General features: G+C 45.8%; 4 protein-coding genes across 4 annotated transcripts; 2 read left to right on the forward strand and 2 right to left on the reverse strand.

Annotated features, from left to right (window-relative positions):
- Positions 1-5,066: 5,066 nt before the first annotated feature.
- On the reverse strand, positions 5,067-8,600 carry LOC116581707 (beta-defensin 107A-like). Its single transcript, XM_032328914.1, has 2 exons — positions 8,531-8,600; positions 5,067-5,209 (listed from the first exon to the last, which is right to left on the reverse strand). Exons 1-2 carry the CDS (start codon positions 8,598-8,600, stop codon positions 5,067-5,069), a joined length of 213 nt encoding a protein of 70 aa, XP_032184805.1.
- An 8,980-nt stretch (positions 8,601-17,580) lies between these two features.
- Positions 17,581-20,919, reverse strand: LOC116581708 (beta-defensin 105A-like). Its single transcript, XM_032328915.1, has 3 exons — positions 20,853-20,919; positions 20,471-20,512; positions 17,581-17,708 (listed from the first exon to the last, which is right to left on the reverse strand). Exons 1-3 carry the CDS (start codon positions 20,917-20,919, stop codon positions 17,581-17,583), a joined length of 237 nt encoding a protein of 78 aa, XP_032184806.1.
- A 4,517-nt stretch (positions 20,920-25,436) lies between these two features.
- Positions 25,437-28,179, forward strand: LOC116581630 (beta-defensin 15-like). Its single transcript, XM_032328796.1, has 2 exons — positions 25,437-25,485; positions 28,028-28,179. Exons 1-2 carry the CDS (start codon positions 25,437-25,439, stop codon positions 28,177-28,179), a joined length of 201 nt encoding a protein of 66 aa, XP_032184687.1.
- Positions 28,180-50,858: 22,679 nt separating this feature from the next.
- LOC116581709 (sperm-associated antigen 11-like) lies at positions 50,859-52,895 on the forward strand. Its single transcript, XM_032328916.1, has 2 exons — positions 50,859-50,913; positions 52,714-52,895. Exons 1-2 carry the CDS (start codon positions 50,859-50,861, stop codon positions 52,893-52,895), a joined length of 237 nt encoding a protein of 78 aa, XP_032184807.1.
- Positions 52,896-70,840: the final 17,945 nt, after the last annotated feature.

Below are 70,840 nucleotides of genomic sequence, written 5' to 3' on the forward strand. Positions count from 1 at the left end.
TGGAGGCTCTAGGCTGTTGGAGTGTGAGGTTGTCAACGAGACCAGCAGGGGGTGACAAAGGCCAGCATGGGAGCCTTACACTGCTTTTGGGAGGACCAGGAGAGTGCTTAAGTTGTTGGAGTAGGTGGGCCATCACCATCCTGTGCCTTCCAGAGCAATACCAGCCTTGTTTTGGAACAAGGCGGGAACTTTATCTTCTTTTATGGTGTTCAGTTAGCCAGCATATAGTACATCATAAGTTTTTGTCATAGTGTTCAACAATTCATTATTTGTGTGTAACACCCAGTGCTCATCCTAACACGTGCCCTCCTTAATGCCCATCATCCATTTACTCCATGCCTCCACCGCCCTCCCCTCTGAAAACCTCACTTTGTTTTCTGGAGTCCAGAGTCTCTCATGGTTTGTCTCCGTCCCTGATTTCTTCCCGGCTTTTCCTCCCTTCCCTTGTAGTCCTCTGCGCTATTCCTGATGTTCCACATAGGCATGGAACCATATAATTGACTTTCTCTGCTTGACTTATTTCACTCAGCCTAATCCACTCCAATTCCATCCACACTGAAGCAAATGGTGGATAATCATCCTTTCTGACGGCTGAGTAAGGAGGGGTCTTTAAACATTTCTAGGGACTGTCCATCTGTCTGCAATGTGTGGTACTCAGAAACACCAGCACCACCTTCAGCATTTTGACTTACTGCCATTGATAATATGACACTATTGTTACCTCTAGGTCTACTTACCGCATTTCAGCAAACCCTAAGGCTTTTGTTCCTCAAGACAAATGAATAAATATCCTGCTTCAAGTGTAATAATATTGCTTATGCCTCCTTGAATATACTTGGCCCGGAGTTTTAGAGACTGCTGTTCTCTTTAATACTTTCAGTCATTTCCTTGGTCAAATGTGGGGAGTCTGGTGCAGGCTGTGGCTGGGCATGTCTGGGCAGGATGGTTAAGACCATTAGTCCCTGTTTCTATCCTGAGTGGAGAAGGGCGTGTTTGATTCTGGAGTCAGCTGGGATCTCAGGAGGAATCCATCTGAGGAGACGAGGGTTGAAAGGGAACCGGGAGGGGGAGCCAAGGGTGGAATAAAGCCATACAGACAGAGTCAAGCCCCAAAGATCAGCTGTATGGAGCCAGTTCACTTGGACTCAGTTACCCTTACCAGTAGGACCTTATCATCTCCCTCTTCCTGGGTCTGAGAGCCTTATTATGGCTCTATTGTGCCATTATCTGAGAGTCACTGACTCTTGGAAAACATAAGCAGAGGGGGTTTGGAGACAAAAAAAATTTGAGAAAAATGCCCCCCATTTCTGTTACTCAGATCCTGTTCAGTTCCAGTGACCTGGAAAGACTGACTGCACTCTATCTAAGTCTGTCTTTACCAGTCGTAGGATGTGGGGCACACACTGGGGAGTGATCATTCAGGGGTCAGGACATTACGGTTCTCTCAAACTTTGAATTTCCCACGCAGCCCCTTCTCACTGTGTCGGCAGTGGGGATTTTGTCCTGTGTGTATGATTCTCTCAAGAGCTCAGATTCTCAAACTGACCAAGTCTTAAATAAATTTGTTTTGTTACCCGGGGAGACTTGGTTTGAAAAGAATAGAATGACAAAGGAAGATGACAGTGGTTCTCATGGGTGAAGTGTCCATACAGACAGGTGGAAAATGGCTTCATTTCAGTCCGCAGCTCACCAGGACCAGTGGGATGGCTCTGTTTGTATAAAGAGGATATTTCAGTACCTCCTTGAGGGTATCTAGGGACAGAGGTATCCCATGAGACCAGAATGGTCTTTAAGGGAGGACAGAGAGTCCTTGTTATTTTGGAGGCTCCTGGAAGTGGGCAGTTTTGAGTGGAAAGAATCATCAAATGGGAACATAAGCTACCTACATATTGATAATAGAATGGAACAACAATCTTTCTGTTCAGTTAAAGTGATTTAGACTAGGTTGACAAAGCACCTGGTCTGAACAGGGACAAAGTATTTTGTCTATGAACTTGTTCCAGACTCCACTAACTGCAGTTATACTCAGTCATCTTGTTTTGAGCCTCCCATCAGGCTGTGGAACCTGCCACATTGTATGTTAGCTGGCTGGACATGTATCTGTCTTCCTGCTAGAGTCTGAGCTTCTAGAGCACCTGGATGACTCAGTGGGTTTAGCATCTGCCTTCAGCTCAGGTCATGATCCTGGGGTCCTGGGACGGAGCCCCCTGTGAGGCTCACTGCTCGTCAGGGAGTCCGCTTTTCCTTTCCTCTCTCTCCCTCCTCCCAACTCATACATGCTCTCTCTCCTGCTCTCTCTCTTAAATCAATCAATCAGTCTTTAAAATCTGAGCTTCTGCTCCCTGAGTTGAGCAAGAAGATGAGCCATTTGTTCAGTTCCTCTCAGTATCTTCTTTCCAAAAAGTTCAGGACAGTGAAATACCACAGAGCCTAAAGGCAGGACTTCGGGATTTGAGTTCTAAAGCTCCAAACTGTCTTCTAGCTGGAACTTTGGGACATAGGACCTGGTCACATTTGAATCTCAGATGCTCTGGTCAATGATCTGTAGCTTCCAAACAGCACTATGGAGGAGATTTGGTTGGAAACGTGGTTTTAAAAACTCATATTCTTAATGAAGTGTTCCCAATATGAAAGTGTTAGAGTAGGAGACAGACTGCTGACTTTCAAAAATATTCTTGGTGACTAGAATCAATTTGGTTCTGGAAACATTGACTTATATTATTTTTTAAAGATTTTATTTATTTGAGAGAGAGAGAGAGAGAGAGAGAGAGAGAGAGCATATGAGTGGAGTAAGGGGCAGAGGGAGAAGCAGACTCCCCGCTGAGCAGGAGTCCGATGCATAGTTTCCTCCCAGGACCCTGGGATCATGACCTGAGCTGAAGGCAGATGCTTAACCAACTGAGTCACCCAGGTGACCTGACTTAAATTATTTTTAAGCCCATTTCTAATTTTAATGTTCTAAGAACATCTGTAAATCTGAGTGTGACACTTCTGCTTCATTTTTAGGGTTGAACAACACACATGGTGTGTGTATGTGTGTGGATGTGAAATGTGGAACAAAGCCCAACCCCCAATTCCAGGTAAATGAGAACAATGTTAGTGAGGAGAAAGAAGGGAAGAAAAGTTATAGCACAATTTTCACGTACTAGTGAGTAGCCTATGTGGATTTATGCAATGAGGGAATTGTGTGATTTGTGAGGGAGAGTAAGGCTGAGCAAGCCATTATTAACTTGAGTGTCTAAGTAAATGGAGGCAATATCTACTAAGATCTAGAATAGTAAATGAAGGTCAGTTTTGGAAAGAAAGGAATAAATTACAGTAAACACAAGTCACTTTTAGGTGTCTATCAGAAGTCCAGTTAGGAAGACCAACGCCTTATAAAACTTTAGCAAGAAGTTAAAGTTGGAAATACAGTGTAGGATTTTTATCAGACAGGGCCCATGTAGGTCAACAGAAATTATACTGGGTATTTAGAAAGAAGGCATGGTGACCAAGACATGCCAAGAGGTCACTGGTCTCCTTGTAAAGAGAAATTCCAGCAGCAAAAAGGTGGCAAAGGATGATGTTTCTGTAAGTTGAGAAGAAAAGAGAGATACATTATACATACTCCAGTTCATTTGGCCAAAAAAAGAAGGAAAGAATAAAGGGAGGAAAAACGGGAAGAGACCTAATTACATTTAGATTCTCAAAGGCAGTTATTTTATCTGAGACTGTGGGTAAGAAACTTCTTGGGAAAGCCTAGGACCTGAGACACTTGTAACAGCGAGCATCATCTGCTTGCTTCACTCTTATATGGTTTTCAGAATAAAAAATTTGGCCCATTAACCATAAAGATAAATAATAGCACCAGAACATTTTTTTGAAACACATTTTTATTTCTTATTGTACAGGCTTTTACAAATTGTCTTATCCTAGGAAATTGTGTTTTATTTTGTTCTCTCTTATTTACACCTCTACAGGAAGTGGGCTTAATTGAATAGGTAATGAAATTCTCCAGAGCAGACCAAAGGGACTGTGTTTCTTCTGTTCTAGAAGGGTGTGCTGTAAATCGAAGATGAAAATGGCCTGTGAAATATATCTTGCTCTACCTCAAAACTGGGCCTCTGAATTTTGGCAAGTCAGGGCAGAGGCAAACCTATGTGTCCTTACCTGAAAAGCAAGGATTGCAAGGTCACAGGAGGGATTTTGGAAAGTATGTAATTTTCCTGCAGCTGGTTTCCACTTCTTTTTCCACCCAACTGTTTACTGGAGCTGCTAAGAAGTGTTCCATCTTCAGACTTCTGCCCTTGGCCAGCACACCATTCTGTGGACATGCTAACAACATAAGACCCAAAACCAGAAGTCTGAACATGGTTGCGACTAAGCCAGCAACAGTGAGATCTTCTTGGGCCTATATCTCCTTCTCTGTAATGAAGGTGTGGAGTTAAACTTATCTCTAGGGACCTTGTGCTCGGAAAGTCCATGAATGACACATTCTCATTGCAAGTGGCCAGAATGAAGATGCTCTCAATCTTGGGCCACCTTAAACTTTGACGCGGGCCAGCTTCATTGTGACACTTGATGTCCGGGATTGGACAGGGATTGGGGGTCATTCTAATTGTCTGTGAAGGAGCTGGAGAAGTCCATGCTGACAGTATAGCTAAGGCAGTGACGATTCGTGTCCGGCATATGGGCCATTTACTATGTGGTTGAATATCCTCTTACTTCAGATACCAGAGTCTGAACAGCAAAAAGGCCTAGGGTCACACTTCTGTCTGAAGCCAGGACTTTAGAACTTCTTTCAAGCACAGTCCCACCTTTCCATTGTACCTGTTTAATCTGTTCATTTGCTCACTCACTATGCCAGCAAGTGGGGATAGCCAAGGTAAAACCCACACAGTTTGTTTCCTTGGGGATCTCCTGGATTAGAGAAGACATTTCTCTGCAGCGTCAGAAGCTGGACTGACAGCTTCATTCAAATAATGTCAAGTTTGAAGGTCAAGAGAGAAAATCCAGACAGGTTTGCTGCATGGAGCTCACAGCCAGAGGATCTTTGCCTCTTACTTTTTGTAGCTGCTGCTTGGCTTTTACTTGTTCCCCTTTTTCTTGCAGCAAAATGGTGTCAGTTCAGCTCGACAGCCCCCAATCTTAACTTCGAAGGAGAGACACTCGACTTCACAGCGCCCATTCCTTTTCTTACACTGTACCTGTCTGTATATTCCTCCGTGGGCTAAGTGAAGAAAGCAGGGCTTCAGTTACCCAGTCACTGGTGACCAGAAAGCAACACAACATCACCCAGGCCAAATTCACAGCTCCTCATTACCAAATCTCCTGCAGACACAGAGTACACACCTAGAGATCAGAAAAAGCACATGCCACCTGAATAGCGGTGTGGGAGCTCAGATTCTCTGCTCCCACCAGATTCTCTGATGCAGTGTTCTTACTTGGTATTCAATTTCTTCTACCACAGTCATTTCTAGAATATATAGAAGTAGAGAACTTCTTCTTAGGAGGGAGGCAGTGTACTTTTTAATTCCAATAAACAGTCCTTTCCAATTTGTGATTTTTTTCACATCTCCAAATTAATAGTCTCAGATATATAACAAAAGGTAAAGACAATACTGTTGACACGGTAGGCAGGTCAATGATAGCCTACATGGACTGCTGTGTGGTTGTTGAGTTTCACAAATTTAAGTGCGAAGATAAAAGAAATGTGGTACTGGTCCACTTTGTAAACATATCAATGGGATAGGCAACAGGTTTTCCTTCAGAACAAAGACTAAGCTGAAAAGATCAAAAATTTTTTTAGAAGAATGATTGAAAAAAGTTTTTGGCAATATGTGTTCTCGGGACAAATAATAGAAAAAACAGGAATCAGTTTTCAAAAGGAAATGATTACTCTCAAAAGGAAATTATTCTCGGAAAGTACAGCTTTGGGGTGGGGGAGAAGAATACATATGGTTGTCATATATCTGAGAAACTGTTGTGCTGAAGAGACACTGTTCATGCCCCAGTTAGGACTCAGACCAATGGAAAGGAATCACATAACCTTAGATTTCTGCTCAAAGTAAGGGGAGTTTTTTAATAGCCCAAAGTTGAACTTGGGTCACTGAATAGGTCACTGAGCTTCATCAGGCAACTGGGCAATCGATTGATGTGTAATACCTATAAAGTGTTTAAATATCGGGGCAGGTACCAAGAATGAGAGTGATGATAAAAAACAATGACAAGCAAACAAAAATAACAGCAGACTTTCTCAGGGCACAAAGGATGTGCCTGGCTTTGTTTAAGCAGTACATAAGCAGAGGGATTGTTAAAATTTCCCCAATCAGTAATTTTCTTTTCAGATAATGGATAACACATGGAGACTCAGCAAAATGTATCAGTCCCTGGTCCTGTGTCTCTGCATGGCCTCATGGATAAGTTTGGACGAATGGAACAGGAATGGAATGATGTAGCTACTTCTATGCAATCTTTTTAATCATGCCCTTTAATCACTTTTCAGCCCTTTCTTTTAGAGCATCTTTAGAATCAGATAAAACAGTCACATGTTTAGGATGCAAAGTTAACCTTCTTCCCTAGTCTCAACATGTCTTGATGGAGAAGGACATTCTTTCTACCCACAATAGTCAACTTACTTGTCTTTGGACTTTTCCTTAAGAGAAAAATAAATTGTGGTTTTTTTTTTTTTTTCATTGACTCTCTTTTTAAGTGTCTTTGTTAAAATAAGTTTGACTTTAATTAATGCAGCAAGTGTCTTCATCTTTCAAACGATTTTATTATTATTACCATTTATAGGAAGGAAATTGAAGCACAAGAGTTGACAGAACTTAAAAGGATGGCAACTGAGATCCAACCTCACATGTTTTGGCATAATAGTCAGTGTTCATTACCTCTTGTATTGATCATTAAACTCACTTCCAGCTCTGAGATTTTCTGTGGTTATTGTGATCATGATGGTCCTAATCCGAGCCCACACTGTGCTTATTATTAGGATTCAAATGTGCCTGAGTGAGTTTGGGAACAGGAGTCCTTAGCAAATCAGAGACCTGATGAATGGGGATGGAGAAGATGGCTTAAAATGTGTTTCTCCACTGGAAACCATTGTCTGACCTCCGAGAAAAGAGACTGGGGCAGAAGCTAAGAAACTGATTTGATAAATGAGGCTTTGAAACACAAGGACTTTTGTTTGTGTCTGCTTTCAAAAGTGCATATGAATGCCACCTATCAGAAAGCCCCGCCTGATCCCACAGTTGGAACCAAGCTTCGATCTCCATGGCTTCTCTTTATAGTCTGCATCTTTTATGGTGTTTATGGGAACTGTTCTGTGCATCTTCCCATCTCTTCCATTCACTTATAAACACATTTGAAATGTATCAAATGCATATTTACTATTCTGGGCAACCTATTTTTTTAACCAATACAGAAATAAGAAAATCATAAACTTCAAGCAAATTAAGGGTAAAGACCATGCTCTGATTATATTTTTGACCTTCCACTTTACCTACTTTTGCTATCATGCCCAAACAATTTCTCATTAAGTGGTAGGAACACACTTCATATCTATTGGCTTGGTAGGCCTACTGAAGCCCGATTGTATAGAAATAAGTGTAGAAATTCAGGAACCATGAAGAAGTAAAGTGCTTCATGATACATGGGGAACCCCCATTAGAAACAGCTTCATAACAGAAAGAATGAAGCATAGTTGAGAAGGGATGAATATAAAAGTTTCCTAGGGGGACACGTGGATGTTTCCATTGGTTGGATATCTGACTCTAGGTTTTGGTTTGGGTCATAATCTCAGGCTCACAGGATGAAGCCCCACATTGGGCTCTGTGCTCTTTGGGGAGTCTGCTTGGGATTCTCTTTCTCTCTCCTTCTGCCCCTCCCCCAGCTCTTTCTCTCTAAAATAAATAAATAAATCTTTTAAAAAATTTTCTTAGGGATAAAGTGTTGGCTGTACTGAGCAAAAAGAGAACATCTCAAAGCCCTCAAAGATCGAAAAGCAAAGTAACCAAGTCGCTAGTTGTTTAAATGATAAAATTTTCCATAAGTATGGGAGAACTAGAAAGAAATTCTGAATAATCAAAGATTAGGAGATTTGGACCAACTAGTAAGACATACAAAAATAGACCAAGAACCTCTTATCATGAGTTTAGTCTCATTCAGGCTACAAAAGCTATAATTCTCTAAATTAACAAGTGTGTTTGGAATTTGCCTCTGAAACGTTCTCTCATTTTGAGCAATCACTTTGGCATATGCTGAAGCTGTGTTGAAGAATACAGAAGGAAAGAGATCTTAATGTAAAGAGAAGTCTAAACCCTAGGTAGAACATTTAGGGAAGTTAACCAGATACTCTTCTGGGTGGAGCTAGTCTGGCTCCGTGTGGTCCCATTGTTTTGGGTCTCAGCTCCAGAAAAGAGTTCCAGTAACTGCCCCGTCCTGGGACCATTTTAGAACACAGGGATGACTCATGCACTTTTCTAAAACCTGAGATTTCTTCTCAAAAGACAAATTGTCATCCTTACATCTATTAGGATTTCCCTCTTACCTGAGAAAATGTGAACAAGGAGAATGAGAGCAGCAGAAATTAAGGAAAAGATTCTCATGGCTCCAGACATCAGTGGAGAAAGGGCACAGTTGCCGGAATGCAGCACTCTTATAAAGGGAAGTTGATTCAAACAAGTGCTCTGGCTCTGAAAGGGCTGGAAGTCAACTTGGGGTTTAGTGCTCATTAAGAAGAAACTACTATTCATCCTCCACTGAGTAATGTGTGGGTTGCTGGATCAGATGTTATCCCAATGATGTTTACGGGGGAGTAGGGCAGACAACGTGTTCTCCTGATTGTATTCCTCGATTCTGTGTCTCTGCCTCCATGTCTGTTTTTCTCTGAAGCCCCATTTTGGGTACCTCCACTTCCAGAAGGTCTATAACTCCCATTCCTCTTCTTCTCTAAGATGATATGTGCAAGCTGGTCTCTTCTAAGACTCACTTGGCAGTTGTTAATGGGTGCCTGGTATAATGGCTTTTCGAAAATTAGAGTATATGAACATTTTTTACCTGTCCAATGTGACTACAAACAAGCTCCACAGAAGAAAATGACTCTCCTTCTTCCTTTTCCTTCCATTGATTACTTGTGATACTGCTTTGCAGTAGTAGATGTTCAAAATACACGGGTTCTTTGACTTATTAATTGATAATTGCCTAGTTAGAGGAACTTAGGAAACAATTGATATGGAAATTGTTATTAAATGCTCAAAGTTTTTATATTTGTAAGATATTAATATTAAGGATAATGGCATTATGACTAAAAGTGACCATATCTCATATGTTATGGGAATAGCTTTCATTCAAATATGGGTTGGGGAACTATTTATGTTTATTTATGTTACTAAGAAATTTGAATTTTATTCTAAAATCAAAGTGAAGTTATTGAAGGACTTTAAGTAGGGGGTTATTTGAAAGATTAAAACTCAAACAAGGAGTTCCATTTCAAATAAAGCAAAGTGAGCTCCTAACAGGTGGACCCTCCCACTGGTAATGAGTAAAACTTTGGAGAAAGAAATTACCTGAAGAATATGAAAGCTGAAACAAATAAAAGAATACTTTATTTTTCAAAGATTTTATTTATTTATTTAACAAAGATCACAAGTAGGCAGAGAGGTGAGCAGAGAAAGAGGGGGAAGCAAGCTCCCCGCTGAGCAGAGAGCCTGATGCGGGGCTTGGTCCCAGGACCCTGAGATCATGACCTGAGCTGAAAGCAGAGGTTTTAATCCACTGAGCTACCCAGGCTCCCCACAAGAATATTTTAGAAAAAAGTCAAAACTTGGAAAGATGAAACAGCACAGAGTATGTTCTCTCTGGTTGCAATGTGGCATGGAAACCTTAACTCAAAACAAACAAACAAAAATAGCTATTCTCTTTCTAAACTAAGAACACAAGGTCAGAGCCAAGGGAGACTGCACCTGTTGAAAAATGATGACCCAGAGAAGGGAGCTTAGGTTCTGCCATGACTTTAGCTAACCCTTGAGCCATGCTTGCACCTAGTTAAAATGACAAACACACAAACACCACTGAGATTTGAACTGCTACCCTACAGACAAGGTAATATTTGCAAGTTGAGTTTAATAAAGTCGCTTTCCTGTTAGAACAAAAACATCAGGGCACCTGGTTGACTCAGTCAGTTAAACATCTGCCTTCAGCTCAGGTCCTGCTCCTGAGGCCTTTGGATCAAGTCTCACATGGGGCTCCCTGCTCAGCAGGGAGTCTGCTTCTCTGACTCCCTCTGCTCCTTCCCTCTGCTTGTTCTCTCTCTCCCTCTCTCTCTCTTTCAAACAAATAAATAAAATCTCTCTCTTTTTAAAAAATTTTATCTATTTATTTTTCAGAGAGAGAGAGAGCGAGCGCACAGGAGAGAGCGAGCGCACAGGAAGACAGAGTGGCAGAGGGAGAAGCAGGCCCCCTGCAGAGCAAGGAGCCTGATGCGAGACTTGATCCCAGGACGAAGGCAGCTGCTTAACCAACTGAGCCACCCAGGTGTCCCTAAATAAAATCTCTTTTTTAAAAGATCTTTAAAAAAAGATTTTTAAAAAGGAGAGATATTATTTATTTATTTGACAGAAAGAAACACAGAGAGAAAGGGAACATAGCAGAGAGAGTGGGAGAGGGAGAAGCAAGCTTCCCGCTGAGCAAGGAGCCCGATGCGGGGCTCCATCCCAGGACCCTGGGATCATGACCTGAGCTGAAGGCAGATGCTTAATGACTGAACCACCCAGGTGCCCCTAAAATCTTTAAAAAAAAAAAAAAAACAACAACTCTTACAACATCAACATTCTTCTGAGAATGCAGCAACATCATGTTTCCTCTTCAACATTCAGAGTGGCCAGGACATCAATGGTGTTGAAGTAATCAGATAAGGACTTTAATATACCTATTTCAATCAATTTTAAACATGCAAGATCTCATTAAAGAACAGAAAATATAGGGGCACCTGGGTGGCTCAGTGAATTAAGCCTCTGCCTTCAGCTCAGGTCATGATCTCGGGGTTCTGGGATCGAGTCCCGCATCGGGCTATCTGCTCGGCAGGGAGTGTGCTTCCTCCTCCTCTCTCTCTCTCTCTCTGCTTGCCTCTCTTCCTACTTGTGATCTCTCTCTGTCAAATAAATAAAATCTTAAAAAAATGGGGGGGGGAGAAACCAAACCAAGAACTTTTAATGTCTAATGTTAGCACTTTGGGAAAATAATAATAATAATAAAAAAGAAAATATAAAGATACTTTGATACTAAAAAATATAATATCTGAAAAAAATTAACTGAATAGATTTGATAACCTAGAAAATGTGACAGGATCATGAGTCACTGAATCACTAAAAATTATGAGATCTGTAGATCAGAGAGAAAAAAGATTGAGAAATACAGGACTTTGAGGGCCTGATGGATAATATCAAATACAGGTAATTGAAGTCTCAGAATAAGGAGAGAAACATAATGGGGTAAAAGTAGTTCAAGGAAATAAAGGCTGAAAACTCCTAAATTTGGTGAAAGACAAATTGACCAAACCAGGAAGTCTGCAAATTGCAAAGGATATAAATACCATGCTTAGGCACATTATGGTCAAACTTCTGAAACCCAGAAAAGGGAGAAAATCGTGAAAGCATCCAGAGAAGAGTAACAGGGAAACAATGATTGAGTTATCATTGGCTTCTGCTCAGAAATAAAAGAGGTCAGGAGACCGTTGATGCATCTTGCAGCGCAGAAGGAAAACAGGCACAACACTGTGGGCTCCAAACTCCATCTGCAGGAAAAAGTCCTTTATAAAAGGGTAACAGGGTGATTGGCATTAAGGGGGGCAGGTGTGGTGACGCATACTGGGTGTTAATACGCAACTAATGAATCGGTGAACACTCCATCAAAAACCAATGATGTACTAGTACATATAGGCTGGTTGAACATAATAAAAGAAGAAAAAGGGAAGATAGACTAAACATTTTTTCAGGGCAAAGAAAATGAAAAGAATTTTTTCTCTAGCAGAGATTCCCTACAGGAATACTGTAAAAGGAAATTCTGTAAAAAACAAAAACAAAAACAAAAAACAAAAAAAACCCCAAAGGGAAATGCTGAAAGAAAATTTGATTTTCAAGAAGAATGAAACACATCAGAAATGATAAATACCAGAGTGAGTATTTAAAAAGTACCTTGTCTTTTAATGTATTTGAAATGTATGTGATGTCTTAATGCAAAAACTGTAACATTGCCTTATGGGTTATAATGTATGTGGTTGTGATACATACAGAAAATACAGTAAAAAGGACTATTATGAGAATGGGGAGAAATACATCTACTTATACTATTATAAGGCTTCCAAACTTTAAATAAGGTAGATTAATATCAACTCTAATTAGATAAAAAAGTTAAGGATGTCTATTGATATCCCCATTGAAGGCACTAATCATAATAAACACATTACAATCGTAGTTTTGACACAAATATCCCAATAATCTGAAGAAGACAAGAGATAGAGAACAAAGGAAAAACTCAAGGAGAACAAACACACCAGAAATAGTGAATTGATAGACCAACATCTAACTAATCTATCATTATTTATGTAAAAATATCAAGGGACTGAACATTCTCCTTAAAAGGTAGAGATAATCAGATAAATTAAGCAGGAAGACAAAAACATGTGTTATCTATAAAGGAACTAACTCTGCAAGCATTTTTTTTTCTTTTGAAGTAATTATAGACTCATAATAAGTTGCAACAATGGAACAGAGAGGTCTTGTGAACCCATTACCCAGCCTACTCCAAGGGGAACATTGCCCATAATTGTGAATTGTCAAAGCTAGGAAATAAATTGGCCGAGTAAAATCAGACCACAGATTAGAAGGAAAGCACTGTAAATATAAAGAGGCACAGAAAGATTGAAAGTAAATGAATGGAAAAACATAAACTATGAAAATATCAAAAGTAAGGAGGCTGCAGTGGCAATATTCATTTCAGATTAAAAAAAGAATATTATCAAATAGAAAGTGGGATGTTGGGTAACATGTTTACACATTAACTGATTGAATTAAAGGACGAAACAGGTCTATACTCAAAGTAGAAGATTTTGATTTCACTCTTCTCAGCAAAGTGTAGAACCAAAAGTAGTAAACACATTTGACTTACTTAAACACATTGACTGACTTGATATTTACAGTCAACATAGCATAAAGCAACAGCAAAATACACATACACATTTTTTCAAGTACATAAAATACATTCATCCAAATGGATCACACGCTAGGCCATAAAACATTTATATTTTTGTGGAATTTTTGATTTCTCCCTTCAGTGTGTCAGGTCTCTCTTTTCATGTATTTTGTGGTTCTGGTGAGGTTTATACACACTTAACACGGTCACGTCTACTTGAGGGGTTGATGCGCCCATCACTGTACAATGTTCTCTTGTCTCTAGCTCTGTGTTCTCTCACTCTGCTTTTGACCTCTTCATTTCCTGGAATCTAAAGTGTGTCTCTGGCACACAGCATATAGTTGGAGCTTTTTAAAAAAAAAAACTCCAGTCTGCGAGGCTCTAATGGGAATGTTAAATCCATTTGTGCTTAATGCCATAATTGATGAGGTAGGATTTACATCTGCCATTTGCTATTTGTTTTCTTATTTATTTATCTAGAAAGACAGAGTTTGGGGTGGGGAGAGAGGCAGAGAGGGAGAGAGAGAATCCCAAGCAAGCTCCACATCAAGCGTGGAGCCCGATGTGGGGCTCGATCTCATGACCCTGAGATCATGACCGGAGCTGAAATCAAGAGTCAGATGCTGAACCATCTAAGCCACCTAGCTGCCCCCTGCTGTTTGTTTTCTAAATGTTCTTTCTTTCCCTCCCACTCCTGCCTTACTGTCTTCTTTTGTGTTAAATAGATGTTTTTTTGAGGAACCATTTGAATTCCTTTGTCATTTATGGTGCTATGTATGTTTGAGTTCTATTATAAATGACTTGGGGGGTTGCAGTCCGTTTTAAACAATCTAGTTTGGATTAATACTAACTCCATTCCAATGGTGAACAAAACGTCACACCATATAGCTTGGTTTTTCTCCTCTTTCTTTTCTGCTGTTAGGAAGAAGTTAGAGTTTTGAAGTACAAGAGACATTCTGGCTGGCCTTGAAGGAGAAAGCTGCCGGTTTATGGAAAGAGCCACAGGGCAGGGAATGCAGGGCAGCCCTGGACAGCCCCCAGCTCCCAGCCTGCAGGGACACAGCTGCCCACCACAGGCCTACAATGGCCAGTGACAGAACTTTTCTGACAGGCCTGGGGGGGGTGGGGGGGGTTGGAACAAGGGGATCTCTTGCCTCAGATTAGATCAAAGTCCCAGATGACCCCATGCCGCTAGTCCCAGGGTAGGGGAAACCCTGAGTTGGGGTCCAGCTCCACCATGCCTAGACTTGGGACCGACAGAAGTGTGAGAGAATGTATGGCGTTTTAAGCAGTTAATTTTGTGGTACTTTGTGACACAGTGACAGAAACAAGTGCAAGAGTATTCCAAGGTAGAGCTCCCTTTTGGGAACACAGTGGTATGTTCTTTTGAGACTCCTGTGTGGCCCACAGCATTGCACAATTTCCTAAATGGTTGATGTTCTTTCCGGACCGTCTTAGAACTCTCCCTCTGCCTCTCACCTCCCAGGGCTGTATCCTAAAACCACTTACGGCTGAGTCCCTTTGTTTCAGCAGGCCACAGTATTTGGAAATTTTCCCTGTAGGATGGTTTCAGCCCAGTGACCTTGGGTAGCATTCTCTTGGTCTGTGGGAGTCATGCCTCTTTTGCTCTGCCTAATACGGTAAGCAGAGGCACTCCGAGGCTGGCCTTTCCGTCCTGCCACTGTGAAAGGCTGCAGCCACAAGCTCTTCGCCGCCATATATTTTCAGGTGTGAGCACCACAGGGCAGTGTGTTTGGTTTTCCAAGTACCTCTTGAAATGAAGCCCATTTCATAAGGACTGATGTGAAAGGGTTATTTTCCTCACCTGTCCCCCTTGAGAGCCGGGGTCAGGTCCCAATCATAGCACACCAACCCGTTCTCCAAAGAAATCTGTCCCCTGCCTTCTCTTGCTTTCTCTTATTTTCTCAAGGCACAGGAACAAGACTAAGTGTTTCAGAGCACATCCTGTGGTCAAACTTCTTTGCTGTTCCTGCCTCTGGGGTCCAGTACTTCAGTGGGAATGTGGGAGAAAATGATACTCAAGGTTTTGTCCTCTGCCATTTGGTACTTCAGCCCAAATGGATCAGTCTTGCTCTACAGGTTCTGCCGTTCCCTTTCAGTTCTGGGGAGGGAGTTCTGAAACAGAACCCCAGATGAAGAAGGGATAATACACAGTTAGCATAGTCAGACCAGAGCCACAGTTTCAAAATGATGGAGGACAAGTCATGCTACACAGGAGCAGTATGTAGACTAGAACGGAGATACTTCAGGGAAAAACCAGCCGTATCAGTGTCCTTTCCTTCTGATCATTTCCCTCTGACCCTTCCACCATGTAGAAGAGTTTCCCTTCAGAACACCCAGTGGACTGATATCAGAGATCTCCATGAGTTACTGTGGAAAGAAACAAACCGTTCATCTGAAGAGGCCACGGGCAGCCACTTGCACCCTGAAAGTGCTGAATTAATAAGAAATTTGTATGAGTTTAGACTTTATTATTTTATAGGGAGGATTGAGGGTCTCGGGAAGAAGGGGTGTGGATGAAAATTTCCTAAAAAGAAGCCAACTGAAGAAGAGAGGAGAGAGCAAGAGAAAGAGAGGAAGGGTAATTCGTGAGTCGGCGATCATCTGTGGGATTCTGTACAAGGCTACGAGGAAGGGAATATCAGGGTGTAGCCACTGGTCCACCTCTCTGCATGACTCTGAGACATGCGCTTGAATCCTTCCATAAAGGAGACATCAGTTGGATTCCAGGGTGTTTTCAATTTGGGAAATCACAGAATGGGGTGTTTGGAATGAGCAGTAAGTATTTGGTCTCATGGTCCTCTGTAAACCCTCAACAGCACTCTCACTGTGGAGAACTGAGCAGGAGTACCCCACCCCCCCGCAGGTGATAACTGCAGATTCTTTTGTTGTTCCACTGCCCACTTCTCTGAGTTAATCCCTGTGAAAATGAGGGAAACACTCTCCGGTTGGCAAAGGGGATGACTCAGATCCCTTTTGGAAGGTAACTGATCCCATCTAAATCAGTCTGACAGTAGAGCGGATGGAAAAGCCCAATCAGTCAGGCTCCAGGCATGAAAACAGCTCCCACACAGGGTGGTTTGATAGAGATGATTTAACGTGGAGAGGACGTGATAAAGTGTTGGAAGAGCTGGGCATGCAAAGGGGAGCAATGGGGCAGCCCCAGGGTTAGCCCTAGCTGGAAGCCCCCACTGCCCAGTGGCTGGGGGGAAAGCAGGAGACCATGGTGTGACCCAGAAGCTAGGACTGGTTACAGGGGCTGTGTCTGCAGCAGCAGGACAGAGGGAGAAGCCAGGACCCAGAAGCAGGGACTTTGTTATTGGAGATGGAGCTACTGCCGGAGCAGAGGGTAGGGGAGAGAAGCTGGGGCTCTGCCTTCTTCCCATCCATCCTCCCACCACACGCTGACATTGATAGAAGCCAGCTGGACGCCACCAGGCGTGGAGAATGTAGTGCAGAGAGTAGTGCCAGTTACACAGAGCAGAGCAGGGAAGGACAGGGAGTGTGTCTGAGCGTGAAACAAGAAATGATACAACGCTAACTCAGATGTGAAGCTAAATAACGTCAACCTGCCATGTGAAAACTGAGGGATCAGATTGGAAGAGCTGCTCATAGGATGAATAATTTTGACCTTTATTGTGTGAAGCTACAAATTTTATTTCATAAGGTAGAAGTTATACAGTCAACCATTCCTGCCCAGACCATGTTGAGCATTTTAAATTAATCTCTGACATTTTCACTTACTGGCAAGAAGAGAAGTACAAAGTTGGTGCCATGGACATTAACTGAGTAGGTACAAGTTGCTTAAAAAATACACCATAAGTACTAGAATCAATGACTGACAGTGTGTTGGATAGTATATGGATAATTTCTTGTATGCTATAGAACTGTAATTCTATTAACACAGATGCAGATCCCATTTCTGTTTATCTTTTTGGTTAAAATTATTACATATAGATGGGAACAAAAGAACATGATAGGGGTGATCACACCTTTTCTTGGCTCGCAGGCTATGACCTTCAAGAAATGAAAGTTTCTCTGACAGTCAAATACAAATGGAAATAGTATTCTTCAAATACAAGTGGAGATAGTAAAATCATAAGGTGACCTTGAGCCATATGAAGGAAGTGTAGGGGAAAGATTTGAAAGCTATAAGGGAGTCTACCATTACCTAGTTGTCGTATCTGAGTAGGCTACTAGCTACACACTCAGATCTTGATTTTTTAAGGATTATCTTAAAATACAAGCAAAGAAACAAAACAAAGGGAGAGAGACATGAGAATGATTCTGAGGCTCACTCACAGTGTGATGTGGGTAAGGCTCACAACTTCTCTTGTCTTCCCTTGAATACCAAGTCCCCTTGGAAGGCCAGAAGAGTGCTGACCTGCTTCAGTTGATCTTCGGTCGGCAACAGAAGAAGTTCATCCTGCATTGTCCAATAACCTTCTCGTCCTCGGTACACATCCTCCTGCATGTTCCCCGGCCCAGCCAGCACCGCTCACAAGGAGCAAACTCACCTGGGCTGACAAAGAACAGCTGAGACATCTTTCCAGGGACTCCCCAGAAGTGGGGAGAAAGTCAAAAGCCATCAAAAAAACGTGAGGGTTTGTATGACTTTAAAGAGTGTTTCTAAAGAACCAGCCCTGATTTTCCAAAGAGCTCTGCTTTATTTGGGTTGGAGGGGGGCAAGAGTTAACGTTGAGGCAAGAGATAGGCACCATCTCTGTTCTCCATGCCTTGCATGGGTCAAAAGTACTGTAGAACCATAAAAATACATTCCCGATACTTCTGCGAAGATTACAGGTTGAAGGTGGAAAGGCCACCTTGTGGTTTAGAAAGGTCCTCAAAGGTAGAGGTAAAGTTAGATAAAGGTAGAGGTAAAATCAGTGCTGGTTTGAGTCTGGTAATGGTGGTGTGTCCTCAGTAAACTGCCTGGTCTTAACTTTCTCATTTGTCATATCAATATTCTAGAAATACTTGTCTACACTGTAAATTTCTCTAGTGGTCAAATGGAGTAGTTTATGTGAGAACATTCTGCCAAACACTATGTCTTCCATTAGCTACCTTTGTTGTTGTTAACTTTAAACAGAAGGTTTTTTATAGGACTGACCACAAAAAATTTTCCAGGGTAAATTTCATGGACCAGGTAGGTAGGGCCTTTGCCAGCCAAGAATCTGTTTGCTGATCTGGTTCTCCAGGGGCAACATTTGTGTTGTGACCCCTTATTCTCTTTCTGATTAACCACCCTCTTCTCAAGAGCCTCAGAACTACGTGGAAGCTTACAGGTTGGTCTCCTCCTGCAACCATTCACTGAGCTCCTTGACAGCCCATTTGCCCATCCGCAGTGACTATTTCAGCCCTTATGCTCCCTGTCTCACCATCTGCTCCTCCCTCTCACATCATTGCTCAGTAATGAGCCCAGAGTTGGTCCCTTCCTTGGATGCATTCCATACCCATGATGCTGGATCTCCTGAAGTTGCCCACCTAACTTCTGAACACTAACCCGGACATCTTTGTGTTCATGCTGATTGCTGTTTGCATTGTGCGGAAGCTTGCTGGGGCAGTGGGGGCAGCCGTGGCTGCCAGCTGCTTCTGTGAAGTCACCATTAGAGGTAGTCTTTGCTCTGGTAAGCCCAGGTCCTCATCACCTGCCTCTTGTGCTTGATGTCATGCACTCATCACATGTTGTGTTAAGAGTCATGATCCTGAAACAAAGTCCCTGATGACTTGTATTCCAACCTGCTTTGATGAGAGGTGAGGACAGATGCAAGATAACATTCTACTGAAGATGCCTTTCTGCTAGCAGCATTTTATACCAAACTGCCTGATAACATTTATAAAAAAGAACCAATGCTTACTACCCACCCATGCCCCATGACAGTCTAGCCCTACAGTACAATTCAGTGGCTCTGAGGCATTTCTGCTCAATCAGCATATGCAGCCTTGGAACCAGATAGGATATGAATTATGTTGTAATTCTAATCTGACCTACTCTTGTGCATGCCAGGGATTATCTCTAGATGCCCATTTGCTGCTGAATTAGAACACGCATTCTCCCACCCATCACCCTGAGGACCCTCTCTGGATGCGTTTTTATTCAGGGTTTCTATGCAATGGACAGGGTGATTCTTTGTGATGGAATCTGCTCTTTGCAGGCCGTGGATGGTCTGATAGTTCAGTGCTACAGTTTTGTTGAGAATTTTGTATGCCACCTCTGCTTAAAGGTATTGGTGGGGGACGCCTGGGTGGCTCAGTCATTGGGTGTCTGCCTTCGGCTTGGATCATGATCTCAGCGTGCTGGGATCGGGTCCCGCATTGGGCTCCCTGCTCAGTAGGGAGCCTGCTTCTCCCTCTGCCCTCCCCCCTGCTTGTGTGCATTCTCTCTCTCTCTCTCAAATAAATAAATAAATAAAATCTTTATTAAAAAAGAGTATTGGTGGGCACTGTTCTACCTGAGTGAGACTCAGAGAATTAAAACTTTGTGACCCTGGCATCCTGAGTTGGAAGCCTAGCTTACCACTTACCATCATGTCACCTAGGCAAAATGATTGAATGTCGCCTCTATGTCTCAGCTTCCCCATCTTCTATAAGGTGGCGGTTACAATAGTACCCACGTCATAGGGATGTTTGGAGATTAAATGACATAATTTAAGGTTAACAGACTGTCTGGCACATAGTCAGTGCTCAATGACTAGTAATCACCTGAAGTTTTGTTTTTTTTCTCGCTCGACAATTCTGTCTAAACACTTTTAAATTCTGTTTGCAATTACCCAGGGGTATTTCTTTCAGTTCTGTTTATAATATGCTTTCTTCCTGCAGGAGATGAGTGCACAAACAGAGATTGGGGGTTCTCCACTCTTCACAGCTCTTCTGTGATGGTGACGAGATTTCACTTTATTTGATCCTTCCTAGATTAGTACCTTAGTTTGGAACACATTTTGCTGGGTTTGGGAGCAGAGCCTATAGGAGACAGATGAGGATGTTCTCTAAGTAGTCAGTGCTCATTGGCTGGTACAAGCGTATCCTCTAATCTTGCTTTTATGAACACCATGAGCTAACGACACTAGCCACCAGGTCCAAATCCCTATGGCCAAAATTCCTTTGCAGTAACAGAGATTTCTCTGTTAAGGCTCCAAGTAAGAGAAGACAGACACAAACATCTGGGATTTCAGGCAACTCTATTCTCACTATCATTTCCATCACTCCTTGTCACCGGAAGGAGGGAGCTGACAGCCAGAGGACCTAAAAGTAGAAATTATGCACAAGGGATTCAACTTACCTCCTGGAAGTGGCTCAGAATACTCCAGTCCTGCCTGGCACTCTAAATTCAAAACAACACATTTTGGATATTAAAATCAGTGCAGGGAATAATGTTGTATAAAACAGTATTTCCAGCTCCACACATCTGCTGTCAAAGGACAGTTAGAGAGACCGTATCTTTGCGCTACTTCTGAAGATCAGCCCTCCCAGTAACTAGTAAGAAGTTTTAAAAAGGCGGGGGAGGGTGGTGGTTTGCTTAGAAAATGCCGCTGCAGAGTCAAGAAGATCCCATGAGATGCTCAGAGGGGAGCCGACCCTTCCTCTCAATTTTATGATGGTCTATGGAAGAGCCTTAGGCTTTATGATCTGCGCCCTTCACCATCCCATCCTTTGGCCATTACCTGATAGAAACTGAACCAAAATGAAAAAGGCAAAGACAAAAGAAGACATCTTTCTCCTTAGGGTCATCTCTGAGGGATGGCTCTTCAGAGCAGAGGTTTGGGGCCTCTCTGAGAACACAGGAGGCTCACTTATATTTGCAAGTAATGGGGAATGCTCGTGGTCAGTGAAGTGAATCAATAAAGAAAGCACATTTATATGCTCCATTTCCCAGGATCAAGGACGGATATGATGGACAATAACCCTTGTTCTTCATAAAGACTTGTATTCTGGGAGCTCCAGACAGGGTAGTGCAGGGAACTCGAGGTCAGGGGCTGGAAAACCAGGGGCCACCTCAATCCTCCTGACCCAGAAAGTAGGAGCCTGCTACTCCCTTTCTCTCTCAGAATTTGCCCTTCTCTTCCATTGAATAAGGAACCACTACAGTTGCTGAGACACAACGAGTTCTTCAGCCAGCCTCTCAGGATTGGTGTCAAGCTCTGGTGATTATGGGGATGTGTTTGGAACACAGGGAAGGCTTGAAAGGAGGCCTGGTGCCCTCTAAGAGCCCAACAAGCAGGCTCTGTTCCTTCCCAGGATCTCATTTGTACTACCTGTCAATGTCCCCAGTAGCAAGGGGATGGGTGTCATTTCGCCAAGTGAGCTTTGAATCCCTGATCCTGTAACAATGTCGCCTAGCAGCCGAAGGCATAATTACTATATCCTTTTCACTCATCAAGAACATGGGCATCAAAATCAACACTTATATCACCAAATAAGTTCTGTCCTATTGCTTGTGCTTACGGAAGGCTCTGTTCTTCACTTTGGGAAGGCAATAGGAACACTGAACCAGGCAGACTACAGTCAGGTCGGTTTAGCATGTACGTGACCCGGGCAGGTTGCTTACTTGGTTAAACCTGTTTCTAAGTCTTAATATGGGGATGTAATAAAGATACATCATAGGATATTTAAATGGACTCACTGAACTGAGCATCAAGGGGCTATCAGATCCCAGGCTTGGACTGAGTCCAGATGTACCTAGCAATGGGATGGAGGTGTCTCAGGGCTAACAGTGCCATGGTGTAGGCAGGGAATCTTGGCAGGAGGAGGCCTCTCCCCAGCCCCCAATTCAATACCAATTGCCTCCGGGCACAGACACTGAGATATCCTTGGAGAGCTGGTCACCATGGGTGACCATGGGTAGGAGTGGAAAACTCATGGAGGAAACACACCTGGCTTGACTCTCTCTTCAGTAAGGCATGGAGGTCCTGCAGCAGGTGCCTTGGGAGGGCAACCCAGCAGACGCTGGACCATACAGAGATATGCAGTGTCAATGAGCAGATCCCCGGGCACCAGTGAGGGTCCTGCAAGTACCCTTGTGCCTGAGGAACTGTGATATTAAATAGCAAAGAAAAATATCTATGACAATAAAGAATATGTGGTATATATATATACAATGGAATACTATGCAGCCATCAAAAGAAATGATGTCTTGCCATTTGTGATGACATGGATAGAACTAGAGCGTATTATGCTTAGCAAAATAAATCAATCAGAGAAATATAACTATCATATGATCTCCCTGATATGAGGAAGTGGAGATGCAACATGGGTGGTTTGGTGGGTAGGAAAAGAATAAATGAAACAAGATGGTATTGGGAGGGAGACAAACCATAAGAGACTCTTAATCTTACAAAACAAACTGAGGATTGCTGTGGGGAGGAGGGTCGGAAGAGGGTGGTGGGGTTATGGACATTGGGGAGGGTATGTGCTGTGAGAAAGGTGGTACTATGGTGAGTGCTGTGAAGTGTGTAAACCTGGCGATTCACAGACCTGTACCCCTGAGGCTAATAATATATTATATGTTCACAAAAAATATATATAAAAGTAAAAAGAAAATCATAAGAGAAAAAAAATCTATGACAGAGAAACTAAGTGCTCTAATGGCACCTTTTTCCTGTTTCCTGAACATGGCGTCTTATATTTTTATGATGTGCTTGGGCCAGCATGTTATATAGCTGGTCCTGACCTGAAGTGAATGTCTAAATAAGAAGACTCTTGCAGTTCTCAAATTAAAGGGTTGGTCCTTGTCATAGGGATCTCAAGACCTCTTTGCTACATCAGTGGGCCAGTGAGGTGGTCCCTCTGTATAGTGGTCCCTATGGTGATCACTTCTATAGCTCAAAGCGCCCTGCTCCAAGCTCAAATTCTTCCATACCTGAGTGCTTCAGGTATGGTGCAACTAAACATTTGTTTAGCCATTTAAAGCCCGCCTGCTTTGTGTGCCCCCCCCCAAAGTGCCCAACACCTGCTAACATAGACAAGACAAAGGCCATAGCATTAAGACTCCAAATTGTCAGTGCCCCCCTGAGAGCTGTGATCCCAAGACTCCCCACCTTGCTGCTGAGACGTATCATCTAGACATGTGAGCCTTTCTCTGGTGCCCCTCTCCTCTGGGAGTTCCCTTCCCCTTTCAGGGGATGCATCATGCTGCCATCCCTGGCAGGGCGTTCCCCCATGCAACCCTGTCCAGGTGCCACCTGATGCCACCTCTCTTCCTTGAGCAGCCCCCACACCCTGGAACTCATCACACTCCAGACCTTAGAATTCACCCACTCTGAGATGTCTGTCCTCTCCACAGTGAGGTGTGAACAGGCTGGCTCTTAGCCCTTAGGAGAGGGCGTTGGCTCTTTGGAGTGCTCAGACAAGATTGCATATGCCATGGCTGAACAGCTGTGTCCTCCTGACATTCATGTGGAAACCTTATCCCCGCAGTGATGGGATTTGGAGGTGAGCCTTTGGAATATGATTAGGTTAAGAGCCCTCATGAATGGGATTATTGCCTAATAAAAGGAATGCCAGAGAGCTCCCTGTCTCCATCCTCCAAGGGAGGACACAGCGAGAAGTCATCTGTAGCTCAGAAGAGGGTCCTCACCAGCACCTGGTCATGCTGGCGCTCAGTCTTATATCTCCAGCCTCCAGAACTATGAGAAATGAATATTTGTTGTTTATAAACCACTGCATCTGTGGTATTTTGTGATGGCAGCTCAAAGGGACTGAGACATCATCTGAGTTTAGAGGACAAGCCATGTGAAATCCTACCACCACATGGAGTTCTCATCACCTTAGTAACGTTCGATTGTGTCAAAGGGTCCAACTAGGATTCCCTTAAGTTTGGAACCTTCACTTCCTGATGAAACAGACCAGCCTTAAGAAGCAGAGATAAATGACCTAATGGGGTAATAAAGAAGACCGATGAGGCTGTGGGTGTCACTTTAAGATGTTTGGAAGTTTGTCTTTTCTTATGGATTTAAATTATTTTAATTGAAAAAATAAAATAATTTTAATTGTGGGTTGGAAGGGAATAGAGAAAAGCTAGAAATGTGTCCCTTTCCTCAGAGTTATTTATGTATTCGATCATTTGCTGAGATCAGTGCGGCACAAGGCAGGACATGGACGGTTTGTCCAGATCTCACACAAAAACCGTGTTTTCAATAACACAACAAGCATCTGTTGCTTTTCTAGAGTTTACGATTATTTTAACAATGCTTCTAAGGTATTTCAACTTTGAGTAGCAATAATAATGCGGAGTGATCATGAGGGAGGCTCATCTCCCCAATGTTGCATTAAAGAGAGGTATTCCACCAGAGGGAAGAATTAAAGTGGATAATTCAGGACATTCTCTCCACCTACTTAGTTGATTTACTGCAGATTAGGGAAAAAAAGAGGTAATAAAATTAGTGGGAGTCTGTGACATTCAGAGTATATAGCTATTTTATATATATATATACACACACACACACATATATAGTCATAATCAAATATCGCATAAGCTCAGAACTGTCTGGGGAGCTGTTTGAGGATAAAATAAGATAATGTGTGAAACACTAAGTGTGTAGCACTTATTTTTAAGATTTATTTATTTATCTGAGAGAGAATGAGGGAGAGAGAGATGGGGGGTAGAGGGAGAGGAAAGAGAAAGAATCATAAGCAAGCTCCCCACTGAGTGCAGGGCCTGACACAGGGCTGGAGCCTGGGACCCTGAGATCATGGCCTGAGCCAAAATCAAGAACCACTCAACCAGCTCAACTAAAAAATAATAATAATAATAATAATAAAAACACAACCTTCAGTAGAACAACTTGCCAAATGTACACAGCTCCTGCATATCAGAGCTGGAATTCAGACCCCACTGACTGCGTTATGATGTCATAGACTTACTCTCCTTTTACATATGAGTGAACCAAAGCTATGAAGGAGCATAGGCAGGACTAGAAACCCAAACTGCCAGGTAGCAGACCTTTGGTTCCCACTGGTGCCTCTATCTATCTGTCCTTGGTCACCAATGCACCCTCTGCTCTGTTTTTGCTTCTTCCTCATTGTCCTTCTTGGGAACTTTCCAGAATCAGAAAAACAATGAGCCGCAGACTGCCACCCACTGAGATGTGTGGGCTCTCCTCAGGGGAGCATGGACAGGCCCTCGTTTCTGACATGCCTCGTCGATCAAGATGTTTTTTGGTTTAGAGAAACATATAAATGTGGGTGTTTTGCTGTTTTGAAAATTTTTATCATGGACACTGTGCTGATCTTTCAAGATCCTGCGAGTCATGAGGACGTTCCTCTTTGTCTTTGCTCTTCTCTTCCTTCTGGCCCCAGGTAAAATCAATGTCTTTGCAGGAAAGGTTATAGAGGTGGTGGCCTAGAGACAGGGTCTGCTCAGTGAGCACCTGCTGTGCTCAGCCCGGTGAACCTGCCAGCGAACGTTTGCTACAGGAGGTGCTCTCCCCTAACGCCTTTTCTATAAATCTCTTTCGTTTTTCATCATTGTCTAGGATGGGCTATCACAGGGTTGAAGAAAGAAAGATATGCCAGGAAAGATGCCCTTTGGTCCCCAGGGCCAAGCTCATTAACAAAAACAAAAACTGGGGGAAAAATATAAAAACAAGTATAGGGGTCAGTGGATCTTAAAAAAACAAAAAAAAATTGTGGGGCACCTGGGTGGCTCAGTGGGTTAAAGCCTCTGCTTTCAGCTCAGGTCAGCAAGGAGCCCGCTTCCCCCTCTCTCTCTGCCTGCCTCTCTGCCTACTTGTGATCTCTGTCTGTCAAATAAGTAAATAAAATCTTTAAAAAAAATAATTGTGATAGAGATGGGACAGGTAAGGAAAAGAGCCAGAAAAAGGAGTACTGGACAAGGAAAGGAATGGAGGTCCATCCGACACTGCGGTCGTGCCAGGCATGGCCCAGGTCAGACAGTACCCTGAAACTGTCACCCCTTCACCACACTCCATGAGACTGGGTCCTGTGAAAGCTGAAAGCTGCCTCAGACCAAAGTGCAAGGGCTTTTCCAATGCCAAGTCCGTTAAGGAAACTCTGTGCTATTTTTTTTTTTTAAGTAGGCCAATGCTGGGCTTGAACTCAGGACCCTGAGATCCAGACCTGAGGTGAGATCAAGAGTCAATTGCTTGACTGACTGAACCACTAGGCACCCCAGCTCTGTCCTCCTTCTAATGTAGTGATGTTCAGAGCAACTCCTGCAGCCTGGAAGGCCTGTTTTACATATATTTTTCAGATACGGAAACTGGGCCTCAGCTGGGCGAGGCCGCCTCACGGAGTCCTACAGATAAGTGGGAATGAAGTCAGGACCTGAGAGTCCGCATCAGGTCTCTCATCACACTCTTCTGCTCGTAGGAGCCATCAATGGCTCCCGTCAGATTAAAGTCCAAGACCAGACTCATCCCAGTTTCCAGAGAGCCGAAGAAAGGGCTTTTTTAGAACCTACAATGAGTCCAAGTTGGTGCCACATGCCACTGATGTCCCGTTAGGAGGCTTGGAATTCTCACACTTGCTGCATATGTGGCTGGTCTTTTTTGCAATAAGACTGTGTGAGTAGATTCTGTGCCAGATATACAGGGATCCAAGACCTACGGTGATCTGTTCACTCCACTGGCCTCGAGGTACACATTGGACAGTGACCAAGACCCCCTTTTAGACCAGTCAGACTTCTTATATACTTAGTCAACATAATATGGGAACATGTAATATGAAATTATCTAATAAAATCAAATGAAGCTGACCTCTTACTGTGTCAAATGCACACACACAGAGTTCCCCTGACCTCTAGATGGGTGCCCGTGATGATCCACTGGAAGGTTTGTACACACAGGTGCTCCCTCCCTTCACGGAGGCTTTCTGGTTTTGGACCAATGCTGTCAATTGGATGTAGTACAAGAGTGAGGTTCAGCAGCTCCAGCCTGGGATGACCTTACAACACTAGGAGGGCAGCTAGGGGCCCCTGCAGTGGGAGACACAGTTCTCTGAGCTTTGAAACATTGGAGTACGTGTACTTATGAATTCAGTGCTGATGCTGGTACCGCTCCACCCGGTTTTAGTTTTACACATACAGGGATCAGCCACCTCTGTATGTTGGCCTCAGTTTCAATTTGTGGACATCTGACGCTGTCCTTACATATCATTATGCATGTATGTACGTACATGCCTTAGGTTAAACTCTAAAGTATTATTTCTGATAAGATGCGCGTCTCTCTTTCACCTGAAGTGGGCTTGTCTTATGATTGCTGCTGCTAGAGTGCTATGGCCAGCGCTGGTATTCTGTGCAGGATAGACACGAGGAGTCTTGGAGAGCCGCTCCCAGCATCCGCCCTTGCCTGCTCTTGAATACATTTTGCAAAATGTGGAAAAGAAATTGGATTGAGCCATTCTAAGCAATCTTTTTCCTGCCACCCACAACAGTGAATGTTCCCATTTCTTTACATTTATCCTTGTTGACTCTGGTCTTGCACCATCTCCGCAGCCTCAGACCTGCCCTGCTCTCACCAGGGAGCACTTTGACAGTGAGCTGGGGAGTTACTCACCCTGGAGGGGTTTACAGGAACAAGGTGATCATGACCCCAATAGTTTCTGGTAAAAGAACAAAAGCTTCTGCTTCTCAAAGCCCCCATACAGCCTAACCCCAAATGCCAGAACACGAATCTGTTCTTCCTGGTCTTTAAACCACCTATGACAAAAAAAAAACAGAAAAATCAAAGAGAAAATAGTTCCCTACTATCTCATCTACTGGCAATGGGAGACACTATGTCAGCTTGTAAAGAAGTCTTTACTAACTGGTTACTTGACCATACCTGGTAACTGGACATATCTGAGTAGAGAATTAATCCAGGTGGCCCTTTCCTTTATATAGCCAGGAATTCATTTTTTGATGAGAAATGCTTCAAGTTTCGTGGGAGATGTGTGAATTCTTGTCTGAAAAATGAAGAACTTGTTGCTCTCTGCCAGAAGTCTCTGAAATGCTGCCTGACACGCCAGCCATGCTTGAAGAGTAAAGATGATTAAACCTGAAGACTCTGGCTTTCCAGAGCCACAAAAATGACCTAGTTTTGTCTTCTCTTCAGTGAGGGGACATCTCAATAAAAATAAATGATTGTCTTCTATCAACCTGTCAATTGTTTCACTTAGAACAGGGAACTGTGACTAGCTAACTTTGGTGGTGCCTGCCTACCGGCTTCTTTTCCTATAATTTTTTGGTAAAGGGATTTTCCCCAAACCATCTGATATTTCTTTTTAAAGGGGTCTGGTAAAAACTCTTAGCCAACAAACCTCTAGCTTTCCCTACAGTGTCAGCGCCAACCACTTGTTGAGATAAGTGGATGGTGAGAAAGGGACATATATTTGTATGGGTATTTATATTAATGACAGGTAGATAGCAGGTAGATTTACTTATTGAGGACTCTCATGTGTCACACACACACCTAAATTAATTAATTAATTAAATTTAATTTGATTAATTAAGTTAATGGTCTTGACCCCATGGCTTTAATTGGAGACAGTTAAATACTCCCTATAGATTCATCCCTTATCCGTAAGTCTGGGATCAAATTTACTGATGGGCAGAGGGACTATAGGTAGCTATAGTAGTTCTGATGACCTGGGTCCTGGTCCCAGATTGACTGTCTATGATTTGTCAAATTACTCCCTGACTCTAAGCATTCATATTACCTGCTTCAATTAAGAATTCCTGGTCATGTTCCCAAGGCCTAAGATCCAGCCCTGGTTCCCTGCTGGATCAGAAATCTTGCCTTATTTCCCTCTTGATTCTTCAAGGTCAATGTATTTAATCCTGTTGGAATCAACAATCTTTTTAAAAATTGTTTATTGTGTTATGTTAATCACCATAGAGTATGTTATTAGGTTTCAATGTAGTGTTCCAAGATTCATTGTTAACAATCCTTTTAAATGACCCTTTTCTGTTTTGAAGTATTTATAGAGTCATGTACAGGTGTAAAACTTAATATAGATACATCTCTACCTTTTAATGCAGTTTTCCCAATAGCACAACCAGAGAATAATAGGACCACCACATACTCACATGATACAAAGCAAATGCATCACCACAAAGACCCCCGCCATGTTGTCCATTCAGAGCCACACCCTCTTCCCTCCGGCCTCCACCTCCACCTTAACTCCTGGTAGGGCTGATCTGTCTCCCGCTTTACAACTTGTCCCTTCAGGAATGGGATCCCTTCAAATAAATGGAATCATGCAGAGGTAGCTTCTGGGGACTGGCTTTTTTACTCGCTGTAGTTCTCTGGAGATTCTGCAAGGTTGCGTATCTCAGGGCGTCTTCCTCTTTGTGGTTGTGTGGTGGCCACAGTATGGGGGTAGCACAGTTTAACCATTCGCCTGTCGGAGGACAGCTGGCTCTTTCCCAGGTTGGTGCTATTACACATAAAGTTGCTGTCAACATCTATGTCTTTGAGTTTTTTAAAAAAACTTTATTTATTTATTAGAGAGAGAGAGCGAGAGAGCAAACAAGGAACAAGCACGGGGAGAGGCAGAGGCAGAGGGAGAAACAGACTCTGCTCAATCAGAGCCTAAGGCACATGTTTAACTCACTGAGCCACCCAGGTGCCCCAACATTAACGTCTGTAGGTTCTTCTTCCTTTCTCTGAGATACGTGTCCTGACATGCACTGCCAGGTCCTATGGTTGCGAGTTTCGTTTTTAGGAGAGAACTCCAACGGGCTTCTTGAGCAGCTGCACTCTTTCAAGCTCCCACCAGGAGTGTAAGCGTGGCCTGGCTTGTTCTCACTGTGGCCGACATCCGCTGCAAAGAATTGTCACTTTTTTTTTTTTTTTAATTTTTGCGATTCAGGTAAGTGTGTATCAACAGCTTGCGTGTGATTTTTAATGTGAATTTCTCTAAAATCTAATGATGTCTCCCACCGTATACTGTGCTAGGTTTTGTACCTGTAGCAGCTGAAACCAAATTCCCAAACCTCTGCAAAGCCCCCCATCCCGGTGCAGCCTGGACCCCTGTCCCCAGAGTTCTCTTGAGACCCCGCCCTGAACCTGAACCTGGCACCTGCTGAGTGCAGGAGGCACCTGTCTGTAGAACCATCTCAAACACAGCTCTCGGCAGGGGGGCTCTTTGGATCCCCGTCTGGTCTCCCTTCACCAGGACCATGTGTCCAGCATCTCCTGGTCTTGCTGTGAAATGCTGCCTGCTGGGCTTGTGAGGAGGCTGTAGCTCTGACGGCTACTGTGAGCTGCAGAGATCACTCCCCTGGACTGTGAGTCACTAAACTCGTATCTCCCACTTACTGCTCTAGGCCAGGGGCCAAGAGGGCAGGGGTGTATCTCTTCTCCTCCATTCCATTCTCCCCTGCTCACGTCGCGTCTGCTTCATTCTCATTCACTCTGTCTAACCATGCACTCAACAGGCATTGGTTATTCAGCACAGGTCGCGCCCTGGCTCCTGGGTGAGCCTGTACTGGTGAGTGGAACCGAACACTATCTTCGACCTGACGAGCTTAGAATTCAGTCGGGAAGACCAAGTTATTAAAAACGTATGAAACTACAACGTGGGAAAAATGTGATGAAAGAACAACAACAGCAAAATTGTGTCGTGCGGACAACAGTTCCCGATGCTTCCAGGGAGGGATTCCCCGGCGTCGTGACACTGAGGTCAGGGAGGTCATTCCTGGACAGAGGAGAGGAGTGTTTTAGGGCAAGTGAAGGCATCCAGAGCCAAGCACTGGGCCCTGCAGGGAGGCCCTGCCTCCTGGGTGGGCTGAGGCCCGGGGTCCTGCCCCAGGTAGAAGGGGCCCCGGGGTCAGGGCACGGCAGCTTTGTAGCCCATGGTAAGGGGTTGACTTGGATTCAACCAAAAAGTATTAACAAACTGTTGAAGGGATTTTGAGAGGCGGTGTGATGAACGCCAACTAACTTTTTTGGGGGTTTTGCTTTGTTATGTCTTGTTTTATCTTGTTTGGTTTTAGTTGTGCTGGAAGAGAATCAGATGGTGGAGTTCACCAGTGAAGAACACAGAGGGAGGGGGTGGTTGGGAAAACCACCCGCGGGGGCCTGTTTCCCCAGTCCCCCCCCACCCCCCGGCATTCTCTCTCGCTGTTTCAGCCACTCTCCCTCAAAACCACTGCTAAAGTCCTGCCTCCCCGTCCTCGGGGCACAATTAATCACACTGACTTGTTCTGTTATTTAGTGAGAAGTGAGTTTGACATATACAAGATCTGCGGTTACGGGACGGCCCGCTGCCGGAGGAGGTGTAAAGCCGAGGAATTCCAAATCGGAGCGTGCCCCAGTGCCCATCCATGCTGTTTGAAAAAGCGAACCCTCTGAGTCTGGGGCGCCCTGAAGCCCAGTGCTTCCTGGTCCCCAGAGCCGCTGATGGAGGGACCTGGAAGCCTTCCCGTCCCGAGGCCTCACAGCTAGAATCCGCCCAGCGGCAGCCACTAGCCCGATTACCGAGACTTCGCTGAGCACCGTCGCTCAGTGCAGAGCCCATGTAGGAGCCACGAGAGGACGTCTCACCGGCCACAAGCCTAAGGGAACATCTTTTTATGTTTTTGGCCTGAATGGTTTCAATTAATCTTGATAGCATTAGTTTTCTGATCAGAAATTTTGCTCTGCAGTCATATATATCTTTTGTTCATCAAAATAGGGCAATAAATCAATATTGAGTGCATTTCCTTTGGCATACGCTGTAATTCAAAGCACAGATTTCCTGGGAGCAAAACAAAAGAGATGCCATGCGAGGACCCACATGGCGGTCCGTAGAGGGTCACCTCCCGCAGACGGAGCACAGATCAGCTCGGTGCAGACTCAGGTCCTGAGATCTGGTGAAGAAAGCGGAGTCATAAAGCCTTGGACCTGCTGTTCCTGCCCAAACTTTCTTTCGGGGTGACCCAATGATTTATGGGGAAAAGCTTCTCTCTCTATAAAAGTAGCCCAGCTAATAAATGACAAAAAATGATAACGTAAGGAGAATATCACCATTTTCTAAATCCTCAGACATAATGATCGAGCCCATGAGCGTCAACAGCCCCACCCAAACAAACAAGGACAACCCCCTGAGGTCACGGCCTGCCTCCGGGTGGACGGACACAAAGTCACCCGGGAGCTGTTACGCTGTGGCCTTTTTACCCAAATGGTAAACTGGACCTTCACGTAACTGTCACCCAGCCTCAACGTATGGCTAATCTCATTTCACTTCTTGATGAACTCCCTTCCCGGATTATTTCCGAGAAGATTCAACATGCCTTGTTGCCTCTCTGAAAATACTTTGGAATATATAATTCAGAGCAAATAACTCTTAAAAAGTATGCACACACACACACACACACACACACGTGTGTGTATATATAAAACCACAGTGCTAGGACCATCCTTAGAAAAAAAATCAAAACAAATCCCTTACTATAATCAAATAGTCGATCAGTGTTCAAATGATCCTGGTTGTTTCATAAATGTTTTTTTCAAAACTGGTTTCTCAGACTCAGGATCCCAGAAATCCACCCATGCGCCGTGTTTGATGGCCGGCCTCCGAGGCCTCTTCTGTGGGTGGCATCCTATACCTGCCGTCTCCCCTGTAAACTATTGCATTGAAAATCCAGTGCAGATGTGAGCCTTTGATTTCAGCTGTGACCAGGGGAGGGGGGAGCCTGGGAAACAGCCCCCCGAGGAGGCAGCAGCCCAGATACCAGGATATTGAACATGTTTTAGGACAACCTAACTTCGATTTCAAGTTGTCCTACGTTGGTGTCGCCCTTTGTGATTCTCACATTGTGTATTTTACAAGGTGCTTCCATGTGCCTAATCTGTTTTGATCCCCACAACATGCTTGTGAGACAAGAGGCGTCACCCTGACCTTTTTTAGGTGTGGAAACAAAGGTGCAGAGAGGCGAGTGCCTTTCCCAGTAGGTCAGGATACTAGGCAGGACCAGGCATCTTCCCCACAGCTCCGGTTCACATCTGAGACAGCCAGCCATGGTGAGCTCGAATCCCAGCCCCTTGGGACGGTTTCTACCTTGATCCCAATACTTAGAAATAAATACAAGCACAATCATGAGCACAGCTTTGGGGCTGGAATATGAAAGTAACATGGCTTCCAGGTGAGGGTGTAAGAACATCTTTCTTTGAAGTTAGGCTCTCAGCAACTTCCCACGCCCTGCTTGACCGTGTCATTTCTTCTAGCCTCCAGCTGTCAGCCTCTGGAGGCTTCTGTGATTAGCAACCCTTATTAGGGACCCACTGTCTCCCGCCTCCACCAGGATCCCAAAGGCCCTCTTTGAACTGAAGATTTCCGAAAGCCTAAAAATCAAGAATGCGAATGATCTTATGCTAGCACCTCTGTGCTCCACAATATTGAATTTTCCTCCGGACCTGGAGGAGAGGCTGCAGCACGATAACCCCGGGACCCTGGGCACACGTTAGTAGCTCCAAACCTCTACTTTACCGTTGCTTCCCAGATGCCCAAGGCCCTGCTGGGGCCACTGCTGCCTTCTTCGTCTGTTTCCAGCTCCCTCCAGGTAGAATATAATTATTTTCACTTACACAAGTGATCTTAGACATTTTCTTTGGACCAAAATGTGCCTACAAATGAGACACATGTGACAAGGGCCACCTTTTCCAAACACCTCTGAGGCCATATTGAATTTTTGGTGGTTATAACACTCTTGAACCAAAGCCCACATTTCTCTGGTTGCGTCCAAGAGAGACTGCCTGGGGTATGTGTGCCCGAGATAATGCAGCGACATAAAGCTCATCCCTGCTAAGAAGAAGAAGATGAGGGGCCCCTGGGTGGCTCAAGGTCTGCCTTCGGCTCAGGTCCTGATCCTGGGGTCCTGGGATTGAGTCCCGTGGCGGGTTTCCTGCTCACCAGGGAATCTGCTTCTCCTTCTCCCTGTGCCTGCCGCTCTGCATACTTGTGCGTTCTCGCTCTCTGTCAAATAAATAAATAAAATCTTTAAAAAGAAAGAGAAGAAGAAGGGGAAGTGGAGAGAGAGAAGAAGAAGAGCCTTTTGCTCGTTTAGTACCAAGAGAGAAGACTCGGCCTCAATAATAGATATTTTTTAGGCATAACTGAATTGGACCCGATGGCAGCAATACCCGGGCGTCTGAGGAAAAGACAGAAGGGAAAGGAGGGAGAAACATGAAGCAGAGTCAGATGAATTAAGTTCACAAGAGATGAAAGAGAAGTGGGGGGGGGGGCATGCCGAGAAACGGGGAGAGACGGGTCGGGCAGAGAGAGCAGAAAGGAAACCCGGAGTGACTTGGAAACTCCGGGAGGTGACAGTTGTGCGAGCCAGGTCATCCCTGACGTGTCCGATGTCTTCCTGCATGATGTTTTACCCCAAAATAAATGCGTCCAGAAGACAGGACTGAAGCCTTATAGGGGACAAACATGTGTTATCACAGCAGCGGGTGGTCGGACCAGCTGTGGAGGGAATTGGTGCTTTTTTTGGTTAATGGCGTTGACGTCGGCCCCTCTTTCTCTCTTTCCTCTTCCTACTCCTCTTCTCTGGCTCAGACATTTCTTACTCACCAAACCCACCCAGGGCTTTCAGTCACGAGATTTACGTCCTGGGGAAGGTGGCTCAGATGTTTGTTCCGCTAGCTAGTAGTGGGAGAATAATGTGTCCACGTGGGTCCTCTGTGACCCAGAGATTATTCCGGAATGCCTCTGTTGCCCCGCGGCAGGCCCCCTCCCTGCAGCGTGGGGCTATAAAGGGAGCCCAGCTCTCTGCCCACCAGCACCTTCCCAGTGGGCAGTCTCCTCGGTGACATGAAGCCATTTTTCTCTGCGTTCGTCAGCCTTCTCCTTGTGGCCCTGATGTTTCCAGGTAAACCAGAAATGTGACCCGGTCCTGGAGCCAGGGTGTCTGCACAATGGCCCGTGTCCAGGCTGGGCATCTGGGCTGGCCAGTGAGGTACTAAGCCCCATGAGTGCATTTCCTGGCAGGGTTTTGGGGCAGGGGTCTTTGGGCTGGGTGTGTAAGGGACACTTTGAATATGCTGATGGCCCTGGCTCCCCAGGAGACAGGTCCCAACACCGACTACACTTTCTTATCCTGTTAATATTCACCCACTCCTTGTAAAGAGGGACAGTCTGTATCACAAAGGACTTTGGATGTCAGGGAGTCTCAGCTTCCAGGAAGCACTCAGGCTCCACTGCCCACCCTTCTCGGTCAGTACTCACCTCCCTCTGTCTCTCCCTCCCCCCCTTCCTCCTCTCTCTCTCTGTGTCACACACACGCACACACACACACACACACACACACTCAACACACAAATGACACTTGCCCTCCTTCCAACCCACCCCACCCCATTCTCCAGTTCCTCTTTTTCTTTACAGCTGCATGGAGGTATAATTATTACGTAAGAAATGGTCGTATTTAATGTGTACAGTTTGACGAGTTTGGACGTTTGCAAACAACCATGGTCCCGTCGCCACAGCCAAGGGCATAGCCACATGCAACACCTCCCAACGTTTCCTCGTGTCGCTTTGTGGTGGTGTTCTGTGTGTGGGTGGTAGGCACACTTAGCAAAAGAACTAGCCTCTTCCCAAAGCTTGACGTGCACGACGCCGCACCGTTACGGGTAGACACCGTGCTTGAGAGCACGTCTCTAGAATGCGGCGTGTTGCAGCACCGAGACTTTATACCCACTGAGCAGCCACCTCTGTAGTCTCCGCTCCCCCTCCACGTTCACTCGCCCCCTGCAGGGATGCCCCACAGCCTCAGGGGTCTGCTCAAGAGAGAGCTCTAAAAATACCCTGCTGTGTATTCACTGTGAGACAGGACGGTCCAGAGCCGGAAGTGTTCACCACCCAGACGCCGAGGGCCCGAGGGCACTGAGAGAATCCGGGGAAGAGTCTCCTGGACAAGAGAAAATCGGGTCTCCCTTGCCACACCACCAAGAAAAACGCTATCTCTTACCACGCACTCCCCCTTTTCCAGGTAAGTGGGGAAAAAAAAAAAAAAAAGTGTGACCAGTCCCTCCACTCTGGAAGTGTTTAGTGCAAACAGATGGGGGAGGTGTCTGGACAGGTGGGGGAGGGCTGAGCAGCGGTTGAGTTGAGGACGGCTGTGTGTATGAAGACAGTAGGTAGACGGCTGGAGCTGCCCGCCTGTCAGAAGGGTCCCCCGCCGACAGACAACTGAGGGTCCCGTGAGACCCAGGAGTGTGAGGGACAAAGAGGCAGAAGTACTGAAGGACTTCTGCAACCCCTGACTTCAAGCCCGCCCCGGAGAGAGAGAGGAGATGATACCGAGCAAGACGGCCTCCTCCTGCCATGTTGGAGTCCCGCTCCCTGGGCCTCCAAGAATTTGCTGAATACTTGCTATGTGTTGGGTGAGCAACGGGCACCCTGGAATGCCCCAGAGAAAGGTGCAGAAGATGGGCCACAGGGATGACAAAGCCAAGGAGAACTCAGCCGTGTCTCAGGCTGGTCCTGAACACCCAGGTGGAGCCAGCTGCCAGTCCGTAAGAACCGAGGGGAGACAGTCATTTCCAAGACGTTTTCTTAATCCCAGACTCATTCCTGACCTTGAAACAGGGAACAAGAGGCTGGACGCTCAGTGGGCAAGAGCAGGGAACACACACGAGGGCGTTGGCAAAGGGAAGCCCCTAGTTCAGATCCTGCCACGTGATCCATCCCATGTCCTCTCCTCACTCCGATCCCTTTGGAGGTGGCCCTCGGCTCCCAGGGACTCGCTACTCTGCTTCTCCTCCCAAGGAAAGGGAAAAAGAAAACACCATGATCACAACAGTATAAACAATACAGGGCATGTGTCAATTATTCTAACAGCAAACCTATGAGACGGCATTATCCTTCCCATTTGATTCACGAGGGAGCTGAGATTTAAAATAACTCCTTCGATTCAGGACACAAACTGAGGGTTACCGAAAGGGGGTGGGGAGGACGGGGTCACCGGGTGATGGGCCTGAAGGAGAGCCCGTGATGTGATGAGCACTGGGTGTTGTACGCAAGTAATGAATCATTGAACACTACATCTGAAACTAATGATGTACTATATGTTGGCTAATTGAACATGATGATTTAAAAATAAATACAATATAATAAAGTACAATAACTTGTCCGAGATTGTGCAACTGGTGAATGGTAGTCAAGAGTGGAGTCTTCAAGAACGTCAGTCAAACTTCCCAGTGTTATCCTCCGATAAATGTCCCAGTGTACTTCTTTTTTTAAAAAAGATTTTATTTATTTATTTGACAGGTAGAGATCACAAGTAGGCAGAGAGGCAGGCAGAGAGAGAGGGAGAAAGAAGCAGGCTCCCTGCTGAGCAGAGAGTCCGATGTGGGGCTCGATCCCAGGACCCTGGGATCATGATCTGAGCTGAAGGCAGAGGCTTTAACCCACTGAGCCACCTAGGCACTCCCCAGTGTACTTCTTTTAAAAACATACCCATTTCCCTCTTCTCTCCAATACCCTGTAATCATTTCCTGCCTCAGTTTCTCAGGGTGCATCACTCACTCCTGAATTTTTACTTGCCTTCCCACTTGTGAGGCTGGGGGTGCAGCCTCCTTGTGTGTCCTCAAGCCCAGTGCCACACCCAGAATGCAATACTGACCACCTCCACCTCATTCCCCAACTCAGAGAAGAAGGAATTAAAGAGCGAGAATGTCCTACAAAACGACTATTTCTGCAATACAATTTTTTAAAAAGATTTAATTAATGTATTTGACAGAGATGACAAGCAGGCAGAGAGGCAGGCAGAGAGATGGGGGGGGCAGGCACCCCGCTGAGCAGAAAGCCCAATGCAGGACTTGATCCTGAGCCGAAGGCAGAGGCTTTGACCCACTGAACCACTCAGGCGCCCTGCAATACAATTTTCTTAAACATTTTTATTTTTCTACTGATTTTCTACTTCCTACTTGATTTGAGTGTACTGGAAAAGTATTTATTATGAAGAGAATTCTCTCTCTTAATTGTTCCTTCTCCTGAATTGAGGAAAAAGTCTAATTACCTCCTCTACTGGCAAAATACTTTGATCTGTGTTTAGAAACACAGTATCCCAAAGAATACATCCTAAAATACTTAGCCAGCTGTAAACGACTGTGTCAATCTGGCATCATGCTGTCCTATCCACATTTCTCACCGTTACCTGTCATTGCTGCGGCTTACCTGGAGAACTTACTGTGTGTCTCCTGCTGTATGGGGCTACAGCGGAGTTCGTCTTCTCTGTCTCCAAAACCTACAGGTGGGAGTTGCTCCGGTGAGCTCCATGACCTGCGGTGCAGAGAGGAGATGGGTCCTTCTTTGCTTGGTATAGGGTTTCAGTTATGCTAGATGAATAAATACTTGAAATCCACTCTACAAATGCATACCTATGGTTGACACTTTGGGTTGTGTATTCAAAAATATGTTGAGAGGTCGGATCTTATGTTACGTGCTCTTACCACAAGGAAAACAAAAATAAAACAATAGAAACAAAGGGACATAAGGAAATTTTGTAGGTGATAGATAAGTTTACTACCCTGATGGTGGTATGGTATCATGGGGCTATGAGATTGTCCAAACTCATCAAGCTGTTCTCAGTCAATCTGTGCAGGCTTTGTATATCTACGTGTATATTTAGGGAAGGATGACTACTGGCTAAAAATGAAGTGGTAAGAAAATAATTTTAATTAATCAGTAGATTCATCGATCTAGGCACAGATTTGCGATGCACACCCGTGAAACAGATTAGGGCAGGAAGAGGATACCGTTTCTTCACATTTAATCCGGCTGAAGGTCACATCTCAGGTCGGTGATGGAGATTACGATGACCAAAGCAGCCTCAGCTTGAGTCTATCAGAAGGCTTCCCCAGCCTTGGTCCTTCCGTGTTTTATCAACTGTCTTCATAATATAAAATTTAAGATAAGAATTCTTGATTAATAATCTCAGTGCTTGAATTGTGGAGTGAAGTACCAATGTCACACTGCTCAGATAAACTGACACGTCTTTGAGGCATCAAATAACCTTCCAGGTGCTCCCTTAGAATGAGGGGAAAAAAGAAATCTTTTGACTCTTTACAATATGCCCTCAGCTCCCTGTCATCTCCCTTACAGGGATGGCTCAGCCCCAGCCCTCCTGGGAGGACCATCCTACTCACGCCAGTGTTACAGCATCCCAAATTGGCTTATGAGGAACTTTAATATTTTAGCACATCTATTACTGTTTCTTTTCCCAACTGCCTCAGAATTGGCAGCTGGTTTTTTGGGGGGAGAATAAAGGTGACTTTTAAGCGAGAGTCAAGGATCTTATTTTTCTGCTATCAGGATGGCTGCAGGGAAATGTGAATGCTCACTTATAACCTCCTCCACCATATCCCTTTGGGCTAAAATAACCCCCTCCGATTCTTGAGATGGTCTCAAGACGCTAATGTCGGATATTTCTTTATACAGAACCTGAACCGAATTTCAAAGTTGTCGACTGCAAGAAAAGTGAAGGCTATTGTCAAGAATTTTGTAACTATATGGAAACACAAGTTGGCTACTGCTTTACAAAGAAATATGCCTGCTGTTTGCATCAGAACTGAGGTTGTCGACACAGAAGCCAAATCTTGGTCCACCTGCCTAATCTCTAGGGGCCATAGCACCGACCCAAGACACAGGTGTCTTTGGAGAAGAGGCTGAGCATGAATTTGCGGGGTGCTATCATTTGATCAGGACAGTCTAGACATTTTGTAGTAGCAAAACAACAGAAAACCAGCTCTGTCTGGCCATAGAGAAAATGACTTAGCCTGAGACAGATTAAAGCTTCAAAAATCACACAGCCTTTAATGTAATAAACTTTCACAGGAAAACATTCAAGTGTTTCCTTCTGTGTTTGAAAAATATTTTTGAGTACCTATTTCCTTCCCTAGGCACTGAGAAATGTAACAAATTGAAAATATAAATATGTAGTCGGGGGGGGGGGGACACCCAGGGAAATAAAAACAATAAAATGCCACACATTTTATAACACACATATATCCAAGGCAGTAAGTGGAACAGAGAAATACAAGAGATGTAAGAAAGGATTCCTGAGGAAATGTGAGCAGGGTTTTGGAGGATGAATAGGAGTGTGTGCATTGAAAGAAAAAGATGAGATTTGCAGGCAAAGGATACGATTTGCAGAAAGGCACGGAGGAGACGTGAAAGAATGGGTTTTCCGAGCAAATGGTGAGTTCAGTGTCCCTGCAAAAGTGGGAGATTAACTCCAAGTGTCCAATGAGGAGGATGTAGGAAAATGGTGTGAAGTTGCAAAGAAAACACATATTGTGCTAAAGGGTTCAGGCTGCTAAGCAAAAGGAGCTTATCAGGTACTCCAGGGGAGTGACATCGTCATATTTTCAATGTAAAATGTTCCTTCTAATGACAGGACTAGGGATGGATTGGAAATGGGTGAGACCAGAGGCAGAAACACACGTAAGAGCCAACAGTAATGAGGCAAGTCCAGGGATAGCCATTTGGTGACTCAGGTGGAGATCATGGCTAATAGGGGAGAAGCACTGGGGTGGGAGGACAGCAAAGACAAGGAGGTCACAGTTTTGGTGATGAAGAAGAAGGAAGGACATGGGGCAGAAAAGAACTGTGTTAACTGATGCAACACACACGTGGCGAGGACAAGCCGAAGGGACCAGATTGGTTCTGGACACATTGCACTGTAAGAGCTGGGGTATTCACGATGTCCAGTGGGGACTTGAAGGGACTGACAAGGATTCCAGGAGAGATGGGGAGACAAGAAATCAGAGTGGAAAACTTGCAACCTCTAGTGTCCAGGAAGCTTTCAGGGCCACAGAGGGACCACGCTGGGCGATGCTAATGGTTCGGGGAGGCACAGAACAAGGGGAGCCACTGCGGGACACCGTAGGGTTCTGCGAAGGCATGTGAAGAGCATGAAGCAGCATCCACCCAGGAGATGAGCAGGGGAGGGGTGGTGGAATGGAGGGAGGGTAGTCCAGGAAGGGAAGGCTTCTGTGTTGAGGGTAGAGGAGGGGATAAGGCAGAAGCAGAAAACTCGTTTGAAGGGCTCTTGCAGCAATCCAGGTGAGAGAGGAGAGTGGCCGGGCCATAGAGGTGATAAGTCGTCACATTCTGCATAAGGTGAGGTAGGAGCCAACGCCAGATTTGGGGTATGAAAGCAAGAGGGGAGGCAGGGGCGACAGCTGCTCCTAGCAGAAAGCCCCAGATCCATAGCATGGCCTCCTAAGTCCAGTGTACTCCGGTGATCCCTCTCCTCTGACACTGAGTCCTAGGCACGGTGGCTTTTCATTTCTCAAGTGCCACATGATCTCCCCCGTCACCCTTTGAATCCTCCTGCACGGCCACGGTCCCTTCATCTGATCTACTGAACTTCCGAGGGAGGTTAAAGCACTAGACTCTGGAATAGCCCCCCAAGACCGGGTAGACCCCACCATTGCCCTCGCTGTCCTTATCAGGACCACAGGGAGGTAATGGCAGGACTGTCACGTGTCTAATGCCCAGACGGTGAACGGCTTACCATAAGCAGAGAGAGCCCAACAGACCCTTCACTGCCATGCTGCCATGCTCGGCACGTCTTATACATCATACCTGCTCGAAATAGTTGTGAGTGAGTGTAAGAATGAAGACGGAGAGTCACTGGGGCAGAGGGCACTCGGGGAGAGGACTCAGGCCCTGTCCTGTCCTGCAGTCTTCACGGGAGTCTGCTGTGTCTCACAGTTCTCGTGAGTGGTCCTGGCTTGGCTCATCTGACAAGGAACTGTTTTCCATGCAGAGAAGTTAGATGCCATATTTACACATCCTACCACTTCCAAGTCTCCGTGCCAGGCTTTGTCTTCGTGTTTCTAATCAGGTCCTGGGGAAGATTGCAGTAGGGATGCATTTTCCGTGACTAGAATGGAAATCCTGCAGGACTGCAGGAACTGTCCTGAGGATGGTAGGAGCAAGTACCCTAGACAGAGTCACTCTTTGTAGTAAGGGCCAACTAGGTAGGCCTTCCTTCCACCATCTACCCAAGAGCTAATAATCCTATGAAATTTCTGATTTTACTCAGATCTTGAAGGACAGGGAGGATGTCCAGCAACATCTGTTTTTCCAAAAGTAACCCACCAACAAAAGTCAATCAGGATAAGCAGGCCCCAGACCCTCCTGTGATTTTCAATATTGTAGGCTGGAAGACGACAGGAGACAGGCCTCCACATACAAGAACACTTGTGGGAAACAGAAATGAGGTAGAGAATACTTGACTCCTCCTCAGTAAGACAGCAGCGCTGAAGGAAGTGGGCGTTGGGGGTCGGGACCATGGCGGCTCTGCCGGGTGAGAGGACCCGTAGAGCAGGGTGCCCACCCTCCTGCAACTGTGGGAAGAGGGGCTCACTGGGCTCTTGTTGGAGTGGCGCTTCTTCAATGGACAGAAAAGGAAATGGAGCCCCAGACAGTGAGAGTGCCCTCTGGTCTGCCCCTTTTCTCAAAAGAGGGATCATCCAATGGTCCGTTCTAACCAGCCAGCTTCCCAAACCTCCTGAGCCATGAGAACTAAGACAGGGGAGGCGTCATAGAGCAAGACGGGGTGGGCTGACATCATCCATTTCCTTCCCTGCTTCATGTGTCTGTTTCAGAATCTCCCTTCTATTAACCAAACTCGATCACGTTTCACTTCATTACACGTATTCCAAGGACCAAAGAACAATTTAGGGAAACTCTGCTCAGCAGTCACCAGGAAAATGGCATGTTAACTGTAACTTTCACTTTTGACTTAAAACAACATCAATGAGGGGCCCTGGGTGGCTTAATCAATGAAGGCTCCAACTCTTGATTTTGGCTCAGGTCATGATCCTGGGGTTCCAGGATCCAGCATGGGGCTCCCCATTCAGAAGGGACTATGCTTCTTTCCCTTTACCCTACCTATTCAAGTTCACATGTGCCCTTTCCCTCTCTCTGCAATAAATAAATCTTTTTTAAAAAAATGACATCTATGAGATCCCTATACAAAAGTGTATGTCATTTCATCTTTTGATTTTACTGGGTGTATAACATTCCATTGTATAATATTCCATTGTATGGAGGCACCATACTTACTAGACTCTTCATTCTGACATCACACACAACAATGTTACAAGCATCTCAGCCCAGTAGTCTTTAAGAGATTGTGTTCCGTACTGAGAACTGGCAAGGTTAGTTTGGAGAGTGTTTGTGTTTAAAATCTTCATATGTACAAATAGCCCTTTAAGGAATGAATATCCATTCATAATCCCATTAGCAATGTATTAAAATACCTGTTTTTCCACACTCTTTGATATTATTTTGAAATTATCAAAAGTTAACTAATTCTTTTCACTCTGATGGGTGAAAAACAAGAGACTCAGTTCTGGAATCAGGCGAACTCTGATTACTGTGTAGTTGTACATTTTTCATTTGTTTATTGGTCATGCTTTCTCTTCTGTATGTGTTAATAATTTTGCTGGGTTAGAACTCCATTCTTATCTACCAACACATGCTCTTCTCACAGGTGACATACTTAACCGTAAATATTCTTTGCTTCCTTACTTTGCTTCTCTCTTTCTGGAATACCAACGGCTTAAACCCTGGTTCACCTGGGACCATCCTCCCCACCTACCATCTTTTGCCCATAATTTCCATGCCTGCCCATTTTTGCTCTCAACTTCCAATTTGTAATTATTATTATTATTATTTATTTTTTTTTTTAGATCACCAATCTCTCCTTTGGTAGTGCCTTCCATTTTTCACCATATAGGGATTTTTCATGTTCAGATATTAGATTTTCATTTATTTTTAAATACTCATGTTTTTGCAAGTAATCCTGTCTCTCAAATTATGCCTTTCTCATAGGATCCTGTTGTCATCTTATTGATCAAACTGTATCTTCTCAAATCTCAGCAAGAATACATACATATTAACTCTAAAAAAAAAAAAATCCTCTGCATTTTCTCCATCAAAATGGCACCGATTCCAGTCCCGTTTAGTCTCTCCTACTTTGTTAAAATGCTCCTTCTTCTTTTTTTTTAAAAATATTTTATTTATTTAACAGAGAGAGAGAGACAGAAAGAGATCACAAGTAGGCAGAGGCAGGCCGAGAGAGAGAGGGGGAAGCAGGCTCCCTGCTGAAAATGCTCCTTCTTCTTAAACTTAGTCATTTCCCACCATCTGCTAACCCCTACTCTCCCAACAGACCAGCAATAGAGGTCTCCTTGGTGAAGTAAGAAGGGTGGGATGTTCCATGGACAGAACCCCTCTGCTGTTTATCTTGGAATTTTGTGTTAAGCATCCCTAATCAAAAGCAGCTTCAGGGATATCTTTATAGATCCATAGTAAAGAAATAGTTTCACTATTCTTAAAAATATTACTATTTTTAAATTTAAAAAATATTTTACTATTCTTAAAAATAGTTTTACTATTACTATACTCAATAATTTACTATGAGACATGTGTATGTGGTGATTATTTTTAGACTCAAGATAATTATTCATAAACTGTTCATAACTCATGTTACAAACTTTTGAGCCCATCATTCTCTCTACATATTTCTTTAGCTTTCATGAGTTGCAAATTCTCTCTACTCATCACACGGAAAAACATTTTTTTCCTTTCCTTTCTTTTTTTGGTATCTATATGAGATGGTGGATATTAACTGAACCTGTGGTAATCATTTTGTGATAGATCCATGCAGGTCAAATCATTACGCTGTTCGCCTTAAACTTATACCGTGCTGTATGTCAATTATATCCCAATAAAACTGGAAAAAAGAGAAAAAAAAGATCATCATTTCTTAATTATATATCAAAAAATCAAGAAAATAAAGGAGATGCTATGTTCTAAAAAAAATAAATCTTCTGTGCTTTTGTTACATATGGGTATCTATCTAGGTTATTATCAAGCTTCTTCAGCTCATAAAGAAAAAAACTAGGTGCATAGATAGACCTCTCTCCAGAATGCTGCCTTTCCAGGCTCCTTTCTGGATGAATGTGTTCCATATTTAATCCACACACAGACATACTCATGCAAGGGTGATACTTAAGGGGTAGTGAAGTCATGGTAAAAACCAGTACTTACATATAAAACCAGGAGCATCGCCAATTTACATAACTTCTCTGATAAGTAGGGTATTTTTTATTAGGTATGCAAGAGAGGAAATACTTGTGCTCATTAGCTATTATTATCTTCAGAAATGATGGATCTTTAGTGGATGCAAAGTTATGGTTATGCAAGATGAGTAAGTTCTAGTGATACAACATTGTGTCCGTGGTTGAAATACTGTATCACACACTTAAACATTTTTTAACAGGGTAAGTCTCATATTAAGGGTTCTTACCTCACTTTTTAAAAAAGGATGAGTAATTGTCCTCAGGAGATAACAAACATATTTGGAGAAACTCTTTGAAATAAATCTAAATGTTCAAACTAGAATAATCAGCAAACTATGGTATATCTACTTAAAGGGATATTATATATCCCTTAGGTATAATAAACAGAAAAACAAATAAAAACCACAAAAATGCATAAGATAAAGATTTCAAGATAACTTTTTCTTACAAAGTACAAGATACAAATTTTCATACTTCTGATGTAAAATTAAAAGTATGTCCAAGAGCAAAAAAAAAAAATGGATTTTACACTCCAATGTTTAGATTACTGACAATTTTAAGTTATTTTATCTTTGAAAGTACCCTGTCAAGTTTTTGCATAACTCTCGGGATGCCTGGGTGGCTCAGTCAGTTAAGCATCTGTCTTCGGCTCAGATCATGATCCCAGGGTCCTGGGATCGAGTCTGGCATTGGTCTCGTTGCTCAGTGGGGAGCCTACTTCTCTCCTTGCTGCTCCCCATGCTTGTGGTCTCTCTCTCTCTCTCTCTCTCTGTGACAAAGAAATAAGTAAAGTCTTTTAAAAACGTCACTGCGTGACTTTTAAATTTTAAATATACATTTAGAAAGATAAAATAAATGTGCTTAAGGATATATATGTATGTATGTATATATAAACAAAGATGTGCTTTGATTGTAGGCAGACATTGCACCAGGAAAGTCCTAAATCTAACATAAGAAAGAACTTCTGGGTATTAAGACTATGAAACATTAAAGCACATTCCGCAGAGAGATTCTGGAACCAACTTTGGGATGCATAAGAATCAGATAACAACTGATGTTTTTCTACCACCTATGGTCCTGCTTAGAGACAAGAGAATGAGCACTGTGGGCTCTCCAGGCAAGTTCTAAGTCAGCAGCTCTGTTGATTACACTCGTGTTGTTTTCATAGAAGCCTGCCTCGTGCAGGACCCTGAGGAAGGCAAGGCTTTATGGACACCTGCTGTACCCCTGGTGGGAATTGCTAGCCCTTGAGCTAGCAATTGATTTAGGTCGTTACAGCCGCGCCTGGCTGCCTCCATCTGCGCTCTCCACGCCCACCTTGCACACACAGTGTCCTGCCTCCCACTGCACCCCAGACCTTCTGTGAGCTTTGATCCCTGTGACCTATCCATCCCCCGGAGCACCCCTTCATCAGGGAATCTATTTTCTCCTCAAAGCCCTAGGTCTGCTGGGGTGGGCGCTGGGTGGGCAGGATCCGTCAACCAAATCCAATGACTTGGCATCCTATGACTTTAATAACAGCCACGCTGAGTTTTTTCTACCTGTCCACACATGTGGTGGTCACCATAGCCTGCAGGCTTGGACTGACTCAGATTACCTCTTGGGTCAGAGGAAATTACCTTACTGGACCCAGGGAGTCCCCTCGTCATTAAGAACAAAAATTAAAATTAGTATGTCCAAATAAAGGGAAACTGAGACCATTAACACAGCGCTTGCCTCTTTCCTGATAGACCCCAAAAATTCCCAAGTGTCAGATGACTAGCATTAGCTTTGTCCATGTGGACAGCGGGGATCAGGATCAACCCTGGTTGCAGGGAAAGGACGTCGAGCCCAGTTAGGAGGCAGAGGGGTCTGATTAACTGTCTCTGTGGGTCTAAGTGCATCAGTGGATGCTGTGGTTAAGCATGAGCTTTTGGGAGAGCAGGAAAGCATCAGTCTGTTCTCTCCTGCCTACTTCCTACGGATCCCTTCTGTGATTTGCCTCCACTCTGCTCAGAGAATTCATTGCTACCCCCTACCTCTCTATCCACGGCCCTTGCAATGGGCCAGTTGTTGTTCCTGTTTCACTGTAGGACAAATTAAGGGCAGAGAGCTAAGTGATCCAACCCAAATCAGGTAGGGTATCAGATGACATAACCAGGACACTAACCCAGCTCAATTCAAGGCAGAAAAGTCCGAGTATGGGCTTTTTCATCCTACACGACTCTGATGTTTCTGAGAAACACATATATGTTTCTCAGAATATTTCCTGGCCACAACCTCAGAGAGATGGACCCTGGCCAGGACTGGGGCTCAACCTCTGGGGGAAGGCACTGTCCCTGCAGGAGGGCATGTGACTCTGTGAGTTCCAGATGCCACTAGATGTGGGTGTGTGAGCAGAGGAATCAGCCCTCACCAGGAATGCTGATGCGTGGTCCTGGCCCCGACTCTAGCAATAACTGTGTTGTGGCTTTTTGTTACTCCTTGTGAGCACAGTAGGAAAACATGTCCTTCTCTAACATGTCCTAAGCTCTTCATGACAATCAGTGAGTCATATTTGTAAGAACAAAAATGAAAATTAGTCTGTCCAAAATGAAGGGAAACTGAGAGCTATTCCTGTAAGTGTCCCAAGCACAGCCCTCAGTGGACAAAGGTGCATCCACTGGAGCTTGGCGCTCTCTCCTGTGATGACTTACACTGAGCCTTTACTTTGTACTTTTTTTTCCTTATGCTTTGTGTTGATTTGAATTCAATCTTTTCTGGAAAACATACAAATTCATTCAACCGCTATCCATTGAGCTCCTATCGTGTGACAAGCACTATTCTAGGTCCTAAAGATAAAGAGCCAACCACAGAAACCTCTGCCTGCATGGAGCTTACATTCTCATGGGGCAAATAAGTAAGAGGAAAGAGTAAATACCTTTACTCACCATTTATTTGAGAGCAGTGGAGCCTTATCTCAGAGTCACCGGGTTGGCAGATGGGTGGGATTCTCGGCCAAATGCTAACCATCTGGTACTCATTTAGTGAAATGGTGAGACTAAAATTGGAAATAAAAACTTCTTGGGTCATGGGGCAGCAGCACCACTTGGCTTTGTTGTTGTTGTTGTTGTTGTTATTATTATTATTATTATTATTTCTAATGGACTTCCTTGTGCCTGGGAAATGGTGTCTCTGTGATTCGAATTGCATTTTCCTGATGATTACTGATGTTGAACACCTTCTGTGTGTCTTTTGGCTATTTGCATTTCTTCCGTGGAGAAATGTTTATTCAAGTCCTCTGCCCATTTCTAAATTAGGCTGTTTATCTAATTATTGGTGAATTATATCAAAGTTTTTAAAAAATATACAAAAATCTTTTGCCACTCTAAAATATTTTCAAACCCAGGGACATCTCTCACCTCTCCTTATGCCATCTTTCTCTGTATGACTATAATGCACACCAGAATAATTATCTTCCATGTTGGGACAAACAGAGCTTAAGTTCCTTTCAACCCTGTAATTATAAGAACGAATGACTGCATGACTAGATTAGTGAGATTGTTCAATGAGCTCAGTTTCCTAGTTTGTCTTCTGTTGGGATGGCATGTCTAATTCTCCAACACTATTCACAAAATTCTTCCCTAGCAGTTATATCTGAGTCTGTGACTTGGAAATAGTAGATCTGTGGGTAAAGAAAGAAGTGGGTGATAAATTCTAATATGGCTCATGTATTTTTCTCCTAGGTGACCTACCTTCCCAACATAGCTCATAAAATTTCCAAACTATGCAGAAAACAATTTCCAAACTCTAATCTCACAACTACTCGTATACTGGATGGACTGCTAGAAGAAAAAAAATACCATCCACATTTACCTTAGATCTTTTCTAAATCAGGTTAGTCAGTTGGCAAGAAAGAACACCAAGTATGAAACATGCTTCTTCTGGTTTCACCTACCAAGGCGACTTTTAACAAACGACCCATACATCTGGGTGTATACATGCTAGAATTTGTTACTGGACAGTAATTCTTGCATCTCCTAGCTATACATTCCCCATCCATGCGGGTGGATTCAGAATTACAATCATTCTTTGTAAGTCATGAGCCTAGGATGTATTCTTGGCATGGAAGCCAGTTTTCTCAAGGATCAAATCGAGATTCTTATGCTTTTTTCACAATGGGAACATCTGAAGATCTGTTCAGAACAAATGCTCCAGAGAAAAAGAATTTCAAATTCTAACAGAGTTCTTATATATTGTTTGAACCTCACACATACACATCTTGATATCTCTTTTATGATTGCTTCATTCATAGTTACTGATAGGGTGACCTTTTTTTGGCAAAGAGAGAAAAGCAGCATTTAGTTTCCAAATAGTTTTTCCTTAACCCCTATTTTCACATTTTTAAAAGATTCTTTTAAATTAATTTATTTGTGTATTTATTTTGAAAGGGAGAGAGTGAGTGAGTGCCAGGGTTGGGGCAGAAGGGGAGGGAGAAGAAGAAGGGGAGAATCCTAAGCAGACTCCGCACTGAATGAGGAGCCTGATCCGGGGCTCAATCCCATGACCCTGAGATCATGACCTGAGCCAAAACCAAGATCAAACGCTTAACTGACTGAGCCACCCAGGGGCTCTCTGAACTCCTATTTTCATAGATATTTTTACAAGATACAGAAAGTCCAGTGAATCACGCTATCCTTCATTAGGACTCATTGTCTTTGCTTCATCTTTTAGCCCTGGAATGTCCAAAGTGAATTTCAGGCCCTCATCTCTTCTGGCCACCTGCATTGATCACCTAGGTCTTTGCTCACCTCCAGAAGTCTGAGGCCACCACTTGACTTCTCATTGAAATCCCTTGTCTGAGGAAAATGCATGGTCAGATATGGTTGTGGATGGAGTAAATCAGGTAGGAGACCACCTAAAAGAACTCATATGCAGCTGTTATAAAAAATGAAGATACTCTCCATGAACCTAAGTAGACAACTTCCTGATTTTTAATACATAAATTAGATTTGCCACATTTAAAAATATAATGCAGTGTGTTGTGTCTGGCTTTTTCCCATGCAGGATGTCTGTGTGGCACATCCGTGCTGTAACCATCTGTGGTGATGGCTGTTTGATGTTCGCTGCTGTGGGGGGGATGCCTTATTGGTTTTATTACTGGGTGGAATGTGCTACGTGGTTTGTGGTCTGCTGATGGCCATCATGAAGGAGGCTATAACAACATTCTTGGGCATGTCTCTTAGTGCACAGGGGCCTATGTCCATTGGGTATACACCTGGAAGTGTATTTCTGTGACCAATTCATGTGTTCCTACAGCCCAAACAAAAGCTTCCTGAGGGTCCATGGCTCTCTCCCAGTACAGCACCTATTGTAAGGAACCCCTCACAGCTGTTGGTTCTCTTTCTGGGGCAACCTTGGTGTACCCAGCTGTCGGTGAAGCCCTGCTTCTCCCAATACCAAGAAGTCTGTCTATTTTTAGGCAGAAAGGAAGAGTATCTAGTACCTTCTGCCCACAGTCTTACTCAGTAGACCAGATAAATGTGCTCATTCCTGATCAGTGTTCCCAAAAACCTATAAATGTCCCATTTTTGTGTCTTGGTCTTGGCTACTCCACTCCACTGTTTTGTTGGCTTGGTTTTTCTGCACAGCAGGGCTGGGAGAGCCGGAGGGAACCTTGAAACCATGAAGGGCCTCTTTCTTTTCAGTGTCCTCTTCTGTCTGGTCCAAGTGAACTCAGGTAAATATCTCCTGGCTGGTGCAGAAACCTACTGGAGGTGACCAGAGCAGGTAGGGCAGGAACCCCAGGGACGATGCCTGTGTGGAGGGCTGGGGTGTCTGTGTACTGGTAATGGTGCTGGTGGACCCCTCTGCAGCTCAGCTCAGGACTATTTGGATCTTCTTGGGAAGAGTTTTTTAGAAAGTGAAATATGAGTTACTGTGTCTAACACAGACAAAGGCTCTGATACACATAGGAAACACTCACTGCAGTCTGAGAAAAGTTCCCAGGAGGAAATGACAGTCCCATGAATGTCAGCGCTGGAAGGGATGATGGGTCATCCATGGCGGCCCTGTGCTGTACGGGGAGAGGACACTGAGCTCCTGGAGAGCAACAACAGTGAGTGACTTATATCTAGGACAGCGTTCCTCCAGCACCCCCCACCCCAGGCGGTTAGTTCTACAGGAGAACGCTGAGGCATCACAGGTTAAACAAACTCTCCAAGGAGAGAGAATTAGCTACTGGAGGAGGTAAGACTAGAGTGCAGATCCCCAGGTCCTTAGGCTTGTGGTACTTCTACCTTCACTGCTGTGGGGCCCGTGTCTTCATGTGGCTGTCTCCCCCACAAGCCACAGCAGAGGCAATACAGGATCCCAGGGTAGGCCCCAGCTGTTGCAAGATCTTGCACAGGGTTGTTTTTTAAATTGTGCAAGTCCAGGGCTCCTGAGTGGCTCAGTCGGTAAAGCGTCTGCTTTCGGCTCAGGTCATGATCTCAGGGTCCTGAAATCAGGCTCCGTGTTGGGCTCCCTGTTTGCAGGCAACCTGCTTCTACCTCTCCCTCTGCCTCTCCCCCTGCTGTGGTCTCTCTCTTTCTCTCTACCAAACAAATAAATAGAGCCTTTAAAAATAAAGTAAAATAAATCGTGCAAGACCAACACTGTGGACATTTTGTGGTTTTTGTTGGTTTTCGTGGTCACTGTAGGTGACATTTGTGGACGTTACATCAGAACTGTCAGTCAACCATCTCATTCCCAAATAGGGAGTGCTTTTTTTTTTTTTTTTTAAGATAGAATTGACAAAAGACTTTTACTAGATCCAGATAAACAGCATAGTGATCCTGTATTCATATGTATTGTGAAATGACCACCACAAGAAACCTAGTCAACGTTTGTCACCATACATAATTACACTTTTTTTTCCTTGTGACAAATGGAAAACACTTTCCATATTGGGGGGTTGTCTTTGACCTCCAAGTTCACAAGTCATGGTGAAGAAAAAGGTTTTCTTTTCCTCTTTTCATTATAAGACATGAAACTAAAAATGGGAACACAAGCTGACAATCAGAACTATTTCGTTTTTTTAGAGACGGAGACCACCTCTCCCTCATTCCTCTCTGTTCTCTGAAACGTCTTGGCTTTCCCCTAATTCACTAACTCCTGTCTGCCACCAGGAAGCTTGAGAATCCTGATGTAATAATTTAGGATGAAATATATACCCTTCTGGAAACAATTTTTATTTTTTTGGAGGAATCTCACTTACACTCTTTTTAAAAAAATTTATTCTGTTATTTTAGTCACCATACAGTACATCATTATTTTTTGATGGAGAGTTCCATGACTTATTGTTGGTGTAGAACATTTGAGGTGTAGGTTATTGTTCCTGTTTTAAAGCTAAGAAACCAAACCTCAGTGAACTGGACCTAGTCCAAAGACATGGAACTTTGGAGGAATATAGTAAATATTCAGAGCTGTGGGCCGGGGTCATCTTTTTCTCTCTATACCATTTGAACTCCATAGCAACTCTATTATATTGTATCAACAGGGGATATTCCACCTGGAATCAGAGATGTTATCTGCCTTACGGAACATGGAACCTGCAGACTTTTCTTCTGCCATTTTGGTGAGAAAAAGGCGGAAATATGCTCCAACCCCTGGAATAGGTGCTGCCTGCCAGCTACTGAGGCAGAAAGAAAAAACAAACCAGAGACGTACAGCAAAAACTAAGGCAAAACGGATAAAGCTGAGACCTAACATGTAAGCTTCTGGAAGGCAGGAGGGCTCCTGAAGCATCCACGTGTGGCTCATCGTAGGTGTTCAATAAATGTTTGTTGAATGAATCCAGCAGCAAGGGTGAAGGTCTGATGAAAAAATTTTCCTAAAAGCTTGCTTACTTGACCTCTTCTTTTTTTTTTTTTCTTAAAGAGTCTCAGAAATGTGTAATAGCCTACCTCCTTTGCCTGTTCCTGAGAGTGTGTCTCACTGACCCACAGACAGGGGTGGACTAGACACCAAGCAACCAGAATGATCTCATCTACAGAGGGACAGAAATGCAGTCAGTCAGTCTTCTGGCCCCTTTCCCACCAACGTATAGTACATCACTAGTTTCTGATGTAAGGTTCAGTGATTCATTAGTTACATATAACACCCAGTGCTCACCACATCACACGCCCTCCTTCATGCCCAGCTGAACCCCCCCCCCCGCCCCCCACTCTGTAACCCTCAGTTTGTTTCCCTGCATCCAGAGTCTCTCTGGCTCGTCGCCCTCTGATTTCTAGTGGAAGCCAGGTCTGGTCTGGGGTGCCTGCTCAGTGAGGTAAGCAGCTGACTCTTGATTTCAGCTCAGGTCATGCATGGTCTTCGGGTCTTGAGATCAAACCCCACATCGGCTCCTCGCTCAGCATGGAGTCTACTTGTCTACTTGTCCCTCTCCCTCCCCCTCTGCACATGCATTTTCTCTCTCTCTCTCAAATAAATAAATAAATAAATAAATATTTTTTGAAAAGAGGGGCACCTGGGTGGCTCAGTCGGTTAAGCATCTGCCTTGGGCTTAGATCATGATCCCGGGGTCCTGGGATCGAGCCCCACATATGGCTCTCTGTCAGCGGGGAGCCTGTTTCCCTCCGTCTCTGTGCTCGCACCGTCTCTCTCTCTCTCAGGTAAATAAATAAAATCTTAAAGAAAGAAATAGAGAAAAAGAAATCAGGCCTGGTGTGGCTTTCAATGGGGGAAATGTTATCTTTCTTGAATGGGCAATGTGGATGTGAGGAGGAAAACCTACAGCATTGCCCGGCACAAAGCTGGCCCCTGGGGTGTTCGCTGGGGCTCAGAGGGACAGACATGAGGTGAAGGTAAGGAGGACCAGGAAGAGGGTCGGGTGTCCAGGATGTCCGCAGTGACCTCCTTTCGCTTTCCTCTCTCCTGGGAAGGAACCAGATGGGACCCTGCCCAGATGTCTAGATGCGCCCAGGGACCTGGATTCAGGTTCTTGCTTGCCTCTCTGAAATACTGAACAAATTACTTCATATCCGTGATAATTTTTGAAATTATCCCGTTGTACATGGTCTTACAAAGCCCTAGTATGTTTCTAAGTTGAGGTAAAACTCCTCCAATTGTTACTTCCCAAAGCCAGAACCTACCTTGGCGGGGCCGACAGCGGGTCGGTACCAGAACCTACCTCGAGAGGGCGCGTTGCTGCCTTCGGAGCGTGCAAACCTGATCTTCTAACGGGGCGTGGAGAGAGAGGTTCGGGTTCGCTGAACGAAGCCGCTGGCGGAGTCAGTTCTGGGCTGAGAACAAAGGGAGCCTGAAGTAGCAACCCTTCCAGCCTGCATTTCTTGGCGTTAGATAAATTATAGTGTCTCATTCATTTCTGCCCCACGATAGGTTTGTGGGAATTAATTGAATGGATCAGGATAGGTACGAAGGTGTCACCGCGCAGCTCTTCTTTGGTGGGGGGAGGCAGGTGGCTGCAGAACGATGAATAATGACAGCAGAGCCTGCTGGCTTCCTGCCGCAGCTGGTCTGCTGGCGTTTTGACCCCCAGCAGTGACCGGCGCTGAGCAGCCTCTGCTGTCAGGAAGCAGCAGAAAGGTGGTGGGGGGGGGGGTGCTCAGAAGAGCCTCCCCAGGTTCTAACCTCAGTCTGCCACTGAGCTGTGCTCCCTGACTGCCTCCTCCAGGGATTTATAGGAGAGACTCGGGTAGGATTATAAATCACATAAAAATGGTTGAGGGCACTGCCTCCTGCCTTTGGGTCCCAGATCTCTCTCAACCTGGGGACTTACGAGGACAACCTCATTCTTGCTCTCAGACACGTGCATCACACAGTTAGGGGCAGCTGGGAGGAGGTGTGGGCAGACTTGCAGCAGTGGCAAGCCTCTTCTCTTGGTGGAACCGGAGTTGGGAGCAAGAACCCTCCACTGATCCAAGGAAGGGCTGAGTTTCCTGATGGCTGGGGGCCCCAGGCAGCCAGCTGGAGGCAGAGGGGCCAGGCTGTGGCCGACAGGATCCAGTGTTTTATACCTGGCAAGTCTGTACATCTTCCCCATAGCTCCTTTTTCTAAGACAAGTATCATCTTCCCCACTGAACCTCTCCAAGACTCAGCCGCCTCTTCTGAGATGACTTAGTATGTAACTAGGGATGACAGAATGTTCCTTCCCTGCAATCATATGGGTTCGAATGTCCCCTCCAGTGGAACCTTCTCTGACCCCCTGCCCTGAATTTCTGCAGGCAGAATCAATGGCTGCACCCCTCATGCCTTCCTCTTAGGGGCTCTGCCTCTGTGATGCAGTTATCCAGCCATTATCATTGCCATGCCTACCTCTCCTGCTAAACTAGGTGATCCTTCACTCAGTTCTGGGCCTCACTCCTATTTAAACGATTAGTGACCAGCCAAGCTCAATGTGAAAAGGGTGAAGAAATAAATCAGTTAATCCACGTCTCAAGCACAGGTCTTCAGTCCACTGGCACCATCGTTACTGATCTTCACATAGAACATGGGGATGCCAGGGAAGCCGGACACCCCCTGAAGCCTTAGCAGCCCTGTCTCTTTCGTCACTGCTGGTCAGGGAGTGGGACAGAGCCCTTGCTAGCCCTGCCCTGTTATACAGCCTCACAACTGAGCTCAGAGCTGGCTCCTTTTCAGGGGAGTTAGTGGCTCCCCTGTGGGCAGTATGGGGCACAGAACATGGGCTGGAGATGCCTTAGGGAGTCCTCCTGGATCCTGAGTCTCCAGAAGGAGCATTTGCCTGCTGTCCCCTGCCTTTCGGCCACAGAATCTTAGACAAAAAAAGGAACCGAGAGACCATTTGATAAAAACCATGTCCTCCGAAAGACAGCAGGCTGTCACGGGAAGACTCTGGAAGAAGCAATCAAAACGGCTGAGCTGGGTTTAGCTTGCAGTTCAAGACGGCCATGTAAAAAGCCTCTGAATGCACCTCCTCCGGAGAACACCCCAAATTAGTGTCGGGACCAGAACAGATCTCTCTGCCTGGGGCACAGGGGAAAAGCCACGGTTTAAAAGAGCCACCAGCATGTAAAAGAGCACAAGAGCTCAGCCAAGCAGTGCGGATACACTGCAGAGAAAGGTGAGACGCCTGTCCTCTCGCTGCCTCTGAAGGTGAGATGTCACCACCAGATCCTGCGCCCGGACAACCTCGGGCAGGGGCAGACAAGCACGCTAATGTCACTGCCATGTCTCTTGGGCCAAACCCTGCATCCTCACGCCGGGCAGAGTCGGGCTCCCACAGACTGACTGTCTACCGTCTAAATAGCACCTGTCTGCTGAGGCAGCACACCAATACAGGGACGGAATGGGTTTATTACAAACCAAACAAGAACACCCTTCAAAAGAGTCCTTTTGGAAAGCCACAGGCCATCCACATAAACAATAATGCTGCAATCGCTCGACATATTAAAATTCCTCCTTCGGAACTGTCTTGGCAATCCTCTTCCATAAAAACTCAGAAAGAATCTAGTTCAGCACCACTGTAAACTTCACCAGCCAAAGAAACCAAAAGCCCCAGGAGGTCAGAAATCCGCCCATGGTCGGGGGCGACCTCCCTCACTCGGGGGAGAAGGAAGCCTCAGCCAGACACAGGAACCGTGAAGAGCGGCCATGTCTGCAATGCAGGGTGTCCTCATCGTGGCTGGATGCCAGATGGACCTGCGCTTTGCAACTGTCCCCCTCTCTGGAAGGCAGGCCGGTGGTGCCCCACTGACGGGTTATTCCCCAGGTGACTCCACGGGAGACAGGCATGTCTCCTCTGCAGGGAAGCACCTGCCTGCCGAAGTCTGAGAACTCAGGCGGGGAGGGGCCTGGCTGGGAGAGGCTGATGCCCACGGTCACCCAGAGGGAGGCCCCAGGCAGGGTTCAGAGAGCATCAGCTTGGGGCCCAGGGATATATGACTCCGGCTGGGTCTGCCTGCGTCCAGGTCCGAAAGAATTCACATGCTAAATGCCAAGGGATACAGGTGGTTTTCGGGGTATCCCTGCCGGCGTCACCTGTCAGCTCCTTGGCAATAGCTCCAGGATGAGGGGCTTCATGAGCTCCTGTCTCGGTTCATCTCAGGAGCAGGTCTGAGTGTGCTCATAACACAGGTGCAACGTGTAAGGCTCAGAGCAGGGAAGCAGCTTACCCGGAGCCACACAGCGCTCAGGGGGGGAAGCCTTGTCTGGATCTGCCAGAAAGCCAGCACAATGGAGTATATTATTTTGAGGTTTCAGAAGCTGGGCTGAGGTCATGTAGGCAGGTGATATTTAGGTGGTAGACATTGACGACAAGTCCACGGTGGGCCCTCTCCCCTCCACCTCGTTCCCGACTCCTACCAAATCTAGAGGAAGCAGCGTCCACACACAGCCTCCCGTCCAGCTCTCTCTAACTTCACGAGTACTGACGTGAGGATCGGCGTGATCTTGGCAGTGATCGTAAAAGAGCATGAGCTGCGAGTGGCCTTTTCTACCACACCCACGATCCGCACTGAGGTGTGTGTCATTGTCCGGATTTGGGGAGGGGTGAACTAACACTCGCAGAGCAAAGAGACCTGCCCGAGACCAGCTAGTGAAGCAGCAGGAAGGGGTGTGTATTCCACACAGCTAACGAGCTGCAGAAGAGAGCCTGGGCTCTCCTCTCTTGCCATTTGGGTGTCTGTGCGGAAGGTGTCTGGGGTTCTGCCGAGGCTCCTGGAACCCCAGATGTGGGCAGGTTAGGAAGGGAGTTCTGGGCTTTCCACTCCCTGTCCCGGTTCCCGCGAACATGCTTCTTCCTTCCACCCGAGCACCCAAGGACACTTGGAATCTGTTTGCCTTTCTCCACTTGGAAGCCTGAAAAGAACAAGAGACGTGGAGACTCTGGCTTGAGGCTGTTGTAGAAGCCCACTGCGGCCTTCCCTTACCCCCGGAGCTGTCCGCGGTGTAGACGTCGCCTCTGCAGCTCGGGCAGTGGAGGGGGAGGGGTGGGTGTGAACACAAGAACCACCCGCCAGGGTGTCCGAGGCAGGGCTGAGCTCTCCGGCCATGGCCACGGCCATGGGGTGGGTCGGCGCGGCAGGTGCATAGAGGGCGAAGAAGGAAGATGCGCACATGGTGGAGCCGGGTGAGCTGGCTCTGGGCCCCGGGGAGAATGGGGCCTCCTACAGGGTGGAGGTCGGCTCCCAAACCACAGGGAACACGGTGACAGGAAATGACGAGTACAAGAGTGCGTGTCCAGGGAGCACGGGGAGGAAGGAAAGAGGAAGAAACGAAGGAAGGAAGTTAGTGAATCCTCCTCATGGCATCTGCAAGGGTGATCAGACCCGCTCTTACTAGAATGTAGGGAGGCTCAGAAACTCTGTCCCCACTCCCGCATCCCGCTGGCCCCACCCCTACAGCCCAGGTGGGTCAGCAGCTACCAATGAGACCACCAGACTCTCCCCGGCGTGGCCCAGGGTGGGCGCTCGCACCTAGAGGCAGGAATGCGGCCGGAGCTGAAGTCCCCTGCAAGGAAGGCTTCTCAGCCTGGCTGTGCCCCTCCATCCTTCTCGCTGTGTGAGGAGCTGTCTCTCTACACAAGTCCCTCTGCGGGAGCAAAGCCAGCCGAGGCCAGAACGACTGGGAGGAAAGGCAGGAGGGCAACTGAGGCACGGGGGAGGCGCTCACACCCACGGGGTGAGGGAGCGGAGGCCCAGCCCTTTCCCAGCAGACCCGGCCGTGCGGGAGGCAGCCCAGTGCTCCCTGGGATTCTTGCCTGCCTGCCCCACGGAGAGCAGAGTCACAGTGACTCACAGAACTGGGTGTTCAGGGTGATGCCCGATGCTGGGTGTGGCACCTGCCACAGGTGTGCATGACCGAAGGAACTGGAAAAGCTGCACTTTTCACTTGATCGTTGTCACTGTCTTGCCACAGGGAGGAACCCGGAGGAGCACAGACGGTGAGGTCTGTCCCTAAGCCAGGGGAGTGTCCTCGCTCTTTAGAAATCATCTTCCTCTAGAGCTGTGGTTCATGATGCCTCATGCCTCTCATGCCTCGTTGGCAGCTTTTCACACTTCCTCATTATGCCCCAGGCACCACCTGTAGGGATCTGATGGGCTCCTTGGTTGTTTCTGGGAAGGTACCAAGGGAAGCTATTGTGCGTTCAGAGCTGAGAACCATGGCCGAGTCCTCCCAGCTGTGGCCCCCGCTGCCCGACCTCCACGCAGCAGATGATGTCCCCTTCCCCAACGGTCCTGCAAACTCCCTATCACTCTTGAAAGGGACCTTGCAGGGACAGAATATTTTACTGATGTTTCTGGACACCTTATCAAAAGAAGGGTAAAAACCTAAAGTCTGGCAAATTAATGTATTCCCCACGTTCTAGAAGGAAATTCCCTTCGCTTAGATCCTTTAGAAAGCTGTGTCCTGGAGTGTTCTTCCCTTCCAGCCTTGGTCTCCTGCGCCCGGACTGTCCTTCTTCAGTCCACCCCCATGCTCTCCCCCAGCCCCGCTATAGTGAGGGGAGTTCCTCTTCCCTCCCCCACCTCTTTCCATTCACTTGAACAACCTGGAGTGGCCCTTTGGGTGGCAGCAGGACAACCAGGGGTATCTGGGGACACTCACGCCCCGGGGGACCGTTAAGCTGGGAGGGGCTGGGCTTTCTAAGGATGGTGTGGGTGGTCCCACGCCTCCGGCTGGCTTCGTGAGTGACTGTAAGGGGAGCGCGCCCAGCTCTCTCTCCAGCTCCTGACCCTGTTAGAGCGGCGCCTCCCCAGGACAGGCACTGGGTTTTGAAGACAGGCTTCACTCAGAGGGAGGAAGGGACAGTTCCCTGATTGGCAAGATGTTTCTCACTTCCGGGAGAGTCAGGACACCATTGTTCAACAAAGTAACATTTGGTTTCTGTCCTGCTGCTCCTTGGGGCTCCCTGCGATCAACAAAGTAGCATTTGGTTTCTGTCCTGCTGCTCCTTGAAGCTCCCTGCGATCCTTAAGGAGCGCCTCCCTCCCCCCTTCATATCCCAGCGGAGAGGCTGGATTCTCCCAGTTAGGATCCAATCAAATGACCACGTCCTCCTGGAGAAGGTGAGGACGGTGGGCTGGGGAAGTTGGGACCTTCAAAGAAGAACAAATAAGAGTGGAGGTAGGAAAACGAATAGCCACCTCGTTTATTTGCCCATGTAGAAGCAAAAATAGAAATAGATGTCGCACACTAGAGAAAGGGGCTTTTCTCTTTGTAGGAGACTGTCTCCAAAGGATGAAAAATGCCTGTAACCTTCTCTGAGCTCAGGCTTGTGTGGAAGGAAGGATAGAGCTTGAGGGATTTAAAAAAAAAAAAAGAAATGAAGGTTGGTTCATATCTCTGTTACCTTATTCCCCATGACCTTCAACGGATGTCACTACAGAGCTCTGTGGCTGGGCTTGCTGACGGAAAAGGCTGTGTCTGTCCTGGCCCTGCTTTCCCACGTGAGCCTTGGAGGCACCTGGTGGCCAGAAGAGGCTGCCTGAAAATCCCCCCGGCTGGCTGCAGAGGGTGGTCCTAGGGGCTGGAACACTGCAGCCAGTCAGGAAGAGACCTCTGGTGTGGAAAGACTCCGAGACTGGACACCGCTGCACCATCCTCAAAGGCGGAGGTAGAGAGACCCCCAGGCAGTGTGCGTGTGCATGGGCACGTGTGCACACACGCTCACGCACACTCACACACTCACACACACACACACACACACACACACGGTGATGAAAAACGGAGAACACTGTAAGAGACAGACAAGGACAGACGCAGGAACACAGACAGTGATGACATGAGGCAGAGAGAAAGCAAGAGCAGACAAGGACGGAGCTCAGCCCACAGCAGCGACGCCGAGAGACCAGGAAAAGATACGGATATTAGGGGATGGTTCCAGGGAAAGACAGGCCATTCCAGTTAGACTGAAAAGACGACGAAATATTTGGGTACACATAATAGTTCTTGCTTGTTGAGAAAGTGGGCGTAGCTTTGTAGTGGGTCTACAGGTGGATACTTGGAGCTTCCGCGTCTCTCCAAGGAAGAGGTAAATACTCAAAGTCAGTAAAGTGGGACATCTAATAGACACTTCAGGGGCCTGAACAAGGCAGCCTGTGACACTGAGCACCCAGTCTCTTGAAGAAAATCTAGTTCCCAAGAGGCTACAGGGAACCAACTGGTCAGAAGCAAATCTCGCCCCTTTGGAACGCAGCGCCCCGCCCCCTTCATCCTGTCCTGTGAACAAGAGTCTCTTTTGTTCACAGCACTATGAACACAATGGGCGGGTCATCCCCAATGGTCAGTCGCCAGGAGAATTAAAATCCAGGCCATGATCAAAATTATTTTTCTAAAATATGTACCACTTGTGACAACATGTAGATATTGATGATATTTTTGATAATCCCACCTAACCCCCAGGTTTTATAGGTTGTCCTCAGCTGGACACATTCCATGCTGGGTGTGCAGGTCTGAGCAGGTGTTGTGAACTATGCACGTGTGTACCTAAGTAGCGTGCTAAAGCCAGGATTTGGCCCGAGGCTGGAGAGCTTCCTAAAACAGACATCTTGTGAAATGCTTATAACGAAACCCAAGTATGCCCTCAACACAAGATACATTTTGAGTCATGGTAGTTTAAATCGGCATGTGCATATATCCCTATCTTAGATAGATTGTGTTTTTCATGAGCTGATAATGCCTGGCACCCAAAAGAATGAGACTCTAAATGCAGGCAACACAGAAGAAGAGAAACGATGAGTGCAGGGACTGTAGAGGCTGGAGAGGAAGGAGGCGGATGAAGCAATGGAAGCCGGAGCCACGGGGGCTGTGTCCGGGGCAGAGTCCGTCAGGTGAGGGGGCAGCGAGGACCTGCACCTGGTGGGAAAAGGGAGAGGGGTCCGAGCCCTGACAGGTCAGGAGCAGAGAGAACACACGGAAGTGTAGCTTCTCTCTGATCTACGCGAATTCTGTAATTGGGTGTGGGCGTGTGTGCGGGTGTATGCGTGCACAGGTGAGTGCTGAAGTGTGTTTTTCTGTAAAGGTTGTGGGAGGAAGGAGAGGTCTTCCAGATGTGTGGCAGAGAGAAGGAAGAACGCAGGTGTTGTCACAAACCACGTACACCTCCTGTCCAGGCTCTGAGCTGGGGCTTTCCCGACGTCCGTGCAGCAGAATGTGTGGGTACAGTTCATACGACACAGACAGCATTTCACAAAGGGCCCGGGGAGCCAAAATGGGCCAATTTCCTAGACTGGAACACCTTTGCTCTGTTATAGGAAAGATCCCAAAACAAGATAAGACATAACTTAAATGACCCCTGAAAGCCCATCAGAGCCAGGCATTTTGAAGAAGTGAGACAAGCCTGTGAAAGACAGTGAATGGGGTTCTGAGTGGGGGTTTGTATTCGATGTAAAGGGGCAGAGATCTTTGGCTATACCTTGCAATTCCCATGTATGAGTGTGGGCCCTAGTGGTTAAATCATCACACTTTTCTGAAGAAACCAAAGATATGGACTTTTATACAGAATCTTTTCTCTTTTAAATGTTGGCAACTGACAGCAAAACAAGTTGGGAGGCTCAGTTTCACCCATGGATTTCCAATTCTTTAGGTGTCGCTGTGACTCCATTCAATGAACTATGAGGATTTAGATTTGTAAGAACCTCAGAAATGCATGACCCCCCTCCCTTTGGCAGGCAGAGGGGAAATGGAATGTCCAGATGGGTAAGCAGCTAACCTACATCCACATGAACCCTGGCTCTAGAAGACGGGCCTCCAGATGTCTTGTGTTTTACGCTATACCTCACTGTGGTGGTTACCCATGGCTATACCTCACTGTGGTGGTTACCCATGGCACAACAACAAATGTGGAGTGTCTGTGGGTTTCTGTGGGTTATGGGAACCACGCACAGCTTGGCTGGGTGCTTCTGGATCAAGGCACTCATGATGTTCCGGTCAAGCTGTTAGCCAGGGCTGCAGTTCAACCGAAAGCTCAGCAGAGAACGATGTGCTTTGTGAAGCTCACTCATGCGGTCCTTGGCAGAAGTAGATTCCTTGAAAGCTGTTAGATTAAGGTTCACTTATGTTCCTCACTGGGTTGACCAGAAGTTTCCCTTAGTTCCTTGCCAAATGGGCCTCTCCATAGGGCAGCCGTAAATATGGCATCTGGCTTCCCTTAAAGTCAGCAAGTCAGAGTAGAGGGACACCCCAAATGGAATCCATGGTCTTTTATAACCTAATCCCAGAAGTGGGATTCTACGTGTTGGAAATGTGTCAATGAGGTGAGCCCACAAGGAAAAGGAAGGGATGACACAAGGGCCTGAGTACTAGAATGTGAGGCTCATCAGAGGCCCTTTAGAGGCTTCCTCCTCTCTCCTAGTCTCACAAATGCAAGCCAGGGGTCTGCAAGCCGGGAGGCACTGGCTACAGCCAGCTGCTACCTATTTTTACAACTAAAGTTTTATTGAAACAAAGCCACGCCCATTTGTTTCATATTGCTTAGGGCCACTTTGGCACACACACACAGAACTGAGTAGTTGCAACAGTAACTGTATGATCAGCAAAACTCATTTTCTTTTTACTGTACAGTCCTTCACAGAAAAAAGTTTCCTGCTTCCTGATGTATGCAACCCAAAAAACTTCTTTTTTTGAAATGTGGAAGAGGAGGCTGACATAGAGATACAAAATTCATCATTTGCTTGCATTTTTCTTGATGCTCTGGTGTCCTATGTGCCATGGTGACCCCTTCCATGAGGCACTTATCTGAGAGTTCTCAAAACAGAAACAGCTCTGAGGTCTGGGTTGAGTGGGTGAGATATGGCTTCATGTCCCGCAGTCTTGTTGCTTTCTTTCCCACCACATGACATCATATACCTTCCCACTGGAAACCCCACTTAGGAAACCTTTGGCCAAAAAATGGGTATGAAGCATAGTTATGTGTAAATGCTGGATCACTAAATTGTACACCTGAAACTAATATTACCCTGTATGTTAACTAACTGGAATTTAAATAAAAACTAAAACAAACAAATAAAACAATTATCGTGACCTGAGGTGGTAAAGTGGCCTAATCCTAATTCAGTGTAACCTGTGAACCTGTCTGGGCTCCAAACTTGAATTTTACCAAGTCACTTCATTCCTCTTAGCCTCAATTTCCTTGTCCTTAAAGCCTAGATTATAATAGTGACCTCACTCCTTTTTGTCACGAAAGTGCACTAAAGCGCCAACCATATGTGCGTGTGCTCAGTACATACTAACAGTTCCGTAGATGCCAGTCATTGTGTGGGAAGCATCTGAGGCTTTCCCACTGCCCTATTGCAACAGTAGCTGATAGATTTATTTCAAGTTTCAGTTCTGATTACGTAAGAGTGGCACATGTCCTGTGTTTTTGGGTACCATGTCTTGCCTTTGGGTACATTCTTCCTCTACCCCAGCCCCCAGCCCACTGATGAGTTCTAAGAGCCACCTACACTCTAAACATCCTCCCCAAGGAAGCAGCCAGCAGGCTGTGTAGGCTGTTGGCAGGTGTTGCTATAGGATGAGTTTTCACTGGGGCTGAGCATGAAATGCAGTTAAAGAATCTGATTAGAGGAAAAATATAAACAGAAAGTAATGCATCATACACATACCATTCCATTTGGAAAGAAAATATTGCTGTCAGATGGGTAGGAGGCTGGTAAGGTAGCCTTACACATGAACTTTTATGAACTACATCCCTTCTTGATTTTGCCCTCAGGAGTCGGGCGATTCATCTTCTACTGTGTTTGGTGTGATTTTAGTTTCTGGGAAAGGCACGCAGCATCACATCATTGCTAAGGTTTCAAATTCCTGAACTAGTTTTAGCCTGCTAGAAGGGGTCCCATCGTCAGCCTGACTCTGTCTCCAGAGCAGGTCTCCCTTCCATGCCCGGTGGTGTCAGCGCCTTCATTCTCTCTGCTCAGTACTCGGGTAAATGCTGGCCCCAATCACACTTCATTCCATCTGAAAGGGATTTCTTTCTTACTTTCTTTTTTTTTTTTTTAAAGATTTTATTTATTTATTTGACAGAGAGAGATCACAAGTAGGCAGAGAGGCAGGCAGAGAGAGAGGAGGAAGCAGGCTCCCTGCCAAGCAGAGAGCCCGATGCGGGACTTGATCCCAGGACCCTGAGATCATGACCTGAGCCGAAGGCAGCGGCTTAACCCACTGAGCCACCCAGGCGCCCTGAAAGGGATTTCTTGAGACAGATGCCAGGAAGCAATCAACAGGGGAGCAAGGGGTTGAGAGCATCAGAGGTCATGTGAGCCCAGACCACTCTTTTGAGAAATTTGGTAAAGAATGAAAGAAAAGGGTGATGTCATGGTTTCAGGAGAAAAAAAGGGTCAAGTGCAGGTTCATTTTAAATAAAAAATTGAGCGTGAATGTGGACTAGAGTGAAGGACCCAGTGGGAAAAGGGAGTAGGAGAGGGGTTATGTAATGGTATGTGGCTAAAAAGGCAGAGTTCAAAGACCATAGAGAAGAAAGGCACGGAAGGAGAAAAACCTCCTCCTGAACAAGAGGAAGAAGCCAGAATAGGTGCAAATAACAAAAATTCAAGGGAGAGTCTGGAATACGGTGACCCACTGGGGAGAGGGTTGGAAACTGTTCCCTTCCAGCCCCATAAGCTGGAGCACTTGGTGAGAAAAGGAATTCATTTTTAGAGCCCTTGTCTAGGTCTTGTACATCTGTCACTCAGATCGTACCCTCTGAACCGTCTGGGTGTTTTCTTACGCAGAAAGGCCATCATCACGCTATCTCAGCTGCAAAGAGACATAGGAGGAAGAGCCGCCCCTCGCCCACCCTCCTCCCCTGGAAAAGCTGCATTCATCCAGGAGGAGCTCCCCGCAGAGAGCTGGGGCAGAACCTGGAGGTGGAATCGCTTTCTTTTATTCTCCGTTGCCTACTGCTGCTAGACCCACGAGTCAAATCCTGAAGGACTGCCCCTGGCCACAGGCCGTGGTGGGGAGTCCCGGAGTCCAGCTGGATTAGAGCATCCTGTTTGGGAAGAGTGGGGAACAGCTGTGTGAAGGTAAAACCCGGTGGGTGTGGAGTACTTAGAAAACGGACACCATCCCTTCAAAGTAATTTATTCTGCATACAAGGAAACAAGTACACACGGCGGTGTAGGGTGATTTCAATATGTGGACAATGCACAGGGCCTCAGAGAGTCCCTACGTGAGACCACAGAAACGGTGACAAGCTCAGTTGCCCTCCCCGCTGTCTCTAAGTCAGAGTTTTGGCACAGCTGACAGGGAGATGTTGAGGTTCAGAGCTGACAACCAAGACAGAATTCTTGGTGCAAAAGCATGGGGTTTTATCAAAGCATGGGGACAGAACCCGTGGGCAGAGAGAGCTCCTGCACGTTGCACGGGGGTTGTGAGGGGTGATGGGTGACAGACTTGGGGGTCGGGGGAGGTAAAGACAAGGAAGTTCCCAGCAGAATTTTCATATGTTAAAAGATTCACAGATCCCGGAGGCCTAGCTATTATTAAGCTATGGTTGTTTTTCCCTCTTGCAAGGTTGTTGAGACAGTTGGGAGCTCCTGACGGGCGCCTGGGTGACTCCATCAGTTAAATGTCTGACTTCAGCTCAGGACATGATCTCAGCATCCTGGGATCGAGTCCCGCATCGGGCTTCCTGCTCAGCGGGGAGTCTGCTTCTCCCTCTCCCCCTCCTCCTGCCCATGCTCTCTCTCTCTCTCAAATAAATAAATAAATCTTTAAAAAAAAGAAAAAGACGGTTGGGGGTTCCTGAGGAATGTCATGCTCTGCCGACTTCAAGGATATGTCAGTGGGCTTCAGGTTATAAGGAAGTTTAATTTTATCTCCATTCCCTTTGCCTTGTTCCTCACATCACAGCCCCAGGCAGAGAAAACAGGCCATGCCTCTCCTGAGAACTTCTTCCTCTGGACTGTGTCTGGCTACTCGAGAATCACACTGCTCTTGATGGGTAGAGGAGCAGGGGGCCCGGTGCAGGGCCCTGCCATGAGTACTCGCCTCACAGTGGCTCGGCTCCCAGAGCCGTCGCTGGCACCACCAGCAGGAGGATGACGTAAACGTCTTTAAAACACAAGGATCTGGGAAAGAGTTACCCAAGTGTATGCACAGCACTCTCAAACCTTCCCTTCAGTGTTTCTTCTTCCTTTTTTAAAAAATTTTATATATTTATTTGTCAGAGAGAGAGAGAGAGAAAGAGAGCAGCAGGCAGAGGGAGAAGCAGGCTCCTTGCTGAGCAGGGAGCCCGATACAGGACTCGATCCCAGGACCCTGAGATCATGACCTGAGCTGAAACAGACTCTTAACTGACTGAGCCACCCAGGCGTCCCCCTCCTCAGCGTTTCTGGAAGGAGCTGTCAGCGGGTGGTTATCCTGTTAGAGAATTTAAATCTTAGATCTAGTTTCTCACGAATCCATGGCCTGTCTACCAAATTAAATGCAAACCTGCCCAACATGCTCGTCCACTTGACTTTGGCCCAACTAGACGACTCACTGCTCCCTAACCTGGCTCTATGCCTCGCCACCTCTGTGGTGGCTCCTGGGATGAAGAGTGGTGTCTGACTCTCTGTGGCACCCCGTCAACCCAACGGCGTCCTGTGACTCCTGGTAGGTCCCCCAGACCCAAGCCTTATCCCTTCCTTGCATACCTCCCTTGCCTTTCCATAGATATATCCCTCCTTTTTTGTACAGTGCATAGAGCATGACAGCAAATCAAGTGTTGACAATACAGGGGCATTTGCAGGCAGCTGAAGGGACAACAGCCTTTGTTCATGCTCGCAAGATACAAAACTGCCAAGAAAGCTTGCTAGCTGAGGGTGATACAAAGTATTCGTCCACACGGCATGGTTCCGTGAAGACAAACAACTCAGTTGGCCTGTGTGCAATGAAACCTCTGCTTCTCGTAGCCCACCTCCTGACCTTGAGAAGTAGCTGGCTGACTTGGGTTTGGAGGGAAGACAGTATCTTTTAGGGCAGGGGAAGGCCTAGCTCAGATGCTCTCAGGGGAAGGCCTAGCTCAGATGCTCTCAGGAGCTCAGCAAACATATCAAGGCACAAAGCAGGGCAGATGGGACAGCCTGCTCCGCTATGGGCCGACCTGCTCAGCTGGGCATTAAAACCTCCCTGGGGGCCTAATTCCCTGGAAAAACAAAGTACCTCCATGAATGGTTCCAGCTAGAAGCCTACAGTTTGTTACCTTTCTGGAAGAAAAGGTAATCTATGGTTACAAGGTTGGAGGAAGGTTTTCTTTTTCCTGTTTCCTTGCTTACATTATTTTGTGGAAAAGTAATTTTAAATTATTAAAATTATTAAATTATTATTAAATTATTAAAATTAATTAAATTAATTATTTAAATTATTTAAATTTATCATTGCTAAAATAGCACTGATAAATCAGAAGGCTAGAAACCACCTCACATACACCTGCAGTGGAAGCAGGTAACAAGAGGCCATGTGAAGCTGGCATTGACTTTCAACCCCCAACTACTGCCTCAAAGATCCCACTTCCTGCTAAATCTCGAGATGCCGATGGGACATTCAGGAGGGCCACGTAGAGCAAAGCATTATTCCAGCTGGTGACAATGCAGTGACATCTCAAGGAGAGGAAGGGACAGAACTACGATCCTGTGATGGTTTAGAGCATGGACTTTGAAGACCATCAAAGTCCAACCAGAGACACTGAAAGAAATTTAAGAACGTCAATGGGGAGAACTTAATCTCGATGGTTATCTAGGAGAGCTGACAAGCCAAATGTAGGGTGAGTCACCTCAGAATTGGCAGCAGCAGAAAGGCAATCCTGTCCCTAAGGCCAGAGGGACCAAAGGAGGAAGGAGGTAATATTTCTGAAGCCTAAGATATGGAGCTCCTAACAGGTCATGGTGGACCTGCCTGGTGGAAGCCAGGACCATGAATGAAGTGGGTTTCTGGTAGGAATTGGAGGCCCAGAGGAGATGCCTTCTGAGGAACAGCAGAGGAATACCTTGGCTTCTCGCCACCTCCTGCCTCCCACCTTCTGTGAAGGCACCCCTGTGGCCAGTCTATATGGCGCATGGAGAGCAGGGGCTCCTGAAAAATGTACACAATCCCCTGTAGTTCACAGTGCGGCCATTGACAGTCTGGTTGACCTAGGAGGGCAAGTCACTCAGCCTACGCCTCAGTGTCCTCCACCGTAAGACTGGGATCAGGCCTGTGTAACTCATCCAGCAGTGGGCAGGACAAGGTCAAAACAGCCATAAAGGAGAGTGGCTGGGCCACTTTCGGATGGTGATAAGATAAAGAAAGGAACACATATCCCGGATTCCTGTGCTGGGAGCCAAGGCCATCATCTTTAAGCTTCCTGAGGATCACCATCCCCCTCTTGGTTGGGCTTCCTGAGGGCCCTACGGGTGATACTCAGATCATGTGGTAATTTACAGTTGTCAGTGTGTTTCACGGCATTCGCTCTGAAGGCCTCTCCTGTAAGCTTACTGCTGAGGGCTCAGATGCTCAGGGATCTAAGGAACTTCCTGCAGGAAACTCAAATAATAGGTGTCGGGGCTGAGAGTTCAATGGCTAACTTGGGTCCCTAACCCAGTGTCCTAGTGGTCTGCCCTCCACATAGGGCTGCTCCGGACCCAAAACTTGTATCAATCAAATCTCTGTTCCATATTTGCAAAATGAATTTAAACAAACAAACAACAACAACAACAAAAAATATGAGCAGAAAGTCTAACAAAAAAGTTAAATAATTGACATCTCTCCCCAACTGTCTTAGCATAGGGAATATGCTTTAGAGCTGAAAGAGAATCTGGACGCCAGGGCATAGGGGTGTGGGGTCTGTGGTTCCAAGCTCAGTCTGCAGGTCCAGGCTCCAGGACTCAAGAGCCAGGGCCAGGGAGTGGGACCAGGTCTTCCCAGTACATCCAATACCTTGGTGGCATCCAATACCTTCATTCTCAGCTGGAGGTTGTGTGACTACTAGGACTGAAGAGGCTTGAAGTATTCCTGACATTAAAAAAAAAAAAAAAAAGGTATCATAAGCCAAGAAGGCAAGCCCCAGTTACCAGGGCTTCCCCCAGGTAGAGGAAAAGTAAAAAATATGGTCTACCTCTTCTATTATTTGAATTTTTACCACAACATCCCTAACATATATAAACCTTCTCAAAGTGTTTCTCAAAATTCATTTTGGAAGGAGGAAGGTGCCACTGACAGAGCCCAGTCCCCGAGCACCAGCTTCCAAATTAGCTGTTGAGGAAAATAGCTTTCATTCCTTCTTACAAAACAGTGGCATTGCCTTGGAAATGCCTTCCAGGCTTTGAAAGAACAAGTTACACCAAGAGGTCACTGGGGGTCTGTCTTCCATTGTGGAAGATAAATCATCCCCCGAAGACCAGCCCCATACCTGGGCTGAGAGCGGGCTGTACGTTCCTGCAAGGCCCACCCCGCCCTCTCTCCTAGCCTGCGTAAGACTGAGCAAGGCTGTCTGTGCGGCTAACAGCCGTCCCGCCCCACACGCACTTCCTTCCCCACTTAAAAATACCTGCTTGGGGGCATCTGGGTGGCTCATTGGTTGAGCATCCGGACTCTTGATTTCGGCTCAGGTCATGATCTCAGGGTCGTGAGATCGAGCCCCGCGTGGGATTCCACGCTAGACATGGAGCCTGCTTAGGATTCTTTCTCTCCCTCTCCCTCTGCCCCTCCTCATGCCTATAAATAAATAAATAAATAAATAAATAAA

This window comes from Mustela erminea, chromosome 21, assembly GCF_009829155.1.
Source record: "Mustela erminea isolate mMusErm1 chromosome 21, mMusErm1.Pri, whole genome shotgun sequence".
In the NCBI taxonomy this organism is placed as follows: Eukaryota; Metazoa; Chordata; class Mammalia; order Carnivora; family Mustelidae; genus Mustela; species Mustela erminea.

Coding starts and splice junctions, on each gene's coding strand:
- LOC116581707 (XM_032328914.1), bottom strand. CDS start 8,600: ATGTCTGGAGCCATGAGAATCTTTTCCTTAATTTCTGCTGCTCTCATT. Junction 5,210..8,530: donor CCTTGTTCACATTTTCTCAG/GTAAGAGGGAAA, acceptor TTCTTCACTTAG/CCCACGGAGGAATATACAGA.
- LOC116581630 (XM_032328796.1), top strand. CDS start 25,437: ATGAGGACGTTCCTCTTTGTCTTTGCTCTTCTCTTCCTTCTGGCCCCA. Junction 25,486..28,027: donor TCTCTTCCTTCTGGCCCCAG/GTAAAATCAATG, acceptor TCCTTTATATAG/CCAGGAATTCATTTTTTGAT.
- LOC116581708 (XM_032328915.1), bottom strand. CDS start 20,919: ATGACCCTAAGGAGAAAGATGTCTTCTTTTGTCTTTGCCTTTTTCATT. Junction 20,513..20,852: donor TTTGGTTCAGTTTCTATCAG/GTAATGGCCAAA, acceptor TTTTGAATTTAG/AGTGCCAGGCAGGACTGGAG. Junction 17,709..20,470: donor TTCTGAGCCACTTCCAGGAG/GTAAGTTGAATC, acceptor TTGTCAGCCCAG/GTGAGTTTGCTCCTTGTGAG.
- LOC116581709 (XM_032328916.1), top strand. CDS start 50,859: ATGAAGGGCCTCTTTCTTTTCAGTGTCCTCTTCTGTCTGGTCCAAGTG. Junction 50,914..52,713: donor TCTGGTCCAAGTGAACTCAG/GTAAATATCTCC, acceptor TTGTATCAACAG/GGGATATTCCACCTGGAATC.